This window comes from Rhododendron vialii, chromosome 8a (assembly GCF_030253575.1).
Source record: "Rhododendron vialii isolate Sample 1 chromosome 8a, ASM3025357v1".
NCBI lineage: Eukaryota > Viridiplantae > Streptophyta > Magnoliopsida > Ericales > Ericaceae > Rhododendron > Rhododendron vialii.
Window position 1 is genome coordinate 10,306,476 of NC_080564.1, and position 71,830 is coordinate 10,378,305.

Below are 71,830 nucleotides of genomic sequence, written 5' to 3' on the forward strand. Positions count from 1 at the left end.
TAATGTTTCAGGTCGCTTCATAGTTAGGAATAGGCTTCTCTGAAGTCTGATTTTACGAAATTTACGGTGTCGTTTGATGGAGGGGGTCATCTTGGTCTGACCCCGAGCCACCGTGATGATCTAAACGGTTCATCTCATACAGCTCTTTGAGAAGATCATGTATGCACAATACAACACCGATCAGACATTGTTAGTTACTCGATCAGACATTGGTAGTTACACGATCAGAACACACAACTTGCTGATGGCTAAAATGGTTTGTGAAAAAAACTGTGATTTTTTCGAAACAAATATAATCAGATCGTGTTTCTATCGATATCTGGATTAACTTGATTTCTTCTTCCTTTCGGTGCGAATGGTCTTCTTCGCTGACCTTAGAAGTGTGTGTTTTGGATCATCAAGCGGGACCGAAGTGGGCCCAACCGAACCATGAATTTCGAATCCTGAATTAAAAGCTTTACTAGTAACTGTTAAACGTATTTGCAGATTCATCAGTGTCCCAGCAGCAGCAATGGAGGAGATCACCTTTCCCTATCTACAAATTGGCAGCTCAATCCTCCTCCTCCTCCTTCTCCTTCCCAACTGTATGCAACTGCTGCTGCAGCATCATCAGGATTCCCACAGCAGAATTTCACAAGACCCCCTCACAATTTCCTCCAGGAAAATGGTTTCCACTCTCTAATCAGACCCTCTTGAGTCTTGACCCTTTCTATTACATTTCCCAATGTATCAAACATTGCCTTAGTTTTTACAGTAGTATTTTTTTGTGAGCATGTAAAGATAAAATTTTGTTAATACAGGTTCAAATATTTTAGGGCTCATTTTGGCAATCCACAAAGTGAAAGGACAAAAAGGAAATTTCCAGCTCTCCGGAAAATGGCTTTTTCACTTGGGGTTTTCAGAACCACACCCTCTCATGGGTCCGAGACCCCGTACTATAGATGTGTAGTGTAGCTTCTTAGCCGTTCATTTCAGTAATTAATGATCCAGATCTTAAAAAGACTTTTTTCGGAAAGAGCAGCTTTTTTTCTGAGTCTTTTATCAAAACCTAACCATATATTGAAAAACACATTTGGAGGGCTGGGGTGTCGCTTTACACCCCTGTAGCGCCAACAAGGCCCCCGGGTCAGATCCGGGGATGATGCCAAGCAATCCGCTTGGCAGCGGTGTCGAGCGGTCCATCCGACTATTCATCACGACAATCGACGACTCAGATCTTAATCCGAGCAATGAACGGTCCAAATTTTTATGCACTTAGATTATATCCAAGCCGTTTGTGTTGAGATGAGTGTCCGGATGGGCCGCTCGGCACCGCTGTCAAGCTCCTTGCACGGTTTCTAATAAATTGCCCCCGGTCCCTCTCTCATTGCACGGTTTCTAATAAATTCTCTACATTTATTTCTCTCATCTACTTATCGCTCTCCACTTATTACTCCTAAAATCTTCCTTAAAACTTTTACTACCAAACAATCTCGTTGGGTCGTCGGTGAAACAAACAAAAGGGCCGAAATCTTTTAACTAGATTTGATATTCTGGGTAACTGACTGGAGTCCTTGCAGATCTGATGAGATTCTGATCTATACATGCATGCTTACATATATGCGTATATATTTATAGAAATATGTATAGTTGGTTTTGCCAACCCCATCTCTCTAAACAATAGATAATCCACATTAATTTAATGTCAAAAGTGCTACACACACAACCAATCTCTAGCCGTCTATTGCTGTAATAAATGGTTACGATTCACTCAAACTCTTTCCCATAAAAATTAGACTTTTTCTTGGAAGAGTTTGTTTAAAATCTAGACCATCCAAATACATATGGACGGTCAGAATTACGCACACAACCAACACAACGGTTGTGCAAGTAGCATTTTTGTTTTTTTTTTTTCCACGTATATTGATCGACTTCTCATATCAGTACACTTTTTACGTATATACTATATAACTATATATTGTCTATTTGGATGAGGCTAGCATTTTCCTATGTATACTTTAATGTGCTGCCTCTGCCCCTGCCCCTGCCCCAATCAATTACTGTATTATTTATTGCTTCACCTATCCTGATATACTCATAGTTATCATAGTGTTCAATTTACGTAACACTGTCGTAGCAAATTTGGGCTTTCTCTTTTTGGCCTGTTTTGTGACAGTAGCAGCTGACTTCCTGAAGTTTACCTAATCGGGTAATACTGTATTCAGTGTCTACTTAAGTGCCATCAACGTAGACAAAAGCTTGCTTAAATTGTACTTTAATCCGTTGCTACTTTTAAACTCTGGCGAATCTATTCCGGTAACAATCGGACATTGTTACCGGAATAAATTCGCTAGTGTGGATCTCATATAAGTACTTTTTTTGGAAAGATATTCTTGCATTCTTAAAAAATATTACTCCGACACTGTGGAACCGTTGAAGGAGAGCTCAAAAGGGATGGAATCCTCTATGAAAGGGTTTTAGTTATGTACATTTTGATAGTCATAATCATTTGTTTTTCTTTAGATCAACGAGAACATTGACAATGTCAAATGAAGTATCAAGTTGAACAAATATCAGCTGATGTAATTTTAAAACACATTTAAATTTTAAAAAATTAGAAACATTGAATTTGGATTTTTTTTTTTGCACGGCGAATAAAAGATTTTATTAATCATTACAAAAGGTACAATTGATTAAAATGGACAAGAGAAAAACGTACGGCATCACAATTACGAAAAGGCAACATCCCAACAAGGTTGACACCTTACCCTTTGACAATCATATGCCTCTCAAGTCCGAAAATTAAAGCAACAGTTAATAAGAAATCAATTAGCCAAGAAAAATGTACCGAAAAACCCAAGCCCAAAAAGCTCTCCCCACAACATTGTTTGGCCAAAAAAATTCTAAAGATGTGAAGAACAATATAGCCTTTTAACATCAGATCTAAAGATGTTAAGAACAATATAGCCTTTTAACATCGGATCTGGATTAAATTCAATTCATTGACATGTCTACCTTATTTGTTTAAGAGTTGTGCTATATGTACCGAAAGTGGGGGAGAGAATATGTACCGACGGCTGCCGGCGGGCCGTCTCCGGCCACCGGACGGCCGATCCGAGCCGTCCAAAAATTCTAAAAAAAAAAACCGATGGGGCCTATGCGAGGATCAACGGCATCCGAGGTGTGTAGGGTACTTGATCCGAGCACTTTTTTTGTGTGTATATACACGTATATACATATATACAAGAAAAAAGGGTGCTCGGATCAAGTACCTTACACACCTCGGATGCCATTAATTCTCGCGTAGGCCCCATCGGTTTTTTTTTTTAGAATTTTTGGACGGCTCGGATCGGCCGTCCGGTGGCCGGAGACGGCCCGCCGGCGGCCGTCGGTACGTTTTCTCTCCTCCATGGTCGGTACCTATATCATTTCTCTTTGTTTAAAATAGGAAGATTAGTACTCTCTCCGGCCCAATATAAATGTCTCCTACGAATTTCCGTACATTCTCAAACTCAAAAAAGTATATTTCTACGCATTATTTTTTTTTATTTTCTTATATACCAAATTGAAGTGCCCAATGAGTACATAAAATACAGAATGAGCTGGTCTCGCATCAATAGACCGTGATGAATTGTCACTATCGGTGTTGTCCTTTGAATCAGTTCTCTTAGGCAAGAGCAGAGTCAAGACATTACTATCCTCTCATAAGCTGAAACCTTCAAATTAAAGGACGCCTCTTGAGACTTGAGAGAGAGAGAAAGTTAGAGAGAGGGAGTAGGTCTCGCAACTAGCTAGCGTGCGTCAGCTTAAGCGCTAGTGATTGAAAGTGCAAGAACGAGCGTGAATACCTTTTTAAGAATATTTAGAGTCCGTTTCAGAAAACAAATAAGAACTTATTTTTTCTCCAATAATAAGGGTTGTTCCAAAAAAATAAGGAGTTGGTACTTATTTTTTCAGAATTTACATAGGTGCCAATTGGCGTCGGGAAGGGAAATCGTAGCGACGGCCTCTCTGGACCGTATTCGGCCACCGGACGACCGATCCGAGCCGTCCAAAATTTTTAAAAATAAGTACTTACTTTTTAGAAAGGTTTTCGGAACGGAGCCTTAAAACTATTAGAACAATTTGTGATTAGATCTTGCGGGGATTGAGGCGGGAGCTAAATCGAGGGCTGAGAATGATCAAAAAAAAATAGTACAGAAAGAGACCACACATTATTATTTTTTTTACCGTTTTGGAGCATGTGCACAAGCAGCGCTATTTACCTTGCTTGTAGGTAAAGTAAAGAATGAAAGTGAAAAACAGGATCCTGCAACAGATTAGTTATACAACTAGGTAAACTAATTTTGCTACAGTAATCCCGGTACATTGAGCAAGTAACTGTAGCTGAGGTATACATCAAACAATACCATTCTCTCTCTCTCTTGTTGAGTTCTATAAAAATTTAGGTCGCTGCTATTTGCAGCCCTCTATTTTCTCTCATAGCCTGTTAAAAATTTTCAATTATACTCGACAGTTAGTTACCGAAACCGATATATATTTTCAGCATCCAATTACCGAAATATAATATTTTTTTCAACAGCTATTTATCAAAAATGCATGTTCGGCAGTTGTTTACCAAAAGTTGAACATATTTTCGACATGTAGTTACCGAAATATAATCTTATTTTCAACAGCAATTTACCGAAATGTTATTTATGATTTTCAACAACCATTTACCGAAATGTAATGGGCTATGGGAGAAAATAAAGGGTTACGAATAGCGGCGCCCAAAATTTAACGTAAAATTAATAAATACAATTTTTTAGAGGGCAAATTACTCAAATGGTCTCTGTAGTTTGGTCTTTGTGTCACTTTGATTCCTTTAGTTTTAATTGGCTCAATTTTAATCATGTAGTTTTGATTTTGTGCCAATTAAGTACAATCACTAACTTCCATTTTCTCCTACTAAGTACTAACGGAACCAATTGTGCAAATTGCACTTGACCCCCTGTGATTTGCACTTGGTATAAATTTCTCCTTATTCATTTAGAAACTTCAACACAACCCATGGTGATTTTGTATATTAAAGTGCATCGTTACATGCGTTAATGACAAGTTATTTATTCTACTTTTGTTAATTTTGAGTCAAATATTTCTTGAATTATTTATTCATCATGACAAGAGGAACATAAAAAGTAAAAAGTTGTATTTGACTTCTCTAAGTCGCTAAGTACAGATATAAATCAACATATATTCGAAAAGTTTTGTCGTGACTCAATCCCACTGTCAGAAATCACTCTTGCATCTTGTTGTCAATTTCTTCCGAAACCACCATATCTAAAGCTCACAAAACCATGAAGTGGTGCTAACAAAGAACTATATACTATAGTTTATATATACATACATATTTATGTCTGTATTGTATTATTTTTTTCGCTAGTGAACTTTTTTTAGGATTTTGGACATAATTTTTTTACTTTTTTTCATTCCTCTTGTTGAGAATATTAATAACCTAAAAAAATTGGATTAAGGAAAATTAATCAAAACAAAAACTGAATGTTGACAGTTTGAGATTTAATTAGGTTGATAAGATATTCAATTAATATCATCTTCTATATACATAATCCATTAAAGATATGTTCTTACAAGTGTGGACAGGGGAGAAAGACCAATATATATATATATATATCTTATAAAACAGGAGGGTCTTTAGGAATATTCCTAACAAAATATTCTCTCTCAATGGTTCAGATTAATCTCAAACACAAATTTTATCTACTCATACAAACAAATCTAACGGCCCAGATTTCTCCCTCTTCATTCTCACAAATTAAGTTATGGATGGCATGTTTCGTAAATAATGTGCAATCGTGGGCTTATAATTTGAAAGAAAAAAGGTCTACTTTCAAAATTTGAAACCCACTTAGGCCCCGTTCCAAAAATCTTCTTAAAAAATAATAAGCCTATTTTACATTTTTAAACCCAAAAATAATGTAAATGAAAAATAATATTTCAATTTTTTTTCATCATATAAAAGATCTTATTGAGATCTTTCAAACAAGATACATATTGTATATTTCTAGATTTCAATAAACCCATAATTTTTTAGGTCGAAATTGTCTTCTTAAAAAATAAGGACTTTTTTAATTCCGGAACGGGGCCTTACCCATGTGGGTTACTATACTCATTCTCTCTCAGTCTCTCACTTTCCCCTTCTCCTCTCTCTCTCTCTCTGGAAACCCAATTGATGCCATCAGCCGGCGACATCTCGGAGGCTCCTATATGGATTATCTCTTATGCATACAGTATGTAGAATTGTTGAATTTGAAGAGAAAAAGAAACAACTTTGGTGGCAATTTCGTATATTCTGTTTAGTCAAAAATCCTCTGAATGTATTAGCCTTGGATCAATAATCAGTTTTGGTATTAAATTTTGGATCATGACAAAGGGGGAACTCCCCCCCCCCCCCCCCCCCCCCTTTTTTTTTTCCCTAAAAGTGTTAAATGCTCCCCTTCTCCTCTCTCTCTCTCTCTCTCTCTCTGGAAACCCAATTGACGCCATCAGCCGGCGACATCTCGGAGGCTCCCATATAGATTATCTCTTATGCATACAATATGTAGAATTGTTGAATTTGAAGAGAAAAAGAAACAACTTTGGTGGCAATTTCGTATATTCTGTTTAGTCAAAAATCCTCCGAATGTATTAGCTTTGGATCAATAATCAGTTTCGGTATTAAATTTTGGATCATGACAAAGGGGGAACTCCCCCCCTCCTCTTTTTTTTCCCTAAAAGTGCTAAATGCTCCCCTTCTCCTATCTCTCTCTCTCTGGAAACCCAATTGACGCCATCAGCCGGCGACATCTCGGAGGCTCCCATATAGATTATCTCTTATGCATACAATATGTAGAATTGTTGAATTTGAAGAGAAAAAGAAACAACTTTGGTGGCAATTTCGTATATTCTGTTTAGTCAAAAATCCTCCGAATGTATTAGCTTTGGATCAATAATCAGTTTCGGTATTAAATTTTGGATCATGACAAAGGGGGAACTCCCCCCCTCCTCTTTTTTTTCCCTAAAAGTGCTAAATGCTCCCCTTCTCCTATCTCTCTCTCTCTCTGGAAACCCAATTGACGCCATCAGCCGGCGACATCTCGGAGGCTCCCATATAGATTATCTCTTATGCATACAATATGTAGAATTGTTGAATTTGAAGAGAAAAAGAAACAACTTTGGTGGCAATTTCGTATATTCTGTTTAGTCAAAAATCCTCCGAATGTATTAGCCTTGGATCAATAATCAGTTTCGGTATTAAATTTTGGATCACGACAAAGGGGAACTCCTCACCCCCCCCCCCTCCCTTTTTTTTTTCTCCCTAAAAGTGCTAAATGGGTTAACAATGCTCAAAGTAATTGATATATGTGAAGAGATCCGTGTTTAGCACTTTTAGTAAAAATTGAAAATTGCCCTCAAGTTACAAAATTGCTGGATGTATTTATTTGCTTCATTAAGCCCTACTCGGCATACTTCTTTAATCTTTTCTGGAGGAGTAAAAGAAATTGGTACGAACTCTATGAGCAAATTGATAGATCTTTGTAGCTAGCTTAAATGTATAATTGGAAGAGTGCTATAATCACGAGAAATTCTCTTTCCTACCACTAAGAAGAAGATTACAGATTACACACTAATGAATCGATTTAGTATTTGAGCCACTAGCTAGTAAGTGCCGTAGGGACGGGCAATTTCAATCGGGATGTGTAGTGCCGTAGGCACGGGCATGCACTAGTGTGTGCGTGTATGTGTATATATATATATATATATCGGGGCGGTTCCGGGGACACTTAAAAAAATCCTTAAACCCCCCCAGATCGAATTTTGATGATTCGGACCGTTCAATGTAATCAGAACGTGATTTTAAGGGTGCCCGTGAGAAATCAGCAAAAAAAAAAGACCGGGAAGGGCTTCATCCGAACAGTTTTTTTATTGAACTTTATTGAACGGTCCAATAAAAAACTGCTCAAATTAAGCCCTTCCCAATTAGTTTTTTTGCCAGTTTCTCGCGGGCACCCTTAAAATCACGTTCTGAACACATTGAGCGGCTCGGATCATCAAAATTTGATCGAAAACTATGAGAATAAGATTTGGAGAATTTTTTTAAGTGTCCCCGGAACAGCCCCGTATATATATATATATATATATATATATATATATATATATATATATATATATATATAGTCTCATTCTCCTAAGGACCGCCTTAACTTAATAAAATAAAGACCTCCCTTTCCCGATAGAATTTCGATGATCCAAGCCGCTCAATGTGTTCATAATATAATTTTAATGGTACTCGCGAAAAATCAACAAAAAAAAAATGACCCAAAAGGCTACATCCGAGCAGTTTTTGTTTATTTTTTATCGAAATGTTCAAATAAAAACTGCTCTGATGAAGCCCTTCCCGGTTATTTTTTTTGGCTGATTCCTCGCGGGTACTCTTAAAATCACGTTCTGAACACATTGAGCGGCTCAGATCATTGTTATTCGAACGGAAAATGGGAGAAATGGAGAGGTCCTTATTTTAACTAAAATAAGGACCTCCTCATTTGAAAATGACTCTGTGTGTGTATGTGTGTGTGTGTGTGTGTGTGTGTGTATATATATATATATATATATAGTTAAGAAGGATAATATCATCTTTTATATATAGTATTAACCGGGGGGGGGGGGGGGTGGTGTTTAAATGAGCATTAAAAAATGAAACGTGCACTTTTAGTACATAAATCACATTGGGTCATGCGCCAGTTTTTAAAATGACAAGGGGTTAATTCACACAAACTCAAATCACAAGGGTTCAAAGCGTAGTTTCTGCAATTAGTTCCGTTAGTAGGAGCAAACAAAAGTTATCAATTGTACTTGATTGGCACAAAATCATAGCTGCAGGGTTAAAATCGAGCCAATTTAAAATAGAAAGACCAAAGTGACACAAAGACCAAACTACATAGACCGTTTGAGTAATTTGCCTTTTTTTAAATAAAAACAAAAAAAATAAATTCATTTTGACTTTATTGAGCCAAAATGGCAATGGTTCGGACTAAACAAAGAATAATTTCCTGTTGAGAAGATTTCCCTCAAAATTTTTAAACAAACAAATACTCCCAAGAGAGATCACGTCGGAATTACGGAGTAATTTATTAGTTGGGGGTTGAAGACGACTGGGAAAGGGTTGTGCTTACATCATCCTGTGCGTCATTGTGGATTACTCCTATATCAATATCAAAGGCCTCGAACTTTCCATTAGTACATAATGCGAAATTTTCCAGTGGGGATGGATATATCTCACGAGGTGCTCATTTGACACATTCGGGTTGTTCAATACATTTTTTTAACGGTTTGGATTGAAACTCTTTCTCTTTTCTCATCCCAACATTTTCTCTCTTCTTTTCCTCTCTCCAAATCCGAGCCGCCCAAAAACGCAATGAATGGCTCGAATGTGATGAGCGGACACCACGTGTTATCCATTTAAAAAAAAAAATTCATTCCATACATAATTACCAGTATTTACTTGTTACTTTATACTCCTACTGTTATAGGATTTCAGATAAGATACTAAAAAAACCAGTTCATGTTTAGTAAATTAAAATAATATTTTTTTAACACGATTGAAGATCCAAAGAATCACAAGACATTCCCTTTTGGCTTCCTTTCTTTTCTTTTCTATTTTTTTTTACCACTCAAATGGCCAAATGGGCATGAAGAAGTTAATAGAAGTGTGTTTGTTCTTCATGAGATCGCATGTACGAATTCTACTGATGTCAATTTTTTTTGTAAATCTTTCAAAAAGATTATAAAAGATTTAACGGATGAATGACACACTGGCAAAGTCACCACCTAAGAACCAAACCCGAAGGAAGGCAAGGAACCAACCAAAAAACCAAAGCAAGAATCCACACTGAAACAACCTCCGAACACCCCATGCAAACACCTAGCCAAACATTTTAGACTTTGGACCACTAGAGAATTTTTCCGATTGTTAAATTTTTCGGAATTAATCGAAGTGCACGCAAATTGGTCTAGTTATCAAATAAATAAAATTACCCTCTATAGAGACATTATCATTACACCTTTCATACCAACTTTTACCTCCACTCTTCCTACTTTTTTACCCTCTATGGAGACATCATCATTATACTTTTACTGATTAACTTTTCAAAATAGAATTTACTTTCATGGGCAAAATAGAAAATATATCAATTTTTACCCACTAACTTTACAAAATGAACATTTATTAAGAACATCCCAAAATAAAATACTAGACTCTAAAAAAGAGACGGAGAGAGTACGAGTTACTAATATATGATTAAGAACAAATAAAAAACCTAGGTTTTGTTTTGTACTAAGCTTCAATTTAACAGTAAATTACCTCCAGGATAGAAACAGTGCACATAATTTCCGTTAAAAATGAACTCCGTTTTTAATTACCTCCAATTAAGTACAACCTCATGATAAAATTACCCTTTCACCTTTCTGTTTTTAATTACCTCCAATTAAGTATAACCTCATGATAAAATTACCCTTTTACCTTTTAAATACTATTAAAATCCAAAAAGTTCACTAAACCCTATGATGGTTTAAGATACACTTTTCTATCATAGGATAGGGTAAGATACCCTAGGATTTAGCCATTTTCATAGCATTTTATGGTGCACTTTTCTATTATAGGATTTTAGTGGTTTAAAAACTTTCATAGCATTTAGGATTTTAGGCACATTCATAAGGTACCTTAGAATTTAGGTTTATGCATTTTCATAAGGTACCCTAATGTTTAGGTTTATGCTCTTCCATAAGGTTTTAGGGTGCAATTTTCTATTATCGAGTTTTAGTGATTTAGATACTTTTAGAGTGCATTAACGGTGCATTTTTGTTTTTTTCTGGAATGTGCAGAGAGAAAACGTTCAAAACAGGAGCTACGCGAAAAAAATCCCGAGCTTTAATTAGCTCTTGGGTAGTCCAACTTTCTGTGGATGTAGCACGCGCCACTCATTCATAGTGGAAAAAGTGACTCAAACTGTGTCCTAAGTTAGGTTTAGGCCTACCATGTACTTAGATTCGTTTTTACTAGTAGTATATTTCCATAGGATCCATGAAATGCTGTCACCACCCAGACGGTTTCATCTGTCGTGATCGGTCCTTCTATTTTAGGAGTATCACTTTGGGGAGCGTGTGAGAACCCATCTTGGGCCAATAGTTATAGTACCACATTGGAATTGGAAGCATGTGGGAATTGTAAATGGTTTATACGAGGACGCTGGTTTATACGAGGACGTCCACCAGCTATTATTAATTTGAGATTAATTTTTTGAGCTACGTGGTTAGGCGAATGGTTAGCAGGTCAATTGAGGCGGATTGTTACAGAGTGGATTTCGTACTCCTCTCAAATCGTTAATCGCACTCCCAAGTGAAAATCATTAATAATTCTTTCTCAATGAAACCAGAATTCCTTCCGAAGAGATTTTTTGGTTTGGTTCCGGATTGAGATTATTAGAGAGGTATTCGAGAGGGATTCTAAGATTGCAATTTGGAGAATACATATCAAACTAGTACACGATGTGTAGAATATATTTGTGCATATATATCCATTATGAGACTTCAAAAGGTGTGATTTCTAAATTCTGCATTCCTCAGTTAATTTTTCATTATGCGTTCTTGTAAAATGCGTATTTTATAATCTGCTCGCAACCACCTAAAATGTAAGTCTACATAATGCAGATTGCAAAATCTGGGCTCCCAAACAGGCTTGTAGTATATCCTTTCGCTATCCACTTTGTATACTCCATGACCAAAATATTACAATCAGGAACTGTAAACGTATTAACACTGGACACAATTGTCCAGACAAGACTGACCACTGTCCGAACGTGATTTGCAGAGGATCGTGGTCCTCAAATTGGTGATGGTAGTCCAAACGAAATGTTTTGAAATTGGCTTGTTGCTTCGTCTCATGATTATAGAGGTTTGAGAAGGTAAGAAATGACTTAAGTGAAACCTTGGTCACTAACTTATTTATTTTGGTTTTGTTTGTTTTTTGGGTAAACTTTTGCTAGTTTCAAGTCATATTTTTCAGATTTTTTATTCTTCTTGATAGTCCTGAATAAATCCGTTGGAGTTACAAGCGAGTGAAATTTCAAAAGCTGATCAAACGTTGAAGTTTTTACTAAAGACAAAATTAATTCCAAACAATCAATTTTTTTTTTGAATCATTATATTTTCCTAAACTTTTTTCCAAGTTAATCCACATTTTTTGCTTTTAATTCATCTCATTCAGACGAATATTATAATTTCAAAAAAAAAATGCAAATTAACAAAGAAATACAAAAAATACATAAGTTAGGCCAAATCCCTTAAAGTGGATGTACAAGATTGATGGTGACTAAAGAGCAATCACTACTTTGCAAAGACAGAAAGAAAAACTAAAATTCGAGCACATGAGAGTGATCAGAAGAGAAGACAAAAGAAAGAGGGGGCTGTCCTTTCTGATAATGCAAAGGGGTACTCTTCTTTTTCCCACCAAGTTGGCTTCAAAACTTTCCATGTTTGGAAAGATTGCTGGTGTACTTGTATAATTTCGATTGAGGTTTCCAAGTGGCCATGACAACCCAAAACCATCTCCAGCCAATGGTTTCCCTTTTGGGTGATATACATCCAGGTACAAAGTTGGATGGCTAGGTCCAACAATGGCCACAACTTTGAGCAAAACAATTGTGTAGGCCCTTTTTTAAAAGAGAGAGATATCCCATTTACTGTTTGACCAATTATATGGGGGCATTGTCTATCACATTATTAGGCAGGTGAATAAGATTGGCTTCAAGTTTAATTGGCCCACATCTCACACTCCTCAATTTTTCGTGGCACAAAATAGGTGAGAAAGAGCTTCGCAGATGTGGCAATGCTCTAGGAGCACTTAATAATAAGTTTTGCACAGAATCTCGCTAATACCCACCTCTTAATTAGCATTTTTTCATTGTCGGTCAACATGTATAATCTAATGTGGTGCTTTATTTGATGAATTCAATGTGATACGTGATTGTTGCATACTTGCATGCAGGTTAGTTTAATTAGCCTAAACACTGGCAATTGTTTTTTGTGCCGCTTTATCTTTCATCCTTGTTATATTTGTGTTAATTTTTTTTATTAATCATTCATCCTGACAGATTAAACTAAAGAGTAAAGACGAAAGAAAATTGGAATAGGTGTCTTTAGGATTTTTGGAATCGTTTTATCAGCACGGTTTTCAATTTCGGTCCATACTTTATACTTTTCCAAGTACTTTTGTCTAGAAGAATTAATGATTAATCCCCAAAAAAAAATAAAATTACAAACATCTACTAGAAAAGATCGCTAAAATAAAAACAATACCAACTTCATTTAATGATAATTAATTTAGTCCAAACCCACCCATGCGTAATGTCATCAGACGTTACTATCCAAATCTATTCGATCCCATAACCTTGTAATTTTTTCCCAAGTGTCGTAGACGTCTTGAATTTGGACTTTGGTGTAAGTGGAGTTGAATGACTAGTTCAACATCAACGACTTTCTCAAGCATTACTTTCTCTACCCAGAAAAGGACTTTCTTTACATCAAACATGGTTGGAAGAGTATATGGGTTAATTACAATATAGGATATAAAGCATATTTCATTTCTTGCTTAGGCTAGGTTCTTGTAAAAAAAAAATTTAATTTTTTTTCCCTTTTTGTGTACTCCTATTTTGTTAGTCTTCTTTGACTTTTTGTTAGAATTGCATTATATTTTTTGAATTAATTAATTGTCTCGACGACAGGAGTTGAAAAAGTAAAAAATTAGAATGACCTAATGCAAAAAAAAAAAATTACTAAAGACAAAAAAATACGAAACAACTTTCTTTTTTCTTTTTTGTCTAAAGTGTCGCCTTACATGAACTTTTTTCAAAATCGGCCCACATTTTTATATTTTTCTAATTCGTCTCGTCGAAAAGAACGATTAATTCAAAAAATTAAGACGAAAAACCAAACAAAAATTACAAAAAGTAAAAATTACCAAAATAAATTTCAGACTTGAAAGTTTACAAGAAATTAACCACCCTTGACAACATCATGAACCTTAATGGAGAGACAGAGAGGAGAGATTATTACTACAAGTTTCCAATAAGAGGGAAAGATGGTTTCACTTTTATCTCTAATAATCTAGTGTGGTGGTCCTCATACATACACTACTTGTCAATGACAACCACAAAAAGCGACACAAAAAATACAACTGGGTTTTTTTTTTTTTTTTTTTTTGGGGGCTGTTTGTTGGCAGGAGAGTAATAAATCCATTATTAGATAATCAAAAAGTTCACAAGAAGTAAGCGACACAAAAAATGAAGCTACACTGTAACAGAAAATCATGCACCGGCTCTATTCAAAAAGTGTTGGTTTCATGTAACTGTGAAAACGTACCGTAAATGAAGTCATAGCCCTCCTAGCAAGCAAGGCAACAAGCTTGATAGATGTCCTTGCGCTCAAACTCTATAATTCTACAATAAAAAATAATAATAATTTGGAGATCTCCTATGTGAGGTTGAGCAACAAAAAGCGATCAATTGACAAAGTGGCGCTTAGAGTCTGCATTAATGCGAGGTTCCTTCACCCTCTCGTTGGTGCACCCAGCAAATTTGTCTGTCCCTCCGGAAAATTACTCAGTATCTTTTCCTAGATAGTTCGGAGTAATACTTTTTATATATATATATAAGATATAGATCTCAGTTATTTCTATTAGACAGTTTTCAAAAGCACAAAAAAGCATACAAAATTTAAAGTTATAAGCAATATAAAAGTGTTACGGACTCCAGAACGGACAAACAAATTGGGACGAAAGAAGTACAACTGTATTTTGTTAGATACAGACTCACTCGATTGTTAGTATATCATCTCCATTTTCAGCAAAACAAATAGCTCTCAAGAATTTGAAAACATCTTTGGAAGATGCTGACGTGCTGTAGTGAGCATCCCCTTCTTTCTCAAAGTCAAGTTTCTCGCATGTAGAAAAGCTTTGCTGGGCTCCCTGATGCTGCCAAGCGGTTCCTGCCACAGGTGTAGGCGCATCCGGACAAAAGTATTTTCAACGGTCCGGATTAAAAACTAATTGTTCCAAGGAAGAGTCCGGACCATTGATTGCCAAAATAGATGATCTAGATGCACCCTGCACCCATTCGACAGGGATCTGCTTGGCACCATCCCCGGATCCGTTTCTGGGGTGAAGGCTTGAAGGAAGCTGAAAGACTTTGTTCACCACCTCAAGCTATTTAATCAAACGAGGTGATTTCAATAGTTTCAGATTCTTGGCTGAGAAGAAAGGAGGAAGCCGAATTAGCAAGCCTGCAGCCTTTTCGGAATTTGTACGGAGAAATTAGTTGGCGGAAATCCCTCTAAATGGAGCAACAGAAAGCTAGCAACAAAAACATGTTTCTATAATCTTTCGTGCAAACCCATTTTGGAAACTACAACCAAATAGAGACTTCCTGTTGAACGCAACCTCTTCTTCGCTTTCTGAGATCAGATTCAAATAAACCAGCCTCAAATCTTCTTGGAAAGTCTTCTATATCCTTTTGAAATTTCACAAATTTCACTCATGTCGTTGTCATTAGTTCATCATAACAGGATGAAGAAGCTGAGAAAGAAGATATTCCAATCACGCTTTCTTTCAGAAATGAATTGAGGTCTAGAGGGTAAACCAATTGAGCCATGACTTGGGAGCCAAGGGTACGAAAAATGATGCCGCCATTTCAGTCTTATCAGTGCGAATTCCAGCTTCCTCTTCGCCCCTCCTATCCATTTCCCAAAAAAGGCCAGATTGTAGGAAGTTCAACCCCTCACCTCACGTTTTTCCTTCGTAGTCCGACACGTAAAGCACATAATCGTGCATCCCCAAGTGAGAAAATAAATCAAGTAGACCTGAAAAGCAATTTCATCAGCTGGGACTATAGCTTAGAGAACCGTATCCTATTAGCGCATCTGGTCACTGCAAAGAACGCAAAGCAAATCAGGTCCCGAAAACACAATGCAAAATACAGGAACGGCACAGAAATATAATTGGAGATAAATAGATGGATAAGCAAATCATGATCTGGCACGCTGCTGTTTATGGGGAGGAAAATCAGAGGGGATTCCTTTGGTATTAAAACGGGAGAATATGAAGCAGAATCAATTAGATTTACGAGGCACTGGTGAAAACTTGAACTTGCTAACGCATGACAATCAAGACCAAAGTGTTTCATGCCCGAACAGAAAAAAACGTCTACAATATGGCCAGAACAATAAGATGAAATTCATAACTGACCTGACACTGCAACAGATCAATTTGGATTGCAGTAGCATATAGACCTTCTCCCAGAAGACTTATGAAACATCTAACTATTAACTCAGATACTATACACATCGTCACTGACACAGGATATAATTCATGTTTTCTTGATGTAAATGTGAATGACAAACTCTAGCTGACAGAGATCTGACTTCTTCCCTATTAGAAAACTTCATGGTTCCACAGAAAAGGGAAAATATTACAAAGAAAAACCCATAAAGATCTTCACTTGGCAATAGCAACACCACCTCCATAGATCGTTCAAATACACAGTGCACCCACATCAGGCGCCCCTTCACCCCCACACGAGTTTGCGACATCTTTAGATCCACTTTTCTTACCTTGCATTCTATCCTTCCGACTCTTGCTGTAATCAACTGTTTGGATGCTGTAAAAACAACACTACATGTCAGAGGTGTCGAAGAATATTAATATTGGCCAGCTAAATTAATGTAAATTTTGCATTGTAACAACTAAAAGTCTAAAACAAGTGTCTATACCCCACCCCTTTATGCAAAGACCATTTCAGTATTTCTTGGGACTTCATCAACTTCAATAAGCAAAATGGCATATGTAAAACAACCAAATTCTCAAAAGTGCCACCACTAGCTATAAGTTGTCGAGAGATAGCAAGGGTCAGTATGAAAGCAAAATGATGAATCAACCTTCATCCATATGCGCACTGCAAGATATCATGAAGTAATAAAGGCCGTAGGAAACATACCTTGACTGTCGTAAAAGTCTCTAATTCCAAGAAGTCGTGTTCCAGTGATTACACCTAAGCATGGTAGATTTCCGGTCATTTGCATCGAGAGTGATGACCGCTAACCAGTTGAGTTGAGATTTGAGCTTGTTTTCTTAAATTTATGCTCAAATCTCAAGTACATGAAAGTTGGAGAGGTTAACACTCAGCTGGTTAGTACTTTAATTCTCTCACCGCTGAGACGAATAACCAGAATCTATAGTGCTAAGTGTATGTGTCACTCAAACACGACATCTTGGAATTAGAGACTGTCACAACAGCCTAGGTCTCCAATTGCCTACATTATATCTGCAGTAGAAGGGGGTGGGATGAATGTCGATTGATAATTTAGTTATCTTTTCTGACCCTTGCTATCTCTTGCCAAACAGACAACTTACAGCTTCAGGGGCTGAACTTTTGGCTTATGGGGATGCACGGGAATAGCGGAGGAAGAACAATTAGAGAATATAAAGGTTTTACAATTCTAAAGTTGATGATGCCCCAAGAATAGTTTTTGCATAATGTTTTATACTTCTATTACATTCTCTAGTTATGTGAGGGATGCAGTACATGGTCACTTTTTTAAATAGTTGCAAGTGCATGCCATCAAGTGCACATGGAGTCCTCGGGTGGAGAGTTTGTAGAAACATTGGAGTGTATGTGGACCAATTCACATTTGGGGAATGACATGAAAATGAGATGCATACCTTGTGGCAAATAGACCATGTACCCACAGATTGCTCTAATGATCTAAAGCTATTTGCCGAGAAAAATGTAGTGACAATTAGATGTAACATAATTTCAACCTTAGCAATAACAAATAAGGTGTATCCTTTTCAACCTTACAAGCAAACCCATATACCATATGGCTTTAAATATGCCTCAACTTCTTAAACAAGCATAATAGATCTGTAAACGATCACCGAGAAGCATACATTGTGAATTTGGAGGATCTCCCCGAAACTGATCCACAACAAGCCTTGTATTTCTTCTTTGAACCACATGGACAGACCTTGTTTCTTGCGACTTTCTGCAGTATTAAACAAAAGAAAAAAATAACTAAAGAGAATTTCGTTTGCACATAATTTATTTAAAAAATGAAAACAGACCTTCTCATCCTTATGTGAACTTTCACTATCATGAGTTGTTTCCTTATCACAAGATTGTTCTGACATGCATGAATTGTCTTTAAGTTCTTCGGTCTGCTGCTCATAGTTCCCATTTTCAAAGATGCCTAGACATGAACCAGAAAGTTAACCTAAAATGGAAAAGAATGAAACCACTTACTAAGAAAGCAAGCAACATGAAAGAACTGAAACCGCACGACATTGGAAACAATCCAAATTGTCCAACTTTGGAGCATATTAATTGTCCTTTAACTCCTTTTCAATTGATGGAAATAGAATAAAAAGCAGTTGTAACTTCATGCGGAAAGGGAAAGATAAATAAGCAAATCATAAAGGGACTTATATTTCATGTGTGCACTTCCAACAAAAGAGGAGGTTGCTCGAGCAGCTTAGCTTTATGCCAATGAAAAATCAAAATGACTGACCAGAGGGGAAAAGATGAGTGTGTTGACCCACAATCCGCATTCTCAACAAAAAATCAGTAAATCAACAATACTTTCATAATAGAAAAACAATCACCTCTCAAACATAATTCTTACAAAAGCCCCAAATGCAATTTATACACAAAAGGTCCAACTCTCTAAACACTTTGAAAAGGTAATGCCCCGCAACCCTTGCTTCTGAAGCCAACTTCGGGAAGTATACAGTTCAACAAGAATATAAATACTCAAAAATAAATGAGACCAATCAACAATAGATCAACAAGTCCAACAAAACTGTCCACACAAAACGGGACCTCCCATCCGGCCGCCTACCACGAATAGGCCTCATCTGCATCACCAAGTCTCCCTGGCTTATTCTAGGCAGGCTTTCGGCAAATTCACTCAATTCATGTACCAAACATTTCTATGACACCCAGACACCACCTATTAAGCAAGTAAATAACTCATCCAATAACCCAAAAATAATCCTGGAACTTAATGGATAACGATCAAGGGAAATGCAAAACGGTACCAGGTTACCCCAAATCCTAATCTAAACTAATAAGTGCATCGATCAAAGAACAACTCGTGCTTCAACTTGTTCCACTTGGCTCTCAGCTATTTCGTCAATCTATCTTGCCCTCTTCAAAATTCTTAACCCGCAAAAATTAAAAGATACATATACATACCTGTATGTATATGTATACATTGGTTAAGCTAAACAAGAAAGAAAACCCTAGGAAAATGGGCACGAACCAAACTATTCCATACACACACGATCCATTTAACTCCCCAGTCAGTATTTTATTCTCTCTTTACGGAAGTTGTTTACCTATGAAGTACTGACACTCCTAGAGATCTCCGTATCCATGTCGTATGCTCCGGGGACACGCGAAATGCCGAGGACGTCCACTAAATATTTGCATTTTCTGTGGGGGGACAAGCATGAGGACCGGCAAGGAGAAATTTTAAAAGCTTTTCCACCGTAAAATATTTATAACTTCACAAGTATTGTGCCAAAAGTGTAATGTAAATATATGTGTGCCTATGTGGGTGTATCGGCATGCACCATTGAGTCTTGACCTGAATATTTGGTGTTTACAATTAGGTTTGCATAGCTGAAAAAAAACTATTCTAAAAAAAAACTAGCATGTCCCCATGTTGAGAATTTTTGTGTCCCGTATCCCTGTCCGTGTCCCAGCCATGCTCGTGTCTGTAGTCGTGCTTCATAATTGCTCTCTCACCCAAGTAACTAAGGAGACTGTGAATATATATTCTGTATCTTGAATATATATTCTGTATCTTCTTGTAATATGCTATTTTAGGACATGTATCGTAATCAAATCATAGCATAATCATAGGGTAATCATATCATAGCGTAATCATAGGGTAATCATATCGTAATCAAATCTTGTAATCTTCCTTTCTTAGGCATAGCTTTACTCTATTTAAAGGTGCACTCACCTCATTGTAATTCATTCAGAAATAATATCAGTATTTTCCGTCTCTGTTTCTCTGTTTTCTATCATGGTATCAGAGCCGATTCCGAAACCCTAACCTGTTTTCCAATCAGTCTTCTATCCTCAAATCTCTTTCCTTCTATCAGCTACTATCGTTCCCTCTCTCTCTGTTTTTCAGCAACTCAAATCACAAGAAATACCCACAGCAGTCGACACCCATCCCTCTCCAACCGCCGATGACCTACCCACACTCCGACAACCTCCAACAGCACTTGCAGGCACTGCAGTAGCTCCGGCAACCTCTGTTACAACTCCGACGAACCAGTCTAAGGCAGATTGGTACTCTGGTATTCTGTTTTCTTTTTTGACTGCATTTCTCTGTTAGCATCATGTCTAGCGATAAAAATCAGGCTATTAGTGTTCGTTTGACCGGTAACAACTACTCCTATTGGGCTCATGTGATGAAAAAATTTGTTGTTGGTAAAGAAATGTGGGGATATGTAGACGGTTCTACGCTACCTCCTTCTGATCCAAAAGACCCAGGGTATGCCACTGCCTTGGGAAAATGGAACACAGGGAATGCACAGATTTTGACTTGGTTTCACAACTCCGTAGAACCAACTATTGGCATGAATTTTTCGAAATATAACACAGCAAAGAAAGTTTGGGATTATCTACAAGCTCTGTATCTTGAATCAAATTTTGCTAAACGATATGAGCTTGAAATGTCCATCCGAAATACCACCCAAAACAATAAATCGATTCAAGAATTTTATAACGAAATGACTACTTATTGGGATCAGTTAGCTCTCATGGAACCTTCAGATTTGCAGCTACTTGATAGTTATGTCAGATTTCGTGAGGAACTACGACTTGTTCAGTTTCTCATGGCCTTTCGGCCTCAGTTTGAGCCTCTTCGTGGGGCTATCTTGCATCGGTCTCCATTGCCCTCAGTAGATGGTGCTGTTCATGAGCTTATCGCTAAGGAAACGCGGTTCAAAGTGGCTAATCTTGCACCTCCCTCACAGTCTGTCTTTGCTGCTCCATTTGCTCCATCTGGCCAATATCCGACACATCACTCGCCCACTCCAGCATCTCATCCTGTCCAATTTGCGGCCAAGCCAAGGCCTCAAATTCCTGAAGATGAGTGTAACTATTGCCATCAGAAGGGTCATTGGAAGCATCAATGCCCTAACCGTCCCAAGCCAAAGGGACGAAATGGTACTCAGTCAACTGGTCCTCATGCCCCGCAGCAGTCTCGGGCACCACAACAGCATTCTCGCCCTCCTGCAGCCTTGGCAGCACCGGCCTCCAGTAGTGCACCTCCAGAGTTTGATTATGAGCAATTTCAACAGTTTCAAGCTTACATGGAAGCCATTCGAGGGGGTTCCCCCCAAGTTTCTGCCATGACTACCACTCACTCAGGTTTGCGTGGTTCTCCCACCTCAGGTATCCAACCCACCACTTGGATCTTTGATTCTGGCTCTTCTCATCATATGACTCCTGATATGTCTCTTCTTAGTAATTGTGTGCCACCTGCTTTTCCTATTAGTATTGCCACAGCCAATGGTTCTCCCATGCATGTTGCTTCTATTGGCTCCATTCTATCTTCTACTGCACCTTCACTATCTATTCCTAGTGTCTTTTATGTTCCTCAGTTGTCTTTGAGCCTACTTTCAATCAGCCAATTATCCGACTCTGGTTTTGATGTTGTTTTCTCTTCCTCTGGTTGTGTTGTGCAGGATCGGGATTCCAAGAAGCAGATTGGGGCAGGCCGTAGAGTTGGTGATCTCTATCTTTTGGAGCACTTGCATCTCCCAATAAAACCTTCTTCCACTGCTGCGTCATCTTTTTGTTTAGATCATAAGTCATCTCCATTTTATCTTTGGCATTCTAGATTAGGACATCTGTCTAGTGAACGTCTAAAACTTTTAGTTAAGTCAGGTCATTTGGGTCATATTTCAGTCAGTAATATTTCAGAATGTAGTAGTTGTAAGTTTGCAAAAATGTCAGCTTTACCTTTTAATAAAAGTACCTCTATTTCTACTTCGCCTTTTCAGCTTGTTCACACTGATTTATGGGGCCCTTCTCCGGTTGCTACTAAAGGTGGTTTTGTCTATTATGTCTCTTTTGTGGATGATTTTAGTCGGTATACTTGGGTTTACTTAATGACACACAAATCTGAGTTCTTTACGATTTATAAGAATTTCCATGCCATGGTTCAAAATCAGTTTTCTACATCGGTTAAAATTCTTCGGTCTGACTTGGGTGGGGAATATTCACTCTCAGAGTTTCATAAATTCCTAGATTCGCTTGGGACTATCCACCAATCGTCTTGCACTGACACTCCTGCCCAAAATGGTAGAGCTGAAAGAAAACATCGTCACCTTCTTAATACTGCTCGGTCTCTACTCCTATCTTCCTCCGTCCCGTCCTGTTACTGGGGAGAAGCTGTTCTCACTGCAGCCTATCTCCTGAATCGGATGCCCACCCCTCTTCTTTCTGGTAGCTCTCCTTATGAGCGGCTTTATGGTCAGGTTCCTAATTACTCTCTTCTTCGAGTGTTTGGTTCTACCTGTTTTGTTCTCCTCCCCAAGAAAGACCGCACTAAGCTCAGCACCCGTTGTGTCTTAGGTGTTTTTTTAGGGTATGGCATTAATCAAAAAGGGTATCGGTGTTATGATCCTGTGACCAAAAAGCTTTATGTTTCAAGGCACGTTGTCTTCTTAGAGCGTCTTCCATATTTTACTCTTCCACCTCGCACTGCTCCAGTAGCCATAGAAGACTTGATCCATATTGACCCATTTCCTATGGATCTGGATGTGCCTCCCGAAGAGTACACCTCCACTCTTCAGGTATCTGATATTTCTACAGCCCCCTCAGCATCACCTCGTCGTGCTCCGATCACCCAGGTCTACACCCGTCGTCCAACTTCTACAGCTGCTCCCCAATCTGCCTCTGCGGATCCTGATCCGCCTGCCCGCCGGTATCCCATCCGCGACAATCGTCAACCACCGGTAAAATATGGCTTTACTAATACTTGTTTCTCATCCTCTTATCAATCATTCCTTTCCCGCATTCACACTTATTTTGAGCCTAGGTCCTATAAAGAAGCTTGCAATGATCCCAATTGGATGGATGCCATGCAAGCTGAACTTACTGCTCTTGCTCACAATCAGACTTGGGAGTTGGTTTCACTTCCGGATAGTAAGAATCTAATCAGTTGCAAATGGGTCTACAAGGTTAAGACTCATTCTGATGGTTCTTTAGAACGGTATAAAGCCCGCTTAGTTGCTAAAGGGTTTTCTCAGGAGTATGGGATTGATTATGAGGAAACTTTTGCCCCCGTTGCCAAAATGACCACTGTTCGCACCTTGATCTCAGTGGCCGCAGTGCACCAGTGGCCTCTTTCTCAGTTGGATGTAAAGAATGCTTTTCTCAATGGCAATCTCTCTGAAGAGGTTTATATGCGGCCTCCTCCTGGCTTCTCTCATCCTTCCGGTATGGTTTGTCGCTTGCGTCGTGCTCTCTATGGCTTGAAACAGTCCCCTCGCGCTTGGTATTCACGCTTCCAGGATGTTGTTCTTCAGATTGGCTTCACGCCCAGCATGCATGACTCTGCTCTATTTCTCCGTCGCACCTCTCATGGCCTGGTACTTCTCTTACTTTATGTTGATGACATGATCATCACTGGTTCTGATTCTACTGCTATTGCTGAAGTCAAAAGTCATCTCTTCCATGAGTTCGAAATGAAAGACTTGGGCACGCCACGTTATTTCCTTGGTATTGAAGTTGCTTCCTCTCCTCAGGGGTATCTTTTGGGACAGTCCAAGTATATTACTGATATTCTTCACCGTGCTCGTCTCACTGATACGAAGACTGTTGATACTCCCCTTGAACTCCATGCCAAGTTCTCTGCCTCTGATGGTGTCCCCCTTGAGGATCCTACGGAATATCGCGAATTGGTGGGCTGCTTAGTTTATCTTACTGTTACTCGGCCAGATATTTCTTATGCAGTTCACATTGTTAGTCAGTTTGTCTCTGCTCCCCGGACTACGCATTGGGCTGCCCTCTTACGTATTCTCCGTTATCTTCGTGGTACCCTTCATCAGTGCCTTCTGATTTCTTCTACATCAAGCTTAACCCTCCATGCTTATGCTGATGCTGACTGGGCAGGCGATGTCAATGACCGCAAATCTACCTCTGGCCTCTGTGTTTTTCTAGGCGATTCTCTTATCTCTTGGAAAAGCAAAAAGCAATCTGTTGTTGCTCGCTCCACCGCGGAAGCTGAATATCGTGCCATGGCCCATGCTACCTCTGAAATCGTCTGGCTTCGCTGGCTTATTTCCGATATGGGGGTCTCTGTTACTACTCCTACGCCTCTTTACTGCGACAATAAGAGTGCTATTCAGCTTGCCCACAACTCGGTCTTCCATGAGCGCACGAAGCACATTGAGATTGATTGTCATTTCATACGTCAGCATCTTCAGTCTGGCACCATTGCTTTACCCTTCGTCTCCTCCACATTGCAGCTGGCTGATTTCTTCACGAAGACCCATACCGCTGCTCGTTTCCGCTTTCTCCTTGACAAACTCTCGATGCTCTCTGCCCTCGCACCTTGAGTTTGAGGGGGGGTGTGAATATATATTCTGTATCTTGAATATATATTCTGTATCTTCTTGTAATATGCTATTTTAGGACATGTATCGTAATCAAATCATAGCATAATCATAGGGTAATCATATCGTAATCATATCATAGCGTAATCATAGGGTAATCATATCGTAATCAAATCTTGTAATCTTCCTTTCTTAGGCATAGCTTTACTCTATTTAAAGGTGCACTCACCTCATTGTAATTCATTCAGAAATAATATCAGTATTTTCCGTCTCTGTTTCTCTGTTTTCTATCAGACATGTCCACTTTAAAGAAAAACTTGAATCTTGCCATTTATTCATACACACATATCATCAACCCCACATGCAAAATAAATAGTATATCACGTCACCAAAAGAGGAAAATTATGTATAACTGGAAAAAATTGGATAGGATTCAGATTTTCGGAGCGGAGCAGATCCGTTTTCCGGATTCGTCAGATGACTTAAATTGGATTTACCGAATTCAGATCAGATTTGAGCTATTTCGGATCCTATCGGATTAGGATCAAATCCGGTCCATTGACAAGCCTACAATGGTTGACAGATAAAATCGTTAATCTAACAACTTCTTATACCCCAAGTTTATTGAAACACATACATAAATGATAAACCCAAGGATTCCTTGACAAAAACCAAGGATTAATAAGGTGGGATGGCTACATTAGAAGAAAAACCAAAATAGAAGACCGCCACCACAAATATATTAAGAAGACTGCGTGAGAATGGAGCTGAGAAAATGAAGTATGCCCTCACATGCCCAAAGAACATGTACAATGGTATGACCGACTTTGCAAAGATGCTGTCTCCCCTAATTTAAGCTGTACATTTAAAACCACCCCAACACATAACTTCCCCCAATTTGGAACAACTCTTGCTGTAAAAAATAAAAACATATCACCCATACATTTATACATGTGCGTATATATACATCGTGAACAACACATGGGTCTTATTCTGAGGAGTCAGACTTAAATATGATTGGCAAGTTTGAAATTGTCCAAAAGAGATCAAAGAACGAGAGGAGGATGGTGATTGTACCTTTGAGAAATAGAAATAGAGACGAAATTTTAGGTTATGTGCCACCATATTGGGTGGTTAAAATGGTCATCACCAGTGGTGACCATAGTACTAAAAGGCTGCAGTGTTGTAATTGGAGAGTGGTTTAGGCTTACAGAAAGCCAAAGCCAAGGAATACCAAGGAAAATAGTAGTTTCCAATAACTAAGGAAAGAAAGGGACAAAAATATTTGGTAATCAAGTAAATTTGAACACTTTGTTAACCCAATCAAGTGAACAGCTAACATAGGCACACAAGTTATGAGAGGAATCAGCAACTCGTGTTCCTTGATATTCAACAAACCTATATTTTTTCAAACTAACACATTTCGATATAATCATTGGAACTTCAAATTCCATAACTGCTTTGTTTCGGTTTACAAGGAAACAAAAACGTTCCAGGCGTTTCAATGAAAATTACACAAAATCTTGTTCCTTGATTAGAAGAAGATAATAAACAGCATCACTTAGCTGTAGACTCCCAAAGAAATGTCTAGAAGGTGAAATATGCACTAACTAGCCATTACCATGAGAAGAATCTGCCGGACAAGAAAGTTTATCACTTTCAGCCAAGTAGTCTGCTGTGGCTTGTTCTGCTATGAGAAACTCATTTGCTGCATCAACATCACCACCAAATTCTTGTAAAATCTGGAATGCGATCACATAAAACAAAAGGTTTCACAAGCTCAATTCATGCAATATCGAAACTTCAGATACTTTATTTCCAACCCAAAAGCTTAAGGTATTAGGGGGAGAGGTCCCAACATCATATGAAGTCATCACCCATTCCATACCCAAGCAATGTGGGATTGTATTCCTTAACATAACCAAAAACAACATGAAGGAGGCAGCACACTTAAACTGCACGTAATGCTTAACTGCAAGCCGTCTCCCAAGGACCCAGGTATGGGTGTCAAGTTACAAGGTGGGGCATTTCATGCATAATATATGGTGCATGTCAAACTAAATACGTAATACATAGATCCCAAATCCTTATCCAAGTGTTGGGCAATCGAGTCCAACACTGGTACTTCAAAATTTAGACGAGTCCTAGCAGAGACTACAGACATACAAAGAAAGAAACACAGAGTCTTTGGCAACCATCACCTGTTCAACTTTTTTGGCATCCTCACATCCACTTCCAGCCATGACCAATTTAATGGAATCAGCATGGATAACGTTTTTCCCAGCTCCCCCCTTTGATTTTGTCACTGCAGCTTTTGCTTTGCAGGATATTGCTGAAAGATCAGCATCAGCCTTTAACATAACTAGATCTTATCAGAGTTTTATTGCAAATTAGATGTTCAACACTGCTCATAGATAGTATAATAGTGATGAAGGATCGAGAAAGTAAACAGGAAATTAACAATAACCAATAAAGAAACCTTAATAATAATTGGCCTAGCTGGTCCATTGCTAGTGTCTTCCTTTAACCGTACACTGTTATAATGTTCCCCATCATGATAAGATCTGCAAAACAAATAAGCAAGTTAACCTGCACAACCAAGATATTTAAATTCTACCTCAAAACTCTAAGATAGAAACTAAGAAAGAAATAAAACATAATCTACACAGTTATGAATACATAAGAGACTTTCAAGTTCATATATTCATACATGAAGATGCATGAAAGAACAAAAAAAAGATAGTTGCAAGCAAGCTTCAGACTACCAAACTGTCCTTATTGTTGTTCTCTTCACCAATGGAGTAAATAGGGTGGTTGACTATGGATCACTTTTATCACCAGAAACTGCAACTCTGAATAGGTGGATAGGAGCAAACACCATTGGTCAATCAGCTATTTAATCACTGCCATGCGACTTGAGAGTTGTAAGCCCAAAAATCTCTCTATTGAAAAGTGCAAGATAGACGGGTTATTTCTGCTTTGGGGATGGTGGATTACAACCACATACAGAAGTTATTGATAGGTTAAGAGGAGTACTAGAATCTTAACCTTAAAACTTCCAAGTAGAACAAATACTACTGTTGGTAACAAAAGATAACCCTGACAAATTGGAAGGGCATGGGAGTCTGGAAGATGGGTTGCAAATGCATATTCCCCAATTTAAGGTTGGGTTTTCTATGGAAGTTATATTCTATCTTAACCAAAACAACCAAAAGACAGGCAGCTTAGGTCATAGGCACTGATCCACCAATAGGAGCTCCTTCCCCATTTCTCCCTCAAGATTCATCCAAAGAAGTTATACAACCATGTCGTCCCCAGAAGCCAGCAGCCTTGGGCCCGGTAACCTTTGTAATTGCCAATTCCCCAAACCAACCCTGACACGTATATTCATTTGAACAAAGGAACTTAACAATAACACTCTGTAGGAAGAAAAGAACATAAGAAACAAACACACACATTCTTGGTGTATACTTGTGTAGTTATGCTAGAAGAACCCAGAAACCCAAAATTCATCGATAAATCAGCTACATTAAACAACCATTGTTCAATCAATTGGATTCAGCTATAGCAACCGTTTTTCATCAGTCGTCTTTATATAAGACCAACACTAAACAGAATATCAACCAATTTACGAAAGAAAAAAGGTTTACCTCATGTCCTCAATTATTATATTTACCTTAGGCTCTGTTTGTTCCAATGCAAACTATTTTACCTGCGAAACTAGTTTTTAGTTCTTATTTTAGTACATTTGTTTGATACTTTTGATTTTTGATGATGTTTGGTTACTTTTGAAGAAATGCAACGGCAAAGGATGGATCCTGGGAAATTTTGGACCAACGACTGCCCCTGAAATCGGGTACCATCAGCAGAAACTCCCGGGGAGCTTAAAGCGCACGTCCCAAACATTTTAGTGAGCAATGATCTAAAGAACGCCCCTGTAAAATTACTTACTGACTTATCCTCGGTAAGGTGAGTTTAGCCAATTTTATGTAACCACACACAACAATTCAAGATAATACATGCGAGGAAAAAACTATTTCAGCCAATTTCAGAAAACAATATCTAACAAAAAAACTTGCAACCAAACATAGCCTTAATGCCTATCTTCTAATGAAAAAATTCATTGAATGTAGCTGTAAAACTGCTTGGAATACTTCGCGCACTTACAAATGGACCATCTGAGCTTCATGGCTATCGAAATTTCGTATGTACCAACGAGGTGACTTATTCTGTAATCAAAACAAACAAAAAGGACCAATCAATATAGAATCTCAACAGTGTAGCAGTATTACGCTACCCAAAGATACAATACTACATCAACCGGAAGGAAGTTTGACATTTTAAAATTGAGATAACCAAGGATAAAGGTAAACGAACAAGCTTTATCAACACTGTGAATGTAGTAAAAATGAATGCCCCATAAAGACAAGGAGGAGGGAAACAAATCTTACTCGATGTATGCAAATATTAGTACGAGTAACAAGAGAAGCCGCTTGCAATTCCATATTTCCAGCCCATGTGCCATCCTTTTCCATGGACTGGCAGTACTCATCAAATGATACATCATCTTCAATAAAGGGCTCAAACATTTCGCGATTGTTCTGTTAAACATAGCTCCACTATAAGATTCACTTAATCTTTAATTTTTGAAATGTAAAAGTACAACTAAATAGCATGCAAAGGAATTATATGAAAGCAACTACAAGTTAGAAAGTGAACAGGTCCATTGCAAGCTAAGCATCCAAGAGAACTGAAAGAATCTGAGGCCAATAAACAATCGCATTAGTAGTGAGTTGATCCAAGTTCTTTGGGAAAAAAAGGGTTGCATGGACCAGACGAGCCCACTGCAAGTTTTCACAGGTCCAAAAACTACAAGATGTACCATTTGAAACTTCATTTATCATTTCTATTTACACAAATCAAAAAACCACAAAAAGTTAAGAGACTTTTTAACCAAATAAGATCTCAAAACAGCAGCATTGTAAATCTCTTTTTTTTTCCCAAGACATTAAATTTCTAGAAACAATGAAAAGAAGATACGTGCAACAAAGATAACTTCCTAACTTCAAATAGGCCAGGACCAAATTTCACAACATGACTAAGAAATAATAAAATTCCTCAATAAAATGAGAACTTCTTCAAGATTGCTACGAGTTTGACTATGGTCTTGCTCGTGACTCTCATCAGTGGGGGTGACACAAGGGCTAACGCATTGTGCAAGCTATGGTGTTGTTGGCTTACTAGCAGTGGCTACTCTCGGATTCTCCTGATTCAGTTTTTTTCTTCTTCTGAACCTTTTTCTCGGCTGCAAATGGAGCTTCGAAGTGTTTACCCTTGATGTTGGAAGCAAAGACATGGAATCCAAAAGCCTCTGCAGTCCACTCACTATATACAACAGGAAATCTCTGCAACCTGATTTCAAAAAAGATCTCCGTTGCAACCTGATTTCAAAAAAGATCTCCGTTTCATTTTGAGCTAACACCTTACTAAATACACTTGAAACTATATTGAATACCGATGTCTTCAAGTTGTGTCTTTAGGCACAGGCATGCGCTAGTGCTATATTAAGGGGGGAGTGGTGTGCACTATCAGCCTCCCAAGCGTCTATCTTGGACACCAAGTGTGCTACTCCAGGGCAACTTGGGGGTGGACTTTGGGCATGGAGCCCCATGGACGGTACGGCTTGACATGTGTTGGTGTACCGTGCAGTCATCTGGGGATGGAGGCTTTGGACACATGCAGGCTATACCTCGCATGTCATCCCTTGGGTTATTATCCTAGGCCGAATGGGCTATCAAGGCATCATCTTTAGACCTCATGTGCCAACCTATAGCCACTGGCTTGCGTTCGGCCATGCTTGTGGGCATCAGTGGCTTAAGGCATGCAACAAGGAGGCAACGTTGCACTTGTGGGCCAACGAATGACACCTGGGTCGTGCTACACATCGGGCGCAATGTGCTTGGCTAGTGGAAAGGTGTAATGCTACTTCTGGGCTACAAGTTTACATGTTGCCATATTCGTATGGCACCCTGGTGTAGCACTATAGGCGCACAATGGCCTTTTACAGGCAAATGACACACGGGCTGTCACAAGGACTGTACCGTGAGTGCGTAAGTGACCCTTGATGCTAAGCAGGGCAGGAGAAGACCTAGTGACCAAACGGATGCGCATAATGACTCGATACGCCTTGGAAGCTTGATGGCTAAGTCAGGCGCCTATGCTAGCACACGATCGTGAAAATTGTGTGCATTGTGGCAGTGGTGCACAACACAAGTGTTATGACAAGCATGACATACTTGATTGTGAGCAACACTTCTGGGTGACATTGTTGTGCACGGTTGTGTGGTTTGGAAGCCTTGACGACAGAGGACTTCAGTTGGGCGAGTGCCATGCCTATGAGCAAGCTTGGTGCTAGGACGCAGCTGTTGCCGTGGAGCGCCTTGGGAGACATCAAGTCTTCAGTTGGCATCCCTGTAGGACTTCTTTAAAATGTGAGACAAGTGGACATCCAACACTCTGATGGTCGAATTAGGCAGGTTTGGACTTGGTGGAGTCACAAACGCCCCACGGAAAAACGTTATACTTGGACAAAAAGTGTCGCCACCGTGACTCATGCCTTTGATACCTCAGTGACAAGCACATGTCGTGCCGTGCCGTGCCCAGTGACAACTGACAAGCACATCCCATGACATACCTTACCTAGTCCGGTGACATGCAATGTCGTGCATAAAAGCCATTTCCCAATACTCATTCAAAATAGTTGAGGATATCTGGAGCCATAAACTGGATAAAGACACAAAATTTGAGATAATATACACAAAAACGGGTGGTCCAATACTCAACCTCACATTCTCATGCTTGGCAGCCCAAGCATTCTGCCAATGCACCAGAAATGGCCCATAAATAACTCTAATTTTTCTTTAACTTCACCACAATCCCTCAATAACAAAGAATAGTGGATAAAGGCAGTTGGCCTGTTTCTTAATTTCAACATAACAATTTATCGCCTCCCTCCCCAAAAAAGAAACCTCCAACCTCTCATTTTACAAATTGGATGCAACGCACAAAGCTTCAAACGTATATCCTAGAGTACGTGTTGGAATTTGATGTTCATCACAGTCCACTTTCTGACTCCCAACATACTCAAAATCTTTATCACAGCAATCAGAATCCTATATTCTATCGATTTGATTTACCTTCCAAATGGTTAGAATCTGGTGCAGGACAAGGTGTACGGCTGGATAGCCAAGAAGGAAACACGTCTACGACTAGCAGACCACATATTATTAAATGCATCCAGAATGGTGGACAGTGGACAGCCATCATACTTCATAAATCCTCGATAAGTTTAAGATTAAACACCTTCATATAGATATGCTCATATGCAATTAACTGATACTTTTCATAGATGCCATGCCATCAGAGAGTAGTGAATAAGATTCCCTTTTAGCACTACAAAATAGGCAGTGTATGTACCAAAATGAATTGTACCACCATACTCCGGTACCTTTGATGCTCCTCCTCATTGCCTTCGACCTGATCTGCAAACGCTCTGCCAAACAACAAGAATGGCCAACATGAACCATGAGATACATTCTCAACAAAGATACTTAATAAACCCGAAAACAGGCATGCAGCCACCAAACCTAGTGGCAGAACACATGGTAATTACAGAACATTCATAGTATATAACAAGCAATATGAGGCCATCCATTAAGCACAGACCTGAAGAAACAATTACCATCTGCTGTAACTTGAAAAATCTTTAAACCTAATGCATCAAGCTGAGCATGAAACTCAGAAATGTCACCCTGCTTTCCATGCTTCTTGATCTGTCCAACAAAAAAGAATGTTTCATTGTTAATGATATAGACGCTTTACAACTTTCTTAAAGATAAGCAAGATCGGGGTGTTTAGATTTTTCATCTAGAGTCCTAGACTATTTAGAAAAGGCATGCATAGTTCACGAGGCAAAGGACAAGATAACTCTTATTTGCCATACTAGCTATACAATACCCCTAAACAAATGATCAGGAGTTAAAAGGATATCATTTAAAGCACATCTAGAAAGTGTTTGCTAAGGCAAAATCCACATCAATATGCATGGTCCTACTGGTACTCAATGCACATGCAATACTCAAAACAATCACTTACTGAAGCAGAGAGAATCAACCATGCAAACAAAGGAACCCACTATTTCTCTATCCATTTACTACAGTTCTGTTTACTCTGTTTGTGATACGTAGTAGAAGAGGAGATAGTACGGTGTGGGACTAACCAATTTGGAAGTTTCTCTTTAGCTCCCTTTCCCACCATTCCTGACTTGAGAATGGACTAGATTAAAGGATGCCCTTTCTGCATATATCTTTGATCCTCAACTTCAGACCTAGGGTGCTTCACCTAGTTTCTATAACTTCAGACAATGGCCCTTCTTTCTATTGGACCAAACAGCTATCTACTAACTTCTGGGTCGACTAAGCCCTTAACACGATTAGCACTGCCTTCTTGAATGTTTGTGTGTGGACATAGATAAAAAGTGCACATACACAAGTAGGTCGTTACTCGTTAGGCCAAAAGGTGGATTAATGCATGAGCTTCTCTAGCTCTTATTACAGTCAAGTGCCAACCATATAAAGCAAACCTTATGAAGGTGACACTCACTTTTTCCATAAAAGAAAATTTTAAATTTTAAATACAAACACACATGGATGAGTCTGAATAATCTCATCTGGAAATAAGTTGTTTTAGAACATCTTCATCTCCTATAGCCTCGCCTATCTTTATAAACAATTTATACATTGGATAGAATCTTAAACGCACACATGTGTAGGACCAGTTACCTAATACTTCTAGTGATTGATTGCACCGATGAAGTGCAAATGCATTTACACTTCAAAGATTCGGACTTTACGCGTGTGACCCCATTGAATCTGGAAAATTATAAGGTACACTTCCAAGTACATGTGACATTGCCTATGTGGTACTCCAGCCAATGAGTTACCACAGCACACACAAAATACGGGTCAGACATTGTCTCTCAACAGAGGTAGTTGTTGATGTCACAACCGCAAAATTTGCCGCAATAGAATCGGTTTGAAATAACACATAAAAATGCCACATGGTACTCCACTACGCGTCAACTATAGATGATGCAGTTTTGGCCAAGTGGGAATGAGAAAAGCAATAAGTGCTTGTCTTTCACATGTCGCATGTTCGCATGTTCGAATCTCAAGGAGGCCAGACATTCCAAACCTTGGGGCCACAGGAGGGCTTGTGCGGTCGTAATATTCACAAACTGGCCCGGACATCCAGTTGTCAAATAAAAAGATTACACACACACATATATGGGGCAATAACTTATTGAAAGGAACCTACTTGCACAAATTCAAAATCAGAAGAGTCAAGGTACTGATAAAAAAAAAAATCATGCCTTGATAGGAGAATCTGTCGAGCACCCACAAATAACACCAACACACACTAAAGTTTCACAACTCACCCAAAAGAAAACACCAACTAACAATGAACCAACGAGCATACACATGAACTCTTGATTATACACACAAACATACGCATGTACGTATCGAAGTAGGTTTATGATGTAGGATTGGGGAGGGAATTGGAGGGACTCACGTGGGATTGTTTGTTGGGTTTGTGCTTTTGATGCTTTGCTTTAACCATCGTTGTTCCTCCTCCTCGAAAGAAAGATCCTTGGATTGCTTCAATTACTGTGTTGGAGTCGACGAGCGGATAAGGTGGGGACAGCGAAGGGAGAAGATGAGATCTCTGGGTTCGCTTGCTTTCTCCGACACGGTTCGCGACGTCGTAACTTTGGCCGGTTCCTTCCGTTTTACTGTTGCGAAATATATAGGGCGGACTGCGGAGAAGTCTTTGGATGCGGGGCGGGTACACACCCGTGGTACCCGTGGGCGATTACAGCAGTTCGAACGTACTTTGAACGGTTCGAATTTTAAAATGAGAAAAAGAATATGGAGAGTAGTAGGTGACGGGAGGGAGGGAATAAATCCGAACTATCCAAAAAAAAGTTTAAACGGTTGAGATGATCAACAAATACCGCCATGGACCTGCTCAACTCCCAAAATTTTTCTATACGGTTCCTGTTTCGAACTTAGGAAAATAAAGAGAAAGGAAAATAATGCTGTATTTGGATTTGGATTTGAAATTTTTTTTGAAAAAATATTATGGGTAATAAGTAGAGAGATAAAGAGAAAAATGTTGAAAGTAAGAAAAATCTATGCGGTATTTTTTTTAAAATGTTCTTTGAAAAACAAAGACAACAAAGGCATTAAAACTTTGAGATAGTGAAGAGGAAATATAATTTAGGATTAAAAAAAAAAAGAAGAGGAAATATAATTTCAGTTTGGGTATTTGTGGATTTCTCTTGCGCCCACAAATAGTGATTGAAATTGTTTATTTAGGATGTGTTTTTTCTCCGGGTCCATAACAATAATCGAAATCGTACATTTTTTAGAAATCATATCAAACGATATCTGATTTATGTGATATGTGATTTTTGGCATAATTAATGTTCTCGATGAGTCCTAAAAAGTGAACAATTTTGATCATTATTGTAAGTTCAGAAAAAGAACACATCCTAAATACACAATTTCAAGAAGAAATTAAATAGGCATCCTAAATGACAGATTTATTTAGGTGTCCATCCATATGAGTTTAAATACTTATGTTCGCATCCTCAAAATGTACTCTTGACCCATTATATCCCTAGTTGTAAGTGTGTGTATATATGCTATATGTGTATGGACATTTATTTCCCATTATCCCACAGTTACCGAGATTGGGCAAAATCCCAATTGAATCGTTTTACTTTATGTTCCTATTTTCACGTTATGCATTCCCATAAACCTCTCCCCCATTAAACCTCCTCCTCCTCCTCCTCTCTCTCTCTCTCTCTCTCTCTCTCTCCTCTATAATATAAATTGATGCCCACCGCCTCTCTCCCCTCCCTTTGAACAACATCCTCGCCGGCAATATATATAAATAGGCTCTCTCTCTCTCCCCGAAATCAACTGAAATTGAATCAGTGATAGTTTGGTTGCTAAAGATGAATAAAATCGGCGGTGCTACTGGATGGACCAGAACACGACGGTCGTGAGGCAAGGCAACGCCTACGATCCCAGCCTTGTCCAAGCCATACTACTCGAGAGATCGTCGCCAAATACTCCGGTGACGTCTGTGATCTATTTTTTTGTTCCTCCGGGCAAGGTCCATTTTTTTGGTTTGTCATCCTGATTGCCCGATCAATTTTTGGGCACCAGATTTGGCCGTATACAAGTACTACTTATCCAAAAATCTTTCTGGAGTTTACTATGTACTCTTAATGTTTATTCCTTGCCTATACTCTTTGTCCTATATTTTATTTTTCATAATCCATATGGAAGAGATGCTATACATCAAAAAAGTCATGAATAGTCGCGTTTGTCTTCTTAATCGCCGTCGTTACTGAATTCCATTGCCGGAATATTAGTTTTAGGTATTATATTTTTTGATTTTTGTCATGTTTGTGAATTGATAATATTTTGTTCATCTACCTCGATTGAAACCTATACTTCTCAAAACTTGTCATGTTTTCTAATTTTTGTCATGTTTTTTATTTGATCATGTTTTGTTCATCTACCTCGATCGAAACCTACACTTCTCGAAACTTGCCATGTTTTTCGATTTTGTCATGCTTTTTAATTAATCTTGTTTTGATCATCTACGTCGATTAGGTTTTGCCATGTTTTGTGAATTGATGATGTTTTGGCATGTTTTTCAGCTTACAAATTTGTTTTTGTAAGAGTCGTGTCTTCTTTTTAGATTTTAAGGGAATGAAAATATGAGAGAGGAGATTTGAAAGAGAAAAAATTCAAAAGATTAGGTTAGAGAAATGTTTGAAATGGGAGAGAGAATTGAGATAATTAGAAAGGATAAAAAAAAATGAAAGAGAGAAAGATTTGAAAAATTTAGAGAAAGAAAGGGTAGTTTAGGATTTAATTGAATTTGAGGATGGAAAGATAAGTATTTAAACACGTTAGGATAAGCACCTAAATAAGTTGGGTATAAAGGATGGCTAATTAAATCAATTTCAATCACTATTGTGGGCCCAATAGAAATCCACAAATACCCAAACTGAAATAAAAATTTCCTCTACTCTATCTTAAAAGTTTTATTTTTCTTACCACGCACACGCATGTGGGTAAATTCAAACTCTTGACCTCATAGCGAAATGTAAGAGTCCTGACCAACTGAGTTATCTCCAGTTGGTTTGGTATTCTTGTTCAACTACCGGATTCTTTCTTGAATTTATAGTTGTTGCGATTGTAAATAGTTCGTCGAGATGTGAATTTTTTTTTTTTCTAGATTTTTGTAGGATCCACTTCGGCTCCACATAAGATATCGTGTAAGAGCATCTCTAGTGGTTTGGTTAAAAATTATGTGTTATATATATGACATAAAGTGTATAAAGTGAGTCTCATTTATTATTTATTAAGAGCGTATAAATTTAAGAAGTGAATGTGTATTATCGTTAGCTATATAGTTAAGATGTACAGTAGTACGTAGTAGGCTCCGTTCTAGAAACCTTCTTAAAAAATAAGCAGCTTATTTTATATTTTCAAATTCAAAATAAAATAAATGAAAAATAATTTTTTATTTTTTTTCATCGTATAAAAGATCTCATCGAGATCTTCTAAACAAGATCCATATTGCATATTTTTAGATATCAATAAGACCATAATTTTTTAGCATAAAATTACCTTCTTAAAAAATAAAGACTTATTTTTGGTTTCGAAACGGAGCCTAAAAATTATAAGATACATATAAACATGTGTGCATGTGGACCCACCCCTCCTCCCTCTCTCCTCTCATCCCTCCCTCTCTCTCTCTCTCTCTCTCTCTTCTCTTCTCTTCTCTTCTCTGGCGCAGAAAAGAGTCAACAGACTCTCTCCGTCTCTCTCTCTCTCTCTCTTGTTCGCTACATGTGCTACGGTTAACATCTGACTTTAGTTTTGACCCACCTGTAGCTATAGTTTAGTTGAACCATTAAAGCCCCAAAACACACAAAATGTTTGCTAACTGTTTTCTGTCATTAATTTCTGACCCAAATAATGGGTTAATATCACCCACTAGAAATGCCCTAACTATATTGTGTAGAAAGGTGGTGTACCTACTTTTTGTTTAACTTTGTAATTGTCCACTTCATTACATTATATACTCCTTCCGTCCCGATTTATTTATCCACTTTTTGACTTTGTCTTATCCCAATTTGTTTGTTCATTTGACTTTCAAATGGATAAAATTCCCTTCTTGTCCTTATTTTTAAAAAATAAAGTATCTTTCCAAAATAGGTGAAGGGTAAATATTGAAAAGTAAACTATTTTTATGTGTAATTATTATGCTCCTTAAATAAGTTAAATTCTCAATATTGGACAAACAAATTGGGACAGAAGGAGTAACTAATAGATTGTGTCTTACTTCTTTTTTTTGTCAAGCGTCAGAATCTCTAATCCTTACTCATTTTTCTTCTCATTTTGAGTTTCACCGTTTTCCATACCCAAATTAAGGAAGACCCAAACATATACCATTTTTCTCAACATCTCTTTTACTCTTTAATATTTACCAATGTGCTATTTTTAATTCACATGTCGGAGGGAAAACCTAAAAAATACAGTACATATTTGGGATTAAAAAAAGAGTTATAGCATTGGAGAAAGCATACCCAAATAGAGCTTTTGACCCAAAATCTTACTCAAATTTGGGTGGTAAAAAATGGGTAAGGGTTGGAGATGCTCTTAGAAGAATAATTTATGCTATTCAAAAAATCTTACTCACATTTGGATGGTAAAAAATGGATAAGGGTTTTTTTTTTTCAACGGAAGAAGCAAAATCATTAATCAAGCCATACGGCATCTACAGATAATTTCGAATAGAGAATAGGACATACGGCAAGTACAGATTTCCACCAAAATACAAAAAAACAGAGACACAATACAAAAAAGATTAAGAGACGAAATTAATGTCTAGCGCCTATGCAAGAGCCAAACGCTCACTTCTTCACACCGTCAACATGGCCGGCTAACGTGGAGCTAGTACCCAGACACCACCGTCTCGGGATGGCAGAGCTCCGAATCAAAGATAACATTAAACCTGTGAAAATCAGTCACCCGATCTGGAAAAACCAGATCAGAACAAAACCACCCGGGAAGACCCACCGGGACAAAAACCGGACCAACATCCGGACAGAAACCGGCCTCAACATCCGGACATAACCAGACAAGAGTCCGGACAAAACAAAAACGAAACACAAAATCAAAACCCTAACCTACCGAAACACTCAAAACAACCACCGCATCACCGCTGCCATAACCACCACACCAACCACAGGAATCACGACAGCCCCTACTGCCGCCATGCCCAATCCCAACACACCATATCCACTCACAGCATCGCCACCAACAACCCAGCAAAATCGCACCATCCACCACTCGAAACGGCCAAAGCGCCGCTAAGCAAGAGACCGGCTATCTCCAACAAGGTAGAAAGGCGGTCCACAACGGGATCCAGAAAGCCGGTGGAACAAGATACACCCAGCAGAGTATCCGGCGGGATCTTACCGGAGGGGGGAGGGGGTGGAAACGAGGAAGGTGGAGGGAAGGGGAAGAGGGAGGGGGGAACAACAGCCCACAGAGAAAAGGACCGGCGGCAAGGGAAGGGGAGAAAAAAAAGGAAGACAAAAAGAGGCGCCCAGGGAAGGAGGCGGCGCCTCCCCCCAAGCAAGCAAACAACGGCGGCTAGGCTTTCTCTAGAAAAAGTTTATGCTATTCAAATCTTTGCTCAGCCCATTAACAAAGGTATCAACTTTCTCTCCCTAGCAATTGAATCCACAATTTTCCGGCGCTTAAATATATACAACTATACAATTGTTGAACTAAAGTGTCCTGGTGCAGATTATGTCCTACTGAATTAGTAGATTCAACACGGATGTTTTTTTGTTTTATATACTCCCTCCGTTCCCTTTTTAAACTACAGTATTTCATTTTGGGTTGTCCAGTAATAAGTGTTCATTTTGTAAAGTTAATGGGTAAAAGTTGGTACATTTTTCATTTTACCTCTAAAAGTATATTCCATTTTGAAAAGTTAGCGAGTAAAAAAGTGTAATGATGATGTATCCATAGAGGGTAAATAGGGAAAGTGGAGGTAAAAGTTGATGTGAAAAGTGTAATGATGATGTTTTCTTAATAAGTTGGAGTTACGTAGCGAGACATTTAAAAAGGGGTGGAGAAAGTACATTTTTATACGTGCATGGATCGTGTACTTAGGGGGTATTTCCGCTAACCAAAAAGTTATAGACCACAATTTTTTGATTTTGTTTTTATTCAATTTTTTGCTGTATTTTTTAGTTTTGCACCAAATTTTTTAATATACTATCATTGGTTTGTCTCGAATAAAAGAATCGAAAAAAGTAAACAATTATGACTTTTATACGAGTACTTTTGAAAGTATCCAAGGAAAACCTAAAACGTTGACTTTTGGAATTTTTCTTCGATATTTTTCAAAATACTTGAGTTAAAGTCAAACTATTTTCTTTTTTGATTTCTCTCATCGAAACGAATCAAAAGTAGATAGAAATTTGGCGCAAAAAGGAAAAAAATAAAAAATGAATAAAGGCAAAACCGAAAGCGTAAACGCATAGTTTATATATGAAGGGAAAAAAAGTTGAAAAACGCAAACATCTCTTAACACTTTCCTTTCCCGTAGACAAAGTCTCCATAGTACCAATATTTGTGTTCTGTTTTGAAAGGTTCAGATTTTTTGTTCGTTGTAAGTTGAAGTGGATCAACTTCAAACCAAAGTAAACAAATTGAAAAGCAAATTAAGATGTTAATAGATGGGAAATAGCAACAAATTAACGTCTAATCAAAAGTCAGATCTTCGTTTATTAGATTAGAAGTAAGAAAACCCTTCTCTAAGCATAATCAGTGATGAATTAACTAACGGGTTGGTGGGCTGACCGCGGGGATCTAAAATTAGATCTACTGTATTATTTTTCCCTGATAAAATTGTAAACTATTCATGGTAATTGGTAAAATTAATTCGTCTTTTCAAAAGATAAAATCGTTGCCCGCAGATGTAATAGTATTTTTATTGAAATCTGGTGAATTCATACTAACCTCTTATGGTCATTTCGAGAGTTGTTCTTGACATACCTTACCTCTCCTCTTGGTCTCCACCCACCTTCACGAATTACGAGTGTGATTGATGGGTCCGGCTCTGGCGTTTAATTCCATGCGGCTTTTAATTTTTTTAGGAAAATGATTTTGCCACTCCTTTTTTTTTTAATGTCACTCCCCTGCAAGTGTATTTTTGCACCAAAAATACACTTACAAGAGAGTGACGTTAACAAAAAAGATAGTGGCAAAATCAACAGCCTTTTTTTTGTTGTTTTTAGTTTGTTGTTTCTTGTCTTTTCCAATGGTGTCCTTTGTTGTTATTGTACTAGTTTTTGTTTTAATATAACTGGGATCATCTCGCTTGTCAAAAAAAAAATTACATGGCTAACAATTCCAATAATTCTAATGAGTTGCAGTGAATTCATCCTAACCTCTTATAATAATGCATGGCTAAAATGTCCCCATTGTCATGATAGCAATATTCAAAGATTAGTAGCATATCATTGGTATAATTAGTATACTAGTCTCTTTTAATTTGAAAATAATTTTGATTTTTGCTCTAATGAAAATGTCAAAGTTGTTTCACATTCTTATTTAAAATTTTATCGATTCCTTTTACACAAGATAAGTAAAAAAATAAATTGTTTTAGTTACCAAGTAAAAGAGATGTATTGAGCGGCTCTGATCATTTGTGTGAGATTCTAAGGTAGATCTCACCAACGCAGTGTGCAAATGATTTATCCCAAATGATGTACCCATGGAAGGCTCTTCATTTCATATGACCATGCACTCGATGCTACTCCAATATTTTAAGTGGATTCCCACATTAATAGGTGAGATATTCTCGTAGTTGCAATGAATTTTTATAATCAGACATCCGAGCCAATTTAACTCCTCAACTAATTTTGGGTCCTAAAGTTAACGATAGGACAAACTTATAGTAGCTTCAAGATTTGGAATGTTTGACCCTCGTGAAATTCGATCTTATGGGGCAAACATGCCCTTTAATTGCTCTTTTATACCCATTGTCAAACTCAGGTTGTAGTTGCAATGATTCTTAGGCCATTTTGAAGGCACCGACGCGTGTCAAATTGGATTCTAAGCAAGCATAGTCCTAAAGCTACTGAAGGGGTTTGGTAGTTGATTGCTACTGCCGAAAGCGCCCGTTGAAACTTGAAAGTGATTTTGAGAAATGTAATTATCACCACCCACTATGCCAAGTTTCCACACCAAAATCCAAGTAAACGAAGATGCATAAAAATAAAAGAGTCCGAATCTATGGGTGCACCATTTGCACACCGCGTTGTATGAGATCCGTCTTGGAGTTTCACGCGAATGATTAAAATCGGCCAATTTGTTTAAAATATTTTTTTCTAAGAACGCCTGTAAAAAAATCAACTTAGTCGGATTTCGGTAAGAGTTTGATTCGACTCTTTAGCTCAATTTATTGTCAAAAAATTGAGCAAATAAATGATTAAGCCGTTATCGATATCCGACTAAGTTGATTTTTTACAGGGTTCCTTACAAATATTTTTTAAACAAATTAAGCAATTCTAATAATTTGTATGGGATCTCGAGATGAATTACACACGATGCGGCATGCATTTGGCGTACACCAAATGATAGTTTTATTGTAAAATGGAACGGGACACATGAGACTTTCGAGAATGAGGCGTAGTCCTAAGTATAACTTCCATTTAAGGTTCATCCCTTGAAATGGTTTAAGTTTTCATCAAATAATTGTATGAATACCTTATTGTACCCTTATTATTTAATTTCTGCATAATTTTGAATATGCGGTAAATAGATAAATATTTTTCAATCCTTAATTTTAGGAATTTGGTTGTTTCCTTTTTAAGAATCCATTATTTAGTTATTTGGATTTGTATAGAGGGAGCAGGGTGTAGAGCAACCATGAAGGTTGTTGTATGCCTTGTTAGAGCATCCACAGTGGTATACCAAAAGGTTGCTAAGGTTAACAACATTTGCTAAAAAAAGAGCTCACATTGGAATAACCAAACTTATCAACCTCTTAGCAACTCATCAAATTTTGGCCTTAGGCCATCCACAGTGGTATAATAAAAAATGTATAACCAAAAGTTGACACATCAGCTTTTGATTATTCACTTAAGAGGTTACTAAGTTTAACAACGTTGAGGTTCACAATGGTCACTTCTAGTCCATAACCAAAATAAAAAGTCCACTACAATTTCACACAATCTATCTCTCTCCCTCTGTTTCCCTCCATTTACTTCCCTCCATTATGTTTTTTTTGTGGACAAAAATATATCGAACATATGGTGTTCTTCCTAGTGTTATTTATCAAAACAACACTGAAACTTTTTTTTTTTCTTCCTATTCCTGTAGCCTATATCACAAATCCACCACTCTCTTAATCTTTCAAAAAAAATCAGATGTGTTCTTGAAATTGAAAAATAATGCAAGGTTCTTCCTTTCTCTTATTTTTTTTGCAAGGTTATTCATTTACTAAACTATAAGGGGAGGAACAAAAAAAAAAAAGAATAACCATTTTTTAGTCGAAAAATTTATTTATTTTGCTAAAAAGTAATTATTTCTCAAAATACTTGGGTTAAAGTAAAAATATATATATTTTTCCGATTTCTCTCGTCGAGATGAATCAATAACCCATAAAAGTTTGGCACAAAATTAACAAATGCAAAAAAAAATTAAATAAAGACAATTTTCAGATTTAAGTTAAGTTCATAAGAATTCAGCCTAAAATAGAAACGGGAAAGAAGAGTGAAATACCGTAATTCGGCAACGATGGGTTAAATTGTAGATGATCGAGAAATATGAGCTTCAATTTTGGAAGAAAAGAAAGAGAAACAGTTTGTGGTTGAAGTGAAAAAGATATAGAGCAGGTGAAGAAGAGAAGAAGAAAATATTAGTTGAAATACGCGTGTATATAAATTTTGGAACCAATTAACTTATGCGGTGTGGGGTTCAAAAATTTTGATTGTTGAAAAAGGTTGCTAGTTTTGGTTATCCAAAGCCTAAAATTTGATTATTTATAAGGATGTTGTTAAGTTTGATTATACCATTGTGAGCCATTTTTTGCACAAATATTGTTAACTTTAACAACAATTGGCTTTTGATTATACCACTGTGGATGGCCTTAGGATAATAAAAAGGGGAAATTACAGTAAGCCCCCTCCAACTATACCTCGGTAACGAGTTGCACCCTTCATCGTTTAACTCGGACACTTAACCCCCTTCATCTTTTATGGCGTAACACTTAAGCACCTCCCGTTAGTTAGCCGTTATGAATTTAAACGGAAGTCATGTGAGCAGTACATGAGCAGTACCTCGGTAACGGTACTCTATCTCTCTAATAGAAGGTAGAACTGGGTCTTCCAATGGGGATCCATGTGCTGTGCAATTGTGGCATCAGAGCACCATTGATTAATGTAGTGCATTCCAACCCAGAAATAGAGTACTGAAAATGGTAGTGCATTCCTCATGAAAACATAGAGCTGATCAAACAATTCCTTTGGAAATAGATTTTTCAAATCATGCCTGTAAATTTGAAATTGAGTGTGGCAAATAACAAATATAGATGTGAGAATGAAATCTCCATATAAAGATTTATAAAAACAAGTATGAAATGGCTTGGACCCATAATAGAACATAGAGAGAGAAAGAAAAAACAGAGTGCTCTGTTTTTTTTTGCTTTTTGGCAGCCCCCGGATGAAGGCCCGGTGGCCGGTTGACCTATATTCCAACCATTACACCATTTGCAGAGGAACCAGCAGTTAGCTGCACTGAACAGACAGCAGCTAGCAGTATCCAATCTGCTGATCATAAACAACAGTAGCCGAAGTAGCAACAGAATTAACTAGAGCTTTCTCGAAGTAGCAACAACAGCTACATCCACAAGTTTGTACTCTATCTTCTCACAAATCTAGATAACACCTTGAAACATACAGTTCATGATGCAAGGAAGCGTATAAGAAATTGAAAATAGAGCAACAAGGACAATCACCGAATATATAGGATGCAACTCTAACCCTAGAAAGCGTAAAGTAACCATACTAAAATTATTATAGACCCATAAAATAGAGGAAAAAACAAGAGTTCTGAAAAAAGAACGGGCTGAAACAGAGTTTCCTACGAAAAGTTATAAGCGAAACAAAAATAGCCCAAAACGGTTCGAAAGCCCGTTCGGAGGCCTAAACGGCCTCAGAAGGCTAAAAAACATGCACCACATAGCCAAAGGCAATGTGTCCTGACCGTTGGGCCATTTCAGATCGAACCCAAGTAGGCTCAAAGCCAAATTCTTCGGTCAGTTATTCACAAAAATACCTATTAGTAAGCCAAAGGGCATCATCTTATTCTGACTAAAAAGGGTAAATTGGTAATTTCAGCACTTCCGTTAACGGCGTCTTCTATTTTGTGTGAGATAAAAGATGAAGGGTGTTAAGTGTCCGAGTTAAACGATGAAGGGTGCAACTCGTTACCGAGGTATAGTTGGAGGGGGCTTACTGTAATTTCCCCTAATAAAAACTAGCAATCTTTTGTCAATAATCAAATTTAGTTGTCCTCACATTTCCTCAATCACGTATACAATTATTACACAAAGACCTTCTCTATCTTCCATTTTCAACATGTTTCGAACTTTTAAAATAACTTTTTATTTTTTTGCAAAAACACTTTTTTATTAATTTTTTTCCCCAAATCAAAAACTTTCATTTATTCAAAACTTTTTTTTTAACTTTTTCCCAAATTTTTTTTAATCAAAGTTTCAAAAACTATTTTTCTTTTTCTAATAACCTGGTTTTATTAGTTTAAAAACTATTTTTTTAAAATTATTTTCTATGCCACAATTTCTAGATTTTTATAAGTTAAAAATGTGATGTAAGAAGTTTTAATTATTCAATTTTGATTGTACCACTGTGGACTTTTATATTACTAACCTTAGCAATCCCTTAAATGGATAATCAAAAGATGATGTAACAACTTTTGATTATTCAACTGTGGATGGTCTTATAGGTGGTTAAGCCTCATCATTTAGCCCAAAGGCCCGCGACCCGTCCAAAGCCCGTCCGGCCCGAACCTGTAAAATGGGCAGGCTAGCCCAGCCCGTAGTTTATAATGGGCGGGCTCGGGCCTATGAATTTTTACTTGACCCGTCCGTAGGCCCGCCCGGTGAGCCCGGCCCATGGTTCCCGCCCAAAAGCCCGCCTCTTAGCCCAAAATCCCACAAAACCCTTTCTTTTTTCCTTTGATTTAGTTTTGCCCAAGGAATTTTAAGCCCGCCCCGCTTTTGGCCCGCCGGCCCCCCAATTGGGCTAGCCCATGGGCCGGGTTTGGGCTTCAATTTATGGTAGGTAGTCCGCCAAAAAAAAAACCCAGTCGGCCCAGCCCGTGGACGGGCTTGGGCGGCCCGGCCCGATGATGACCCTTATAGGTGGTAGTAGAGATGGAAAAAAGAGAAGGCACAGACAACAATGACTATCATGTGAACCAAATTGTCTTCTACATTTTGTCCAACCTTTTTTGCGATAAATTTACCATGTATTTAGAATGTTTATTTTGATAACTTTCTGATAATTTTATCTAGTCCATTGCATAGGGGTGGATTTTTCATAAATTATAGTAATAAATATGTAACAAATATGATAATTAAATTTGTTTGATTTGTGATTATTTGATTTAAATCTCACAAATTGGCTTGGTCGAGATAAAAATAAGGAGTGTTGGAATATATTTTCAACTTATTTATGAAAGATTTTTCATATTTTATGATAAATTCATCATAACTGCATTTTTTTTTTTTGCAAAGTTATCATGATTTTTGTTAAATTTTTCTAAAGTTCAACGTAATTACTGTAAATTAGAGTCCATAATGATGGAATGAAGTTTCAATTGGTTTATGATAAATTTGTCATAGATTTATCATATTATTATTATAATTACAATTGTTGTTATTGTTGTTTATCATATTTGCGATGAGTGATGCTTTTATAGTGTTGACCAGTAGGAGAGTATAGCACAAGCATGCGATTTTAATGTGTTTTTCTAAATTGTGAGCGACATTCTGCTGGTCGAATTTAATCAAATCATCACGATTAGCATCATAATTGTGATTAAAGAAAAAGTTTAGAAAGATACCAAGAGTACCAAAACAAGGCACTAACGTTTATGAAAGATATTTAAAAGCTAAAGAGACTGTCTTGTCCCACAAGCAATATTTGTGAAAAATGCAACAAATTATTATCAAAGCACCAACTACAATATTTAAACAAAGAGTACATCAATGACCTTTGTTGTAAAGTGAAATCATAGAAAATGATAGTACTATACTTTAAATCCTAGTGGTTGTCACTCCTCTACCAGCTAATTATCAAGTGGACCCCATGGATGAGTTAATGGGGGATACTTTCGAGTTCCAAGTACACAACTTTATAATTTTATTTATAGTATTAAATAAAGTATTATTCCAAAAATAATTGGCTGTATCTTAATGCGTTTTCTTTAATGGTGGTAGGGGAAAGCCTAAAAGTTTGTCCTACCTAAACCCCAGAATGTATTAAAGCATTCTCAATTCATGGCTTCTTCAACCGAAATAAAAAAATGAAAAAGGATAAATTTTTTACTTTTAAGACTCCGTTGCACTAATGAGTACTTATTTTTTGAATTAAAAATAATATATTATAAAAAAATGATCTAAAAATAAAAAATAAAAACTTTAAAAGTAAGAATTTTAACAGAACATTACCTAAACATGAATACTTAAAAAATAATAAGAATTTTAGTCGAATGTGACCTACCGAGAGGTGCTAGGGGCACATCAAGTGTGCCACACCCTTCTCACATACAAGTGAGGTCCGCCGTTTCAGTGGACTCCACCTGTATGTAAGAGAGGTGTAGCTGAAGTGTGACACACCTGATGTGTCTTTTGCGTTTTTGTGACCTGAAATGCCCCGCATTATCTTCCATACGGACGACGTGCTTTGTTTTCTTTTTAATTTTTTATTTTGACAGGATCCTCTTCATACTTTTTTGTTCATTCTTCTCCAAAAAGTCAAAATCACTTTCTAGTGTCTTGTCATTTTCCCCAATTATATACTCCTACTATACCTTTATTTATTTATTTATAGCTAATAAGTCCAATTATATACTCCTACCACAGAATAATTTCTTTACCGAGCTTTTAATTTACGGAGGTCCAATTGTGCGTGTCCAAAGCGTTTTTGGACGGTTCGGATTAAAAACAAATTTTGACCTGTCGATATTGAAAAACAATTTAAACCATTAATTAAGTGAATGAACGGATCAGATCTCACGGCGCCGCGAAAAACTTGTTGACAGCTCTCTCCTCCTGCTATACTGGCACTAGTAGTAGAAAGTCTGTACGTATTCGTTGACGTTCACTGATACCGATACCGTACACAGGAATCGTGAGTAGTAAACAAAGTTGACTCACGCGGACGCCCGCTCTTCCACTCCATTCCTACTCCCCAAATGCCAAATGGACTCCACTCCTACGCGCCAGATCCACCCCGACATTTCCCTCAACTCCCGCCCTCTCTCTCTCTCTCATCACTACTTTACCCTTCCCCTTCCCGGCACTACTTCACCTACTCAAGTACACACATTCTACATACCTTCAGTACCTTGTATCTATGTACTACTATTAACTCGCATTCTCCCCACCAGTTCCAGTTCCAGGGCTAGGTCTCTTCATCTGGTACATTTCTCCGAAGGTGCTTGTCTCCGAATGTCTTTCGCATTTGAAGAATGCTTGTAATGTCGTTTATCCAAATTGAATTTTTGATCTGATTTTGTGTTTCAGAGTTGAAGTTTTCGGTGCATTGAAGGCTTGGTACTAAGCGAAAAGGTGAGAATGTAGTGACAGCTTTCTCAGTCTGTTTTCTTCTGATGAATTCTGGATTTCAAATTTGGTTAGATTAGCATCTCCAATCCTTACCCATTTTATTATCCATCTCCAATGTCATACCCATTTGCCTTATACCCATTTCATCACCCAAATTGACTCAAACCCATACTCATTTTTCTCAAACCTTCTTTTCACTCTCATTAATTACAAGTGTTCTACTCATCAATTACAAGTGTATTCGGGTAAAAATATGGATTTAGCATTGGAGATGCCTTCCCAAGCCAAGCTTTTGACCCAAATCTCTACCCAAATTTGGGTGAAGAAAATGGTCGAGGCTGGTAATGCTCACCCTCTCTTTTATTTTTGTTGGTTTATTTATTCTAGTGAGAAGATTTTGTTGACTTTGGTAAACTGAACTGAAATTTCACGACCTTCATTTGCTCAAAATCTGGATTATGTTGTCTCCTCATTGTTGTACATTATTCCTTCCGGAGCTTTTCCCGTTCTCAAATAGACCTGCAGCAGAGAAGCCTATGCAGTTGAATCTCGATCGACAATAAATGGTTCAGATTTTATTCAGTTTTTTTCCCGTCTCTTCCCGGGAAGATTCTTTCATCGAATCTGAACCATTAAAAACACTTTTTAAGGGCCGAGATAGCTCTTTGCAGTCCAACCTCAAGACTGAGAGCAGCATGATCCTTCTCAAATATGTGAGGGAGTACATCCTATTAGGCGACAACTACTCTCCAGATGGACTGGACCAAACAGTTAGGCCGATCCGAGCCGTTCGCCTTGCGAGCTCAAATTTGTAGATCATCCAAGAGAAAATTAGCTTAACTGGACCTCAGTGTCATATAGCTGCTTAACTGGACATCAGTAGCCATATGGCCCATATCATGAACTCACATTCAGGTAGTACTCAGTGATATATCTTCAGCTCTATTGGTTAATGAATGTCTACTCGGAGGGCCATGTTAGATGTCGGTTTAGAGTATCAAAATGGAACCGGCGATGGGACTCGGTCCGGTCCAATGAGCTGGATCCTTTTACTATACTTGTAGAACTATAGGGGAAATCTTCTGTCCGCTCCCTACACACTGTAAGGAAGTCATGAGGTTAAATGAGATTTTGTGGTGAATGATACGAAAGGGTGTACAATGAGAAGTTTTAGTCACAAGAATTTTGTGATTATATTGGCATTTTTATGAATAATCGTGGCCTGTTGTTTTGAAAGTTTGCTGTGAGAAAAGTTACGAGGTCTTTGGAAACATTTATCATGATTTTTTGAATTTAGCCATCATGGTGAGTGGCATTCAATATGCATGCCTAAAGGTGTATGTACTGTAGAGTCTCTAAATTGGCAATCAAAGCTGGGCCTTTGATGCCGTCAGTTCTTCAAATTTATTGGGATAACACATTTGGTGACTACAATGTTATCTCCATTTTTGGATCCCTCTTAACTCTTTTTAAGTCTGGAGGTTTTGAGAAGGCAGGTCTTGCATAGCTTCTGCTCCTCTTTGCCTTCCCACTTCATCATTGTTGAGCTTTCCTTCACGTGGTATTTCTATACATCTTCCCAGCTTTTATGAGGGGCTTTTTTCACCTTCATACAATTATTGTTCCTTCAGACTCAAGTCACAGTTATATTGTGCATACCGATGCTCTGGACTATCAATGAAGGAAGCATGGTAATGTGCACATAAATAAATTGAATTGGGTCTCTAGGCCTGCCCTCTCTGATGCCGTTCGGCTTTGATTTGGGGGCATGGTTCCGCAACAAAACAGGTATAGGGGGGCCACTGTTTTAGTGGTATTTTGAGAGCAGCCACTTTGTGCATATTGCCAAAGGTTAGGTCTGTCTCCAATCTTCCCCCGCCCCTACCCCCAATAATTGGGGACTACATGGGTTCTGTTGTTGTTGTTCTTGTTGTAGACTCAAGTCCTATGCAGTGTGCTAAAACATTAGTCCCTTATGTTTTAACAGAAAGTACATCCCTTCAACTGCTGTTCAGTTCTTTGCTTAACTTCTGTTGTGCCATCTTGAGTTCAACTGCCCTATTCCTTCATATTTCATGGGCCACAATTTCTATCTTGTTAAACTGCAGTATTTTGTCCATAAAATTTCGGCCATTCTCTATTCATCTACTCTACATTTTGCACCATGGAGCTTACGTATATTCCTTGAACGTGAGATCTAACTATAAAGTTGTTAATAACTAGAAAGTTGTCCCTGAATTTGGTTGGCTCCTCTGTTAGTTGTAATTCCAAGCATACATTACATTGAGTACAAAAGGTCCTCGTTATTAGTAGGGTGGCGGCTTGTGATATTTCAAGAATGTGGTTTGTCTCTTGTGTCCTTATGTTCTTGATATAATTATAAACTCAATATTAGGAACAAGCAAGATCCATAACCCATCTTAGCTTTACTGCAATTCATCATATAATTTTCCACTCATAATTTTGCTACCAACTCCTGCATATGTTGACCATGAGGTTTAACTTTCAAATTGTTAGTTGAATTAAAGTAGGTTGTGGCTTCCATGTGAGTGCAGATGGCTACTTTAAGTGAATGCTGCAAACTATTTATTATGTTACCGGATGTTTAGTTGAATCAAGGGAAACCTGTCTTGTACGGACATGTTGAAGAGGTGCCAAATGTAGGCATAAATTCTAGTGGACGCAAAACAGCTATGAATTACAATTACAAACCTACTATTCTGAAAAATTATGCTCCCACTATGAAGTTGTTATTTTCCAGTAACACTATCTAGTGGGCAATGGACTGCCAAAGGAAAATTGCCTCGAGATACCAAAAGAACCTTTTTTATTAGAAATTCATGGAAACAATAGCTGTCATAGGGATTTTTCTGTTTTCTTCTAGGGTATTAACCCTTCTCTCTCCAGTCTCCAGGTTACACCAGGGCACCCGATCTATTTCTGGGGGCAAGACCCCTTAAGTGTGCAATAACACCATAGGGTAAGGAGAGTTGAGCTCCATATATCTGGCCGCTGATTCATTGTTTAGCAAGTAGAACTAAGTAACTGACCAGTTACACCACGCAGTGGATTTTATAAACATATTTGGTTAGCTATTCATGTTAGACAACATCATCTGATATTAAGACCTTTATAGGAGCTTTAAGCTGTATACGAGTCTTTGCAGTTTGGGTAGTACACTTTAGCATGTTGCCGTTGCACTTCTTATGTGGACTGGGGTCAGAGTGAAGGGAAATGGCATGAGAGAGAAATAAGGTCAAGACCACAGTTCAAATAAAATAAGTTCCTTGATGGGTTTCGGTGGAAGGATTAATCTCATCCCACAAATCCTATTGTTAGATACTTGATTAAGTCATGGTCACCTTTTGGTTTCAGCAAAATTTTGCCATATAAACTTTCTCTTGCGACGTTTTCGGTCATTTTAGAATCTAAATTGAAGGTGAGCTTGTTCCTTTTCGTAGATTATTCACCTATAGTTCTCTTTTGTGTTGGATAAAAAGACTTGAGGACATGACGGATCACAAGACATGGCTTTGGAAGAAAAGATCGACTGAGAAGACTCTAGTTGCTGCTGATAAAGCGAATGCTTCTCAGAGAATAAATGAAGAAGAGGTACATGAAGCATTGATTTCGTCAATCTTTAACACTGTATATATTTTTTTATAATTGTTTGTGTGTTAAATGCTGTGTCTTGCTCACTTGTATGCATTCTAGTCAATTTGTTTGAAAGTTAGATTTTAAGCTTTAACTTTTTGTCCTGCTATTGAGGAAATGCTTACCTGTCCAGTTGAGGACAAATAGAAGAGGTGAAGCTTATCATGAAAATATCGGAATTAAGCAGATGAACTGGCAAAAATGTTGTATTGTCAGAGTGGTTTTATAGTAGTTCTTGTGATGCTTTCATGAAACAATTCTTTTTCTTTCATCAGATAACTGGGATGCTTAAATATGACCTTGGAATATTCTGTCCCAAGCCTACAATGAAAAGAGCTCTATTTTTCTTCAGTTTGGTGCTACTCCTGGCAGTTAGGATCTTTGTTTGCCAAGTGGAACCGAAGGCTGAAAAGGTTTAGTGACTTGTACCTCGCAGATCATCCACTCAATTAATAGAACCGTAGAGATGTGGTGATGTAACATCGATCATCCACTCAACCTTCTTGTAGACAGCTTTATTGGTGTATTGCTGGCATAACAGCAATAATAAACCAATTCAAAATTTTATATTTCGCCGCACCATCTGAAAGGGAAGTCCGATGACTGCAAATTCAAAAGCTTTGTTTTCCAAATGATCATAGTACTAGTGACAGTAATATACAGTTAAATCTGTTCACATTAGACCAACCTGCTATAACTTGGTGATTTTGAATGGTCAGGCAATTCCCTTAAAGGAAAAAGGCCCTCTAAGATGCACCTTTCCATATTTTGTTATATCAAGCTCCGATCAGAGTAATTAGAATCGCACTTAATTACGAATGAGGCAATTTGATTCAATTCGAATAAGCATACACACAATATGAACTTGCATGCAAGTCACAAGTGATTACGAACCGGTGACTGAATCAAGGAGTCGTCCACTAGATTGAGAAATTGGGTGTACTGTAATATTCGCCATCAATACATAAAGATGTAGATCCAGCTGGGCTCGGATATTTTGGAGCCAGTAATAAAAAAAAAGGAGACTTAGCCAAAAATCCCTCATATTTACATTTTTTGAGCTGAAGGACAAGCCCCTTTTGCAATCAAACATAAGGACAAATGTGCTCTATGAAAGTGCCTAAAACCCTAGGGTACCCTAGGAAAGTGTCTAAATCACTAAAACCCTATAATAGGAAAGTGCACCCTAAAACCCTGTGAGAGTGCCTAAACATGTTTTAGCCTTACGGCTAAAAAACTCAAAAAGTTGAAGGACGTCCACTGAAAATTATTTTGCTTGCATCCTTCTAAAGAAAAACTATTTTACCGTCCTTATGGCTAATTTTCCCTAAAAAAAAGTCAAAATTGTTGATTTTTGCACCTTTTTTCCCCCCCCTGCTTTTTTGGGCTGAGTGTGGGCTCAAAACCCTTGATGAAATCTGCCAGCTTTGTTTTATGCGGTTCCGGGTAAACCAAACGTACCTAGTCTTCAGCATCTTAGTGATCGTTCTATTGTTTACCTTGTTCGGCGAAGAGGCAGAGCTTCATCAACTTCTTCTACTATTCATTCCTTGTTTGGCAAGCTATATCTAGGTTGAAAAGGCAAAATTCATCAGAATCTTATAGAGTAATATTACTACTTTTGACATGGGTAACAGCAAGAGCAACTGAACTCATTGTATTAACATTTTGTCTACTTTTTGTTGCTATTTAATACCGATTGGGGCCTAAAGTTTGCATTTTTCATTTTTACACATAAAATTATTCTGCAATGTAATTTAGAAATCATGACTGAATCTGATGATCCACGATTCAATTGGATCTGCGATTCGGGAACCTCTTCGATTAATTTTCCAACTATACTCCTTAGGTAGATATACTCAAATAAAATACAAATGCAAGGAAGAAGTTTTGGCATTGGGGATCCTGATTAACATCAAATGGACTGTTCGTTATTACTATCATGCCATCTAGGCTTACTCTTTTGAAACTTGTAGTACTTCAAAGTATTGCCGTCCAAACAGTGAGAGCCTATCAAATTTTCAAGGAAACCATTAACCTAACTTTTTTTCTTGAGAAACAACTGCATTAATGGTTCGGATAACCTAATTGGCACATGATGAATGACTAAGTTGACCACAAATTTAGTTTCCACCGAAGAGTTCTATTTGTTTAATTGAGGCGTTGCTAATATTGTGCTTCAAATACAGATACAGATACAGATACTTCAGACCGATAAAGCAGAGTTGGAGAGAGATCTTAAAATTCTAAATGAAAAGCTTTCCTTTGCCCACTCTGACTGCAATGCTAAAGATGAGCTTGTGGAAAAACATGCAAAAATGGCACAGGAAGCCCTTGCAGGTAAATTATCAGATGTTTAGATTGTATATATCAAAAGAAATATATCTAAATTTTGTTACTGATAAAAAAAATATGTATCTAATCATCCTGGACATGTTGCGTGTTTTTATTTTATTTTATTAAGGTACACCAACCTTCATGTGTACGTGCTTCTTTCAAAATCTATGTAGTTTGAGTGGCTAAATGTTCCTTCTATAACTTTTAGGCTGGGAAAAGGCAGAATCAGAAGCAATGTCATTGAAGCAAGAATTAGATGATGTGAAACGGCAAAGAGTGGCTGGTGAAGAAAGAATAACTCAGTTGGATATGGCCCTGAAGGAATGTATGCAGCAGTTACGTTTTGTTCGAGACGAACAGGAGCAAAGGATTCATGATGCTGTGGTGAAGACGTCAGTGGAGTTCGAAAAAGCAAGGATTGTTCTAGAGGAAAAATTAGCTGACACCGACAGAAAGCTCTCCAAATTAGGTGTGGAGAATACTCAACTCAGCAAGGCTCTTTTGGCCAAGGAAAAGTTGATTCAAGATGTAAATGAACAGAGAACTCGAGTGGAGGTAGATTTTAAGGCCTTAATGATTAGACTAGAATCCACAGAGAAAGAGAACACTTCTCTAAAATATGAGGTTCGAGTACTTGAGAAGGATCTTGAGATTCGAAGTGAGGAAAGAGAATTCAATCGTCGAACAGCTGATGTAGCACACAAACAACATTTAGAGAGTGTGAAGAAAATTGCAAAACTAGAATCAGAATGTCAGAGGCTACGTGTCCTTGTCCGTAAGCGGTTGCCAGGTCCCGCTGCTCTGGCAAAAATGAAGAACGAAGTTGAACTACTGGGAAGGGATCGAGTTGAAACAAGGAGGAGAAACTCAAATCCTTCTCCCTCTGGTTCAGTTGACTTTGCTATGGACAATTTTCCTGATACAACCAGCAAAAGGTTCAACTATTTGGTTGAGAAATTGTATGACCTGGAAGAAGAAAACAAGAGTCTTAAAGAAACTCTAAATAACAAGACAAGTCAGATAGATATGGAATCAGAAAGAAGCATGCACTTACCATATGAACTCTCTGTGGCATCAATGTCTGATATGGGCAGTGACGACAAGGTTAGTTGTGGAGAATCTTTGGCTTCTGCTTTGATTTCAGATTTGGAGCATTTCAAAAATGGGAAAAGAATGGGTACGCTATTGCAAAAAACTGTTGGAGCTTCAGACATAGATCTGATGGATGACTTTGCTGAGATGGAAAAATTGGCAGTAGTATCCTTGGATAAGCCATTTGGAAGTCCTCATCTTGCTTCAATTGAAGGAAGTGAAATTGTTGATACCTTAGAGAATCGGTCAGTTTCAGTACACTCTGATGTTAGTGGCTACGGCTGTTGGAAACATCAGGATAAATCGCCTCTGATGGAGTCAGCTCTTGAAATAATTGGCGATGGGACCTCATTCGAAAAGAAGAAACACCATAAAGTCCAGTCAAATCTGAATAAATCAATGCGCAAAATAATTGAACTTGTTGAAGGTATCAGTTTACCATCTAATGATTATGGCGCCTTTGAAAAGGGTGGTGGTTATTTCGGAAACAAGGATTCAGAAACAACTTCTGGCTATATGGTTCGTGTTTTCCAATGGAAAACTTCTGAACTTAGAGCCGTTTTACAGCAATTCATTCGGAGCTGTAATGATTTTTTAATAGGAGAAGCAGATTTTGAAAAATTTGCTGAGGAATTGACCTTGTGTTTGAACTGGGTTATAAACCACTGTTTTTCCCTTCAAGATGTTTCAAGCATGAGGGAGAAAATCAAGAAGCACTTTGATTGGGATGAATCACATAGTGAGAGTGAGGTTGAAGTTGGACCTCCTAGTCAATGTTCAGAAGCTGATAAATTACGGGCTCTGAAAGAAAAGTTGTCGCATTTGCCTCGGAACGACTGCAAAGTTGAAGATACTCAACGTAATGCGAGACTAGAGGACAAAAAACTGGAAGACAAGTTGCCAAATATGGAATATGCAAACCAGGACTTGAAAGGGAGACTGCAGTCAGAGTTTGGTAAGAGTGAGTCATTGATGATCCAACTTCAAGAATCAGATAAAACTAGAAAAGGCTTGCAAAGAGACTTAGAAACTTTAAAGGGGTCGAACGGAATGATTGAGAATCAAATTGACCATCATAAGTCGGTAAATGCGGACCTTGATACGCAGCTCAAAGACGCAAGAGCTGAATTGAATAAGGCCCACCAAAGGTTTGCATCCCCAGAAACAGAAGTGGAGAATAAGAGTGACTGTCGTGAAGAATTGGAGGCCACATGTGTTGACCTACAGTTTCAGCCCGAATGGTACATTTTATTAGTACACCTTTTGTTCATGGAATGATCGTCGTATTATACCTAGATGTCAGGTATCTAAAATATTTCATTTTCAGTGTCAAAAATACTGAAACGCCAAAGGGTGATACTGCTCAAGAAGAAAAGCAACTTCGAAGTGTAAGTTCCTATCATCTTATCCATCTGGCTTATTTATAGGTCAAAGTGCACCTGCCTCAATGGTCTGCTTTCAGGTCATATTATACGAACCAAACTCTAAATTTTTCGAATGAAGCTATGCTATGCAACGAACTGACCAAGGTCTTAGCAATTCTTTTTTTTTTTGGGCAATATTGTATACATCAACAGGGGTTAGTGGGGGAAGTTAGTGAGTTAGTCCACCGGGGGTTCAGAGGCTATCCATAGCCCTAAACCCACAAACCGCCCACAACGGGGCTCGAACCCTGGTCTCCCACAAGGGAAGCCAGGAGTTACCAACTGGGCTACAAGCCCATTGGTATATGGTGATAAAACTGATGATAAATGAGGCATTACATGTAGATTCTTTGCTACTTCCATATAACTTTCACATGGACATTTTAGTAGATGCGGAGCATATTTTTCTTTCTGAAACCGAACTAGTTTATCTTTCCTCAGTGGTTATGTATGTAAGCTAAGAAGCACGGCTACTGATACGGGACACAGATACGACACGACATGGACATGCGGATACATCATTTCTTCAAAAATACATGGACACGTTGTCGATACGTTGAATAAGCAACATATTCCTGTAAAATTGATGTATCTCATGAATTCATAATCCAATAAGCCAGGATATTTATTTTTTATTTTGCCAATATAAGCCTTAGCATATAGTGTTTCTTAGGCTTTGGCAATGCTTGTGGGCTTGTTACCTGGCCCACGTATCTGGGCCACATCATGAGGCCATGATCACGTAGCACCGATTGTTCTTGAGGGAGTGTGACACGGAGCTGAAGTGGCGATTTATGCGGTGGAGATGGACACATGTTAGAAGTTTCTTGTAGCCATGTCTTTTCTTTATTGGTAGCTTATGCCGTTGAGAATCCAGTAAGCTCTTATAACCGTCAAAGGTTACTGATGGTGGATGTGAAAGACATTCTGATTAGAAAAGGAACATGAAATATAATTTCCCATTCTGCGATTTTTTTCTCCTATGGTATTGTTTAGGATCATTACAGACTACCTCAGAACAAACTTACCGATGGTATTTTATTGCAACATATTTGCATCAGACCTCCATCAAATATCTCTTTATTTGCCCAAAAAAAAAAACATATTTGCATCAGTTCTGTTGTTATTGTTTCAAGATTACTTTTATGCTTCTAACTGAACAAAAAAATTATTAATTTGCCTTGTAGGAGAGGGAAATCACAGCAGCTTCTGAAAAGTTGGCAGAGTGCCAAGAAACCATCCTTAACTTGGGGAAGCAGCTGAAGGCGTTGGCTGGACCGAAAGACTCTGCCCTTTTGGACAACCTCGTCTCCAACTCCTCTGACAACTTTTCCACCACCACCCCCAAGAAGAGCATCAACCAACGTTCATCTCTGCTGGATAAAATGCTTGCCGAGGACAATGCTTGCAATAGGATGGAAGTTTTTTCCATTTCTGGCCTTAAAACCCCCCCGGCTGTTCTACATGGCAATTCTGGTTCTTCCCTTCACCCCCATGGAAAGGAGGATCCTCCTGAAAGGTTTCTTTACAGAATCGGAAGCAAATGTAATGGCAATGAAGCTGAACACGGTTCTCTGGCTATCACGCCTGTCAAGAAACAAGGAGGTGTAGGGCTGTTCAAAAAGCTATTATGGAGAAGAAATAAAGGTAAAAACAAGAAATTGAGCCTTCCTTTTGCTTGTTAACAGCAGGGGTAAAAGCGACAATACGACTGGCATGTGGGATTCAGTTGTGTGATTGGCACGATTGATTGGTTGACTGATTTCTTCTTGTTTGGAGTGGACAGAAATGTGATTCGGTATTTTAAGCCTTCAAGAGAGGGTCAGAGTGAAAATTTCATTGATTTTGGCTTTTACTGTTGTGTATGTAAATAAAACCAGAAGGAGAGGGGATTTCTTTTCTTTTCTTTTCTTTTCTTTTCCTTTAAATGAAATGTTTCCACTTGTGGCAATGGCACCACATATATGCCCTCTTCCAAGATTCAATATCATGATGCAGTCTGGTTTTGATCACATCATTCAAGAATGTACTAAATTCTCCTTTTTAATGATACTGTCCATGGCAAGACATATCTGTGCCTGCTCGATTTTCAAGCGAGACAAAAGAGGTAATTATGGAGCATAGAGCCTGATTGTATTGTACGCGAAGTGATGGTCAACCCTAAGGCCTGATTGTATTGTACACGAAGTGATGCGCCACCCTTAGGCGCGGGGAGTTGTAGGGGCTTTCAATTTCCATTTTCTGCATTCCTCTAACAAGAAGAGTAGCGGCAACGATTTTGTCGGCAGAAGAATGGTGATTGAGCATTCTATAGATGTCTAGATCTAGTTGACAAAAACAGGCTCTCGGACTCTCGGACTTTGGGTTGGTATTGTACAGTGAGTTCCGAGCCATTAGATCGTGCATTTGACGGCTAGGATCTCATCTCGGCAACCAACAATCGAGAGCCGTTCATTGTCGAGATGACTCGGAGGTGTGCAGCACGATGCTGCGTGCACCACAGCACAAACACCATCCCCCATTCGTGCTCCAATCTAACTCTATTGTTCCGATAAATAAAATAAAATTGAACTATATTCTATTAAAATATTTGTTCTTTTATCTTGTTACTTTTTTATTTAAACGTTCTTAAATACAGAGTATATTTCAACCGTCATTTTTTTAGCATTTTTTAAGACGTCATAATTTTTTAGCCATTGCATTCTTTAAAAGTGGATTTTTTTATTTTATTTTATTTTGGTGTTGCCTCTGGCTAGTTGATTCTTCAAAACTGTGGAAAGCATAAACGAAGTCTGTGCCCTCTCAGTCAAATAGTGGGCTTAATGGACGTCTTTGGCTCAACCTTCTTGGTTCTACAAAAAAATAGCTTGGAGATCTCCTGTCCGAGGTTACGCAACAAAAAGCGATTAGCTTAGGGGCATTATGTCTTTCTTCCCATCTGCATTACAGCATTTAAACAAGGAGAAAAAATATATACTGTCGTGAAATTATTATGAATGGACCCTTTTAAAGCTAGAAACATTGCTAAGAGTTCTGTTTGAAGAGGGCCGGAGCCTGGAGCTGATCGGATGTAGCCAATTGATGAATGACTGCCCCATCATGGAGGCTGGCAGTGAAATCCAGGCCACTCCAAGAGTTTCCTTCCTTCCAGGCGGAGGCGCCATCCTCATGAAGGCCAGCTTTTTTTGTCGTACGGTATACATCAACGGGTATTAGTGGAGTGTTAGTATGTTTGTCAATGGGGGGTTCAGAGGCTATCCACAGCCCTGAACCCCAAGTCTGCTCCTCGTGAGACTCGAACTCAAGCCATCCACATGAAGGCTAGTTAACCAACCTCTTTTGGTTTAACCTCCATGTGAAGAAAAATGCCGTAGTCTATTCAGGGCAATGACTCTCAAACATATGCTCAAGCCAAACTTTAAGGTAAAACTGAACTTTAGATATAGGAGTATCACTTTAAACTGGAGAAATACGAAGGATTAGATATGACTTTTGGGGTGGAGCCTAGATATCAAGGGTATATGGGACCATGGGATTGCCCGTAAGCTAAGCAATACCATATCGAACTTGCATTGTGTTAGATCTGTTTACCAAGGAAAAAGTTTTATGTTAATCAAGGGTGCTTTTAGAAAGTTCGTTGGAGTAATAATTAACTCAATGAACAGCACATCACAAGTACTCCAACAAATATTCTTTTGAATTACCAGTTCGTGCGCCGAGTAGTGAGTACTAATTAAGTCACATAACGCGCGAGCATGCAAGCGTATTTTAAAAGCCCCTTAAACTACTAAAATTCGCGAGAGCGAAGATGGAGAGCACGAGCGCATGCAAGAATTGAAAGTGGGAGTGAAAGGTTTTGTTGAAGGATCATGTGACTAGGATTGAGTAATAGAAATGCAACAGCCAATTAATATACTTGCATATTTACTTGTACATTGTCTGAGATGCATGTTCCTTCTGATTTCTACGAGAATTTTGACGTTGTATTATGTGTGTGTAGAGAGATGTATTTGGTTTTCATTATCCATATTCGCTTATATTTTTTAATTATTTCCAAAATTCTAAGTATTTTCAGATTGTCCTCCCATAAAATACTTAAAACTAAGCAACACAGTTCGCAATACAATTCAAAAATTGTTGAAACCATTTACAATACTCACGATATTCATTCAAAGCAGAATGACATATGAAAATAAGTAGGATAATTTACTAACAGAGCTTTTTCAGTTAATGAGAAATTGGAGAACTCCAATATTCTGCTTATTCAAAAAATAACTACAGAAACATGCATGAAGCAAACCAAAACACTTGCTGGTCTTTCTACTTATGATTTTCTTGTTTATTTCCATTTGTTTGGTTTTTTACGACTTTTTCCCATGTTCTTTTTTGCACTTCACTCTCTTATAAATGCACTCCAATTTTTTTTTTCATTCGGTGCTTAAATCATAACCCAAGCATTCAATGACAAGTGTTGAAGTGCATTTATGAAAAAATACAGTACAAAAATCATTTTCCTTACAGAAATATGAAGCAAACCAAAAAAATAAAACCTGCTTGTCTTTACCCTTATGATTTCTTCTTTTATTTTCACTAACGGTCGGGGGCACACCCTCCGTGTGTGCACATGAAAATGCAAGTAAAAATATATAGGGAGTGAGAATTTGGTTGGGTAGCTTTTTTCTGGGGATGAAATGGATGGTTGAGAAGACTTTCCCTTCTTCTTAAGAAGTTAATCACATTACAGTAAAATCTAATGATAAAACTTGATTACGGGGGTGTTTGTGAGCTTACTTCTTGGCTTTTCATTTTTAGCTTTTTGAATTATGGTCAGAATGTGTTTTAGAGAATGAAGGAGTGTTTGGAAGATATGTGCAGAATGTATTTTGGAACAGTAATAGTGTTTGGTAGATGAATGGTGAAAAAGAATTATGGATTGATTTTTTACCAAGTTATCCTTGGGTTTTAAAAGGTGTACAAATTATGTTTTATTTTTGCCTTTGGCCGTTATTATTGTGTTAAAATACTCTCTCCGTCCCAAAATATTTGTTCGGTCCGCAAAACGAGAACTATAAAATAATCCATTTCTTTCAATAAAAAATTCAAACTTTTTTCATAAATTACAAGAACTCATAGATATCTAATGAATTGTTAAAAAAAATTTGAATTTTTCTTGTAAAAATTGTATTATTTTTACGTCATTGTTTTATAGACCGGACAAATATTATGGAACGAATGGAGTAATTTTTTTATGATTTTTTTAATTTTAATTTTTTGTCTCTCTCCATTCTCTCTAACGGGAACCCCAAACAAGAGAATTCAGAAGACTGCTTCAGCTTCCACCGATTGGATTGCTTATTCCGATTGAAGAGATCATCATCATCAATCACCAGCAAACATTGTTAGTCACGAAATTATCCAAACATGAAAGCAGCTGCTAATTGCATTATTGGTTAAATACTGTACTAATTCACAATAAAAGAAGAAAAAGAAAGGGGCAATTAGGTCAAGGGAAGCGCCGAGCCATGAGGGGCAATCAGCCACCAGTCCTCACCGCCGGCGTAATCCCGAGCTTCTTCTCTTCTTCGTTTCTCCTCTCTCTCTCTGGGTGTAGTATTTGTCGTCTGCTGTGAAGTGTGAACAGGTGAGGAAGAAATAAAGCAGAACAGGAGAGGAAGAAATAAGTGGATAAGAGGAGGAGGGGCGGGGCAAAACTGGTAAATAAAGAGAGGAAAGTAGATATTTTGGTAATTGGCCACAAAATGAAAAAATGTAGAAATGTGAAAAACACCTCCAAACCTACTTCTGGGTTTTTGCCTCTAAACTGAAAAACCAAGAATCTATTCTCATAATGATGTGCTAAACACTCAAAATGGAAAAATGAAAATACAAAAATGAGAAAATGGGGTTTCCAAACCCCCCCAACAGAAACGAAAATCACTTCAGTGACACGGTTTCAAAATTAATAGGTGACATCAAAAGCTTTCTTTCCTTTTAGATATTAGAAATAGGTAATTTCTTTGGTCCTTTTATCAGTTTTACCCATGTTCTTTTTGCATGGGTCAGCAAAGGCAGAGGTAGGTCCACAAACATGATTCCCAATTTTTAATTTTTTAAAATTTTTTTTCCAGAGTTCCAAAGAGATGAAGAAGTTGATAGCAAAACCCAATAATTCAAAAACTTAGGCCACCTACGCCCTTCCCCCCCAATTCTATCCATTTTTCCCCCTTTATTACCCAAACCACCCCAGTAGTATAATCTATATATACACAACTGGCACGTACTTCATAAATTTATCATCAGATCCTCCGTAAACCCGCCGACCGAAGCCAAAAGTCCACAAAAGACCGCTTCCGCGCAGCGTGAATCTAGGGTTTCGATTTCGACTCCCTCGGGGATCCTCCCTCTCTCTCTCTCTTCGTCGCCGGCGCATGTGTCCGATCCCTCGCAGGGCCTCCATTCCGAGCCAGGCACAGCTCCGCCGTCTTCGCCGCCGGCAATGTCGTCGTCGAAGGCCTCGCCGTCCGGCGCCTGCTCCAGATCGGAGCAGCCTCCCGTTGACCACGCGGTATCGTCGTTTTCCTTTCTACGTTTTTGATTCGTTTATATTGTTGTCATTGAAAGCAACAGCATTCCAATGTATCACGTGTTTACGGGGTTTCTGTGAGCGAGTTGTTTTGTATGATGGACGAGCTTTAGAAGACTAATTGGTCGTTAGTGTTTTGTGATTCCGAGGAAAATTTGTGTCGCAATTCGCTTAACGAGTTGATTTTTGGAAGTGTCTGGTGCTGCATTGTACTTTTTTTTTATAACTCATGTGTCCAGACCAGTTGAGGTGCGACCAATCCCACTGCCAACTTGTGAGGGTTCCAATTAAAGCCAGAGCAAAGCTCTATATAGACTTGCCCCAAAGGAGTTCGAACTTGAGACCTTAGGAGGAGGGATCAAACCCCTAAGTCCCAGGCCTTGACCACTAAGCCAACCCCTTGGGGTTGGTGCTGCATTGTATTTGAAGGAGCCAGTTGATGTTTTATCGTGACGTATTGCTTTATCGGAGTGTTAATGATGGAAGGTGTTGGATGCCTTTCTAGGGAGATGATTTTTTGGTAATTGGCTTCGTATGTCATCAATTGCGAAGATGACTCGCTGTGATCTTACCGGAATGTTGGGAATACTGCCATATGCTTTGGGAAAATCCTTAGCCAACTAGGAAATTCTGCAATGTAGCTCTTTTTTTAACAGAATTTATGTCTTATAATGCAATGGAAAATTAGGTTCATGCAGTCAGGCGGGCGGATCCAAGATTCCTACAGTTTGAATAGTGATAATTTGGGGGTGCAAATTCTTATTTCGGAAGTATCTTTTAAGTTGTTGGCGTAATAGAACAATTTTTAAACGCATCTAGTGGAAACTAAATGGTTTTAAACAAGTATTCTTTGTTGAGGTGAGCATTTTTTTGTATAGTTGATTAATACTCTTTTACTGGACTAGGATGCCATATAGTTGTTTTAGGATGCCATATAGTTGTTTTGTTTACCTTTCATGCCTGTATCTTGGGTTTATTTTGGTCTCGGCGATCAACGGGAACATTTGAATTGTTATAGTTAGGAAGAGAACGATAACAAGAATAGGAGTCTTAAATTTGAATAATGTAGTAGTAGAAGAATGAGTGTTTTGGTGTTTAGTGAACCTTTTTAAGTTTTGGGTCAATGTATTTGGGATTAACCATTCGTCTAATCATCTTGATGAGAGGAATTAGAAAAGTAAAACATGAATTGAAGTAGAGAAAGGTTTCGGACATAAGAAAATAATACCTGAAAACTTTCTTTTTTGTTAGTTATTTTTGCCTTTAGTGAATTTTTTTCAGCTTTTGGTCATGATTCTTATCTTTCAAATACAACTTGTTAAGACCATTGATTTGTCATCAAATTGAGAAAAGACAAAAAATAAGTCAGTTCCAGTAATTTTGGTCATAGAAATCGGAGTTCCGGCAATGGAACAACGAGGAAAACCAATAACATCTCTACCAGTTGAAATGCTAGGAGTGAGGGGAAGGCCTAGATTTTTATGCGATTCTATGCTATATAAATTTGTAAAGATTCACTGATTATATAGCCCTTGACATAGTAGATGTCATTTTCAAGAAAGATAGCTTAGAAATGGAGAGAAAAGATTCAAGTGCCACCTCAATTGATTGGAACACAAGCTTAGTTTGCTTTGTTTTAGTTGTAGTTGGAACTTGTTAGATCATAGGATCCTGTTTGAGTTTCATCTCATCCATATCTTTTCCTAATCGTCTTTTTACCATACGTTTAATTGTCATCAAGTTTAGAGAGTTGAGGGAATGTTCTCCATCTCTTGCCCTAGCCCACTCCACTCTCCAACCATCATTATCTCTCTCTGTCTCTTGCAAAGTAGCAATGTTCTAATCAAAAGGCGTCAGAAGGAGCGCAAGCTTTACAAAAGCAATATCACATATAGAAGATTCATTCAGACATGCTTTCTTCCTCTTCCATTTGCAAGCAAGGCGCCATCGTCAACAATCAGATCGACTTTAACATCACTCAATGAACCCCACAAACCTTCAATTGCAAGTATCACAATTCTTTTTGTAGCCACCTCAGAATATGGAAGCAAATGACCTATTAACTCCTCTTTGCAGCACATGCAATATGTATTGGCAAGTCTATAGCCTCTCCTCAACAAATTGTTTGTAAGGAGAATCGAGTCCAATGCAGCAGTCAATGCAAAAAAAGAGCTGCCTCGGTGGAAGCACCTGTCTTCCAATTGGACTTCCAAGGAAAGAAAATCCTCAAGCCTCCCGCCGTAATGAGCGGTGGTAACATGTTGATACAATCCAATTCTACAGAAATAGCTGGAATTGTGTTTTTATCTAAGAAATAAGTTTATTTTTTGCTTTTAGGGTTCAAGTCTACAGATTAGATTGAGTTGTGTCATTGCTAACCAACAACCAAGATGTAAGAGACCTTAAGTGGCTATGGCTCCATGATTCTCTTCTCCTTTTACCTCCTTTTCTTCTCCCCTTGGACTTCTAGGGTCCCCGCTTATCTCTATTCTTCTTGTAGATTCAAAGTCCCCTTGATATTCTGTGGTTTATGCCCCTTCTTGTCACTTGTTATCCCTCAACCTTTTATCCAATTTTCTCAATATAGACATATTTAATGAAATACATTCACTGTGGTATATTTCATTATTGTATGAGTTTTCAGGTTACATCATATGTGACAGCGAAAATTTCCTTCCTACGTTTCCATTTCAACCTGTATACCATGTCTACTTTTTTAGACAAACTCATTCCCATAAAGAAGCTCAAGGAACTCCACCAAAGCCTCCCAATCCTGCAATGTTTTATAAAAAATACCACCCAGACCACTTTATGCATGGATGACTAGGAATACTCCTTGACTAAAGCATTTTTATTCTCTGGAATGTTGTACAGATCCAAAAAAGCTACTGACAGAGGGACATCCTTTCCCCAAATATCATACCAATTCCAAATTTTACTGCCATCTCTCTCTCTCTCTCTCTCTCTCTCTCTCTCTCTCTCTCTCTCTCTCTGTGGTGCGTGTATTTCGCTTTGTTGCCTTCTTAGAGAATCATTTTGTTCCATTTATATTCCAATCTTGACTATCATTTTTCCTTTCCTTTCATGTTGGACGTCCATTTGTCGTATTACCTTTTTTTGGCCCCAGTCGAAGGCACAAGATTTAATTTGGTTTGGCATGGTTTATATATATATTTTAGGCTTGACTCTTCTTCATGTGTCTTGTTTTAAGGCACCATCCAACTCTATTTCTTTCTTTTTGATGTATGCTTTCATTGCCAACTGCAACTACATTAGGTTATTGATTACCTCTCTTCTTTCATTTCATTTCCTTGTCCCTTTTCAGTTTCTGGTCCATTTGTATATCCAACTCCATTTACTACTTTCCACCTTTCCTTCTATGCACTCCTACGGAGTGGAAATTTTCGAGTGCAACAGAAACTTGGCTAAAATAATAGTGTCAAATCGACAATAAGTTTTCATTTTAGTTTCACTTTAGTAAAACACAGTAGATAGTAATATGGGAGCTTAGAGTCCATTCCACTTATTGTTACGGCCCTTACGGGGTGACTTGCTGCAAGGGGTGGGTTGTGGACATGCTACAGTCTATTACATGGACTAGTGTATGGGTGCTGGATGCCGGTACGTTTCTAAGAGTCAGTTTCATCTATCTTTATCTCAATTGCATGGGGAGACACCAAAACATTTAAACTCCTCAGTATCTCTTTTATTGTCTTGGAGCAAGTGTTTTTACACATGGCCTATGGGCATTTCATGAATAATGTAGGAGTTCCACAGAGAGTCCATGGTAGATTCAAATTACAAAATACGCTTGCAGATGAATTTCCGACGACGTATATTGGACACGGATCCCCTACTTATGTGAGTGTCATGTGTCCGACATGGGTATCCTATACGTTTAGTAGGATCCATGTAAATCCCCATCTCTTCTGTTTCATTAATTTCGGCCATTTACTGGATTATGTGTAATTCATAATCTTGAGTAGGATAACCAGTGTTGATTTTGTTTTTCAGATGGCGGGGATGCAAGTAATGAACCCAGCTCCTATAGAACTTTTATCAGTTATTGATTCTTTAAAGAAACAAGTTGCTGCTGACCGTTGTCTTTTTATAGAGGTGTGTCCTTGCCTGTGATTATATTATCTGTTTATCCACTTTACATATAAATCCTACTTACATTATATTTCCATGGATTTTTATCTTTTGCCTCCAGAAAAGAATGGAAGAAAATAGGCTAAAGTTGGTTGATGTCAGTACCCATCTTTTTAAGTTATCACTGGAAAGAAGAAATGACAAGGTAATCGGCATTGATAAGAGCATAGACCTACTGACAAAGAGGCAGAAAGACGCAATTGATATGCAAAATGGCATTGACATAACTAACGGGGATATGGATAGTAGTAGCTCACAAGAAGATTGCCATGCGTCTTCAGCAATTTTGCTAGGATCTAGTATAGCAGTCAAGAATGCTGTTCGCCCTATCAAGCTCACAGAAGTTAAAAGACTACCACCTTATACTACTTGGATTTTCTTGGATAGGTATGTTAAGATTGCTAGGCATATCAAAGTATATTTTAGTGCCGTTCTTGTCCGTGCTTCCATGGGTCATCAAACGGACATGTGTTTTCTTTTGCTGCTTGCAGTTTGTCTCCTTTAAGAACTTTAATGAACGCGATTTTTGAATTTTTAGACCTCATGCACATCAGCCATTTATAATTATTTAAAATTGTGAAATAGCTTTATATTCATTATTGCTAATTACCCTTTGTTTTATTGTTATAATGTGTAGTTATCAATTCTGCAGATAATTTTGTAACCATCAATTCTCCGAGAAGTGTTCATTAACCATTAGTGACAACATCATAGTGATAGATTGTGTTCATTAAAACTCTGCCCCACAATACCCATAGAGTGGTTGACTGGTTGGTATCTCCTGGCCCTATACATAGGGAGGTCAGAGTTTTGAGCTCCCTTGGACACAGTATTGTGGTGGGGTGTTTGGGACCCCACTCCCCTGTTCAGCGGCTGGTATGGTTCTCATGTTGGGCCTTTGTGAACTTAGCCAGCGAGAAAGCGCAGAGAAACTAGTCCACAAAGCTCTTAATTCCAATTGCGTGGAGTTGACATCATAAATTCGTGTACACATCATGTGAAGGAATCTCATCTGGTCTATCTTAGAGGTTCATGTCTTTTCCTGTAGCATTGTCCTATTTGTCCTTGAAAGTTCTCTGTTGTTATTTTACCTATTATTGTTTTGAAGTTCAAAAGTCTGCTCATTGGACCCATTGGCCATTCATTACATTATTATGTGTTGTGGAGATTTTGGCCTCAATTTTGAGAGTTTCAGTGTTGTATTTTGTTAAGGAAATGAATCCCACATTGCTTGGGAGTGGAATGAGTGATCACTTAACATCTGGAACCTCTCCACTCATTGCGAATTGGTTTTGAGATAGGACCTGTTCCACTCCACATTTTATAAAATTTAGTAATTTACAATCCACACCCCGCAATGACAGACCAGCGAAAAAGGCTGCACGATGATAGGAACCAAAAAGTGGCCACACGTGACAGACCTCAAACGCGGCTGCACGTGAGGGGGGATGTTAAGGATATGAATCCCACATTGCTTGGGAGTAGATTGGGTGATCACTTAATAACATCTGGGACCTTTCCACTCATTGCCAATTGATTTTGAAATGGACATAAAGTTTCCACATATTTAGATCTTTGTCCATCCGAATCTCACACCTGCCTTCTACGCCCCTTTAATGGGACCAAGACCTTAAAGTTGCCTAGTGTCTTTCATACCATTTTTAGTTATGTTTTCTATGATAAGAGAAAAATGGAAAAGAAAGAAAACCAATCATACTTATGTCTGGTAGGATCATTCACAACCAATTAGTAGATTTGGTCATGATGACGTTTCTAGCATGGTCATGATGGCAGCTTGTAACTTGTTGTCTTATGACTGATTTGTATGCAGGAATCAAAGAATGACAGAGGATCAATCTGTAGTTGGTCGAAGGAGGATATATTATGATCAGAATGGGGGTGAAGCTCTAATTTGCAGCGATAGCGAGGAAGAAATAATCGAGGAAGAAGAAAAGAAAGAATTTGTGGACTCTGAAGATTATATTCTTCGGTTAGTATAACTGAATGTCCAATGCGGTTCATAATCTCCAATAGGGGTTCTTTTATGCATCTAACTTTCTGCGGAAAGAAGATTTAGGCGATGGCTTCTCACTAACACGGAGAGACCGTCTGTGTTCATGCTTTCTATTGGTTCAGCACTAATCATTATTCAATGGGCGAACAAATCTCCATGTGCGAGTTCACAGGGCTCTCATTTATAGTAGGGCTGGGAGATAGGTTACACCAACCTTTACCCCAACCTACTATGTTATTTTTTGTACTGCTTTTCATGTCTTTATGTAAGCATTTGCTCCTTTTATGATTGTTTGCTCCTCCCTGAAACTCTATTGTCTTTTGCTGGAAGCGCAATTATCTTTTCTTTTTCCCCTACCTCTTTCTCTCTCAAAAAAAGTTCATAAAGTTTTATGCTTCATTGGACGAAAAGGTGACACGGAATTTCATCTCCAAACAGATATGTGATAAGAACAGCGTTAAAGTTCCTTAGAAATTTAAGGGCAGAACTACACAATAGATTAGGGTTTTTCTAGTTATAATTGAAGAAATGCGAATACCTTTCCCCTGAAAGCGTCTCAATGTTCTCATAGTATTAGAGCGATGAGATGTGTTTCCCAGCTACCATTTATTTTCTCTTGCTATTTTTCTGGCGGATTTTACTAAGCACTCAACTTTCAACATATTTTAGCAGAAAATCTAGTTTTGACTTTGTTGGAATTTGAAATGAATTTTTGTTGTTATTTGTTCTTATACCTTGGATGGACAATTTGTATTTATGCATATTCTTGCAGATTTACCCCTTGTATTGTTTGGTTTTCTTTCTAGAATGACCATAAATGAAGTTGGTTTATCGGATACTGCATTGGATGCACTAGCTCAGTGCTTTTCCAGAAAACCTTGTGAAATCAAGGTATGTATATGCAGTTCATATGGGACAATTGCATCGGTCTTAGTTTGTTCTCTGTTGAATAAAGTGCTTTTGCTTTTCAGTGGTAAAACTGGTCATAGTGAAAACTCTGGTCCAGCTGTTTCCCATTTGTTTTGTGCTGGCTTTACAGAGATATGAATCATCACCAAACATCTTATACAGGAGAGATACGAAGTTCTTAGTAAGGGAGAAATTTCTGTAGAGGACCACTGGAATTCATTTCTTGATAAAGATCTTGATGCGGCTCTGGATTCTTTTGACAATTTGTTTTGTCGCCGATGTCTTGTAAGCAAAGCTGCAGGTTTTGTTGGTTTCTATGTTGTTTTGTGTCATCCTCTGACTACCTCTTTACTCTTTACATTTTCTATTTGCAGGTCTTTGATTGCCGATTGCATGGATGTTCCCAGGATCTCGTCTTTCAGGTAACTTGGTTATGTATGTTAGGTTATGCAGTCATATAAAATCATTGTTATCTGCTACTTTCAGAATGTTGTCTGCCTATTTGTCAGGATTGTAATTTATTCAGTGTTATATCAATTGTCAGGCTGAGAATACACTTCCAGGGAGCTGTGCAGATGACGAAAATGTACCATGTGGCCCACTTTGCTATAAACTGGTACATTTTATAATTGTTTTCTTCAAACAGTGATAGTCAGTTCTGGATTGTTCGAGTGAAGTAGAATACATTTAGGTGTAGTTGTCAAATGATCGAGCGAAATTGTCTAGCGCGGGTCAAATTGTGAATCTTAAAGTTTCAGTTACTGTTCTCAGAGTAAACAGCCAAAAATGAAAAATAAACATGTGTACATAGATATAGACATTGACAATGACTACAAATGGGAAAAAAATTGTTCTGATTCTTCTGAATGATGATCAAGTAATCTAATAGCTATAAGCTTGCTTATCTAACAAGAGGT

General features: G+C 38.1%; 4 protein-coding genes and 1 non-coding gene across 14 annotated transcripts in view; 4 read left to right on the plus strand and 1 right to left on the minus strand.

The window, feature by feature from the left end:
* Positions 1–821, plus strand: part of LOC131336174 (floral homeotic protein APETALA 2-like) — a 5,659-nt gene extending 4,838 nt beyond the window's left edge. For 2 of the 3 annotated variants that reach the window (XM_058371907.1, XM_058371910.1), the window contains exon 10: positions 487–821. In XM_058371907.1, coding sequence (XP_058227890.1) covers positions 487–770 — 284 coding nt within the window. In that variant the 3' untranslated portion in view covers positions 771–821. Of the gene's footprint in view, positions 12–486 lie in introns of all 3 variants that reach the window. The other variant, XM_058371909.1, reaches the window with a different exon arrangement.
* A 13,939-nt stretch (positions 822–14,760) lies between these two features.
* Positions 14,761–34,589, minus strand: LOC131336088 (OVARIAN TUMOR DOMAIN-containing deubiquitinating enzyme 7). 5 transcript variants are annotated; one of them, XM_058371747.1, is made up of 12 exons: positions 34,334–34,589; positions 32,429–32,535; positions 32,195–32,255; positions 29,155–29,304; positions 28,871–28,932; positions 27,183–27,267; positions 26,905–27,054; positions 26,325–26,445; positions 18,185–18,309; positions 18,011–18,105; positions 16,310–16,721; positions 14,761–15,991 (listed from the first exon to the last, which is right to left on the minus strand). In XM_058371747.1, the coding sequence occupies exons 1-11, from the start codon at positions 34,379–34,381 to the stop codon at positions 16,595–16,597; spliced, it is 1,131 nt and encodes a 376-aa protein (XP_058227730.1). In that variant the 5' UTR covers positions 34,382–34,589; the 3' UTR covers positions 14,761–15,991; positions 16,310–16,594. The 5 variants fall into 5 exon arrangements, with proteins under 5 accessions (XP_058227730.1, XP_058227727.1, XP_058227732.1 ...); XM_058371744.1 differs by having other exon boundaries at positions 32,180–32,255; positions 34,334–34,588; XM_058371749.1 differs by having other exon boundaries at positions 32,445–32,535; positions 34,334–34,376.
* Positions 34,590–48,324: 13,735 nt separating this feature from the next.
* Positions 48,325–59,272, plus strand: LOC131336331 (filament-like plant protein 7). 4 transcript variants are annotated; one of them, XM_058372122.1, is made up of 8 exons: positions 48,478–48,617; positions 48,707–48,751; positions 51,656–51,728; positions 52,210–52,360; positions 54,592–54,742; positions 54,948–57,072; positions 57,159–57,219; positions 58,443–59,272. In XM_058372122.1, the coding sequence occupies exons 4-8, from the start codon at positions 52,259–52,261 to the stop codon at positions 58,938–58,940; spliced, it is 2,937 nt and encodes a 978-aa protein (XP_058228105.1). In that variant the 5' UTR covers positions 48,478–48,617; positions 48,707–48,751; positions 51,656–51,728; positions 52,210–52,258; the 3' UTR covers positions 58,941–59,272. The 4 variants fall into 4 exon arrangements, with proteins under 4 accessions (XP_058228104.1, XP_058228103.1, XP_058228105.1 ...); XM_058372123.1 differs by having other exon boundaries at positions 52,249–52,360; XM_058372121.1 differs by lacking the exon at positions 51,656–51,728 and having other exon boundaries at positions 48,325–48,617; positions 52,249–52,360.
* On the plus strand, positions 50,424–50,535 carry LOC131299347 (small nucleolar RNA snoR100). Its single transcript, XR_009190733.1, has one exon. It is a non-coding gene; the product is annotated as a small nucleolar RNA snoR100 (small nucleolar RNA).
* Positions 59,273–67,558: 8,286 nt separating the features above from the next.
* Positions 67,559–71,830, plus strand: part of LOC131336469 (histone-lysine N-methyltransferase CLF) — an 11,741-nt gene continuing 7,469 nt past the window's right edge. The window contains exons 1-8 of the mRNA XM_058372327.1: positions 67,559–67,699; positions 67,853–67,954; positions 68,052–68,377; positions 69,822–69,980; positions 70,811–70,895; positions 71,076–71,198; positions 71,288–71,335; positions 71,458–71,529. Of these exons, the coding sequence (XP_058228310.1) occupies positions 67,574–67,699; positions 67,853–67,954; positions 68,052–68,377; positions 69,822–69,980; positions 70,811–70,895; positions 71,076–71,198; positions 71,288–71,335; positions 71,458–71,529 (1,041 nt within the window). The 5' untranslated portion in view covers positions 67,559–67,573. The remainder of the gene's footprint in view (positions 67,700–67,852; positions 67,955–68,051; positions 68,378–69,821; positions 69,981–70,810; positions 70,896–71,075; positions 71,199–71,287; positions 71,336–71,457; positions 71,530–71,830) is intronic.

What these genes read in the sequence shown, in the direction of transcription:
- LOC131336331 (XM_058372121.1), top strand. Translation starts at nt 52,259, where the DNA reads ATGACGGATCACAAGACATGGCTTTGGAAGAAAAGATCGACTGAGAAG. An exon ending in GGCACAGGAAGCCCTTGCAG is followed by an intron (nt 54,743 to 54,947) that starts GTAAATTATCAG and finishes TATAACTTTTAG; the next exon opens with GCTGGGAAAAGGCAGAATCA. An exon ending in AAGAAAAGCAACTTCGAAGT is followed by an intron (nt 57,220 to 58,442) that starts GTAAGTTCCTAT and finishes TTTGCCTTGTAG; the next exon opens with GAGAGGGAAATCACAGCAGC.
- LOC131336088 (XM_058371744.1), bottom strand. Translation starts at nt 34,381, where the DNA reads ATGGTTAAAGCAAAGCATCAAAAGCACAAACCCAACAAACAATCCCAC. An exon ending in AACCCAACAAACAATCCCAC is followed by an intron (nt 32,536 to 34,333) that starts GTGAGTCCCTCC and finishes TTTGTTGGACAG; the next exon opens with ATCAAGAAGCATGGAAAGCA. An exon ending in GTTCACATAAGGATGAGAAG is followed by an intron (nt 18,106 to 18,184) that starts GTCTGTTTTCAT and finishes TTAATACTGCAG; the next exon opens with AAAGTCGCAAGAAACAAGGT.